The sequence below is a fragment of the Megalops cyprinoides genome, chromosome 19 (assembly GCF_013368585.1).
Source record: "Megalops cyprinoides isolate fMegCyp1 chromosome 19, fMegCyp1.pri, whole genome shotgun sequence".
Taxonomy (NCBI): Eukaryota; Metazoa; Chordata; class Actinopteri; order Elopiformes; family Megalopidae; genus Megalops; species Megalops cyprinoides.
Window position 1 is genome coordinate 27,728,544 of NC_050601.1, and position 72,089 is coordinate 27,800,632.

The 72,089-nt window shown below is 41.9% G+C and overlaps 1 pseudogene; it reads right to left on the bottom strand.

Annotated features, from left to right (window-relative positions):
• Positions 1-4,823: 4,823 nt before the first annotated feature.
• On the bottom strand, positions 4,824-52,227 carry LOC118794015 (annotated as a pseudogene).
• Between the last annotated feature and the right edge of the window lie 19,862 nt (positions 52,228-72,089).

Genomic DNA, 72,089 nt, shown 5'->3' on the forward strand with positions numbered 1-72,089 from the left:
TTGCCCCAAAGTCGAGGTAATACAATAATTGACTCATGGTCATTGTATGAAGCATAAGGGGCGAGGATGACGTCTAAAATTAAGGGTAAAAAACCTGCTCTGGACTCTGAAAAAAGCAACAAAGGGCAGCAACACGAAGATGCTAATGATAGCTCACACTCGGCTAGCCATGGCAGCGATAGTAAGGGGGGGGGGAGGGAACCCGGTGAACCTGGCCCTGATCCTCAGAGAGATACGCGACTTTAGACAAGACAACAAAAAACAACTTGAAGATATCAGAGGGGAAATGACAAAGTTTAATTTGAGGCTGGTCGAAGCCGAAACAAGGATCATGGAGAACGAAGAGAGACTGCAAAACGCAGAGGAGGTACTAGCAGAAATGCTAACGCTACATGAGCAGCTCCAAATGAAGCTAGCGGACCAAGAGGGGCGTACACGGAGGGAAAATGTGAGGATATACGGGGTACCCGAAGGTGTAGAGGAAGGGCCCAGAGCAATGATCTCTTTCGTGGATAAGCTGCTTAAAGAAAACCTCGACATACCCGAGTCGAAGGATCTACAGATAGAGAGAGCCCATCGAGCATTAGCACCGCAACCACCAGCAGGTGCCCAACCCAGGTCGATCCTTGTTAAATTCCTCAGCTTCAGAACGAAAGAAGAGGTGCTTAAGTTAGCATGGCAAAAGAAAGGGTTCATGTGGAGAAACTGCAAAATCAACTTCGACCACGATTATGCACCGTTTATCCTGACCAAGCGAAGAGAATACGCAGAGACACGGAGGGCCCTGAAAGATAAAGGCATTAAGTTCCAGACCTTGTACCCGGCCCGACTGAGAGTCTACTATGAGGACGAGACTAAGACCTACAACTCGGTGGAAGAGGCGACGTCGGATCTGGCAGACCGTGGATTACCGGTAAAAGTTATCACACAGCCGGCGTCCCTCCTTGAGAGGATCCAGCGGGGGTCATGGACACCAGCGAGGAAACGACGCGCGAAGCGAGCCAGTGGAGCATCAGGATACAAAGAAAAGCTGCTGGCATTCAGACGTGATCACACAGAGGATAAAGACTAACTTGAAGCAAAATAATTGGTACGGTAGATTGACTCCGGAGCAGGTAAAAATAGAACATTAACAATTTAACAATTTGGACGAAACAATTTAATTCATTATGAGGGAAGTCGAGACACTGAAGAGGTTTGGTTATGGCTGTGGAAACAGCGGAGGGCCCTCTAACCCAGTTAGGGAAGAAAGGTTATCCCTCAAAACAGAGGCTGGTGAGTGAAAGAGCCTCAAGGCTGGAAGTATGGACAAAATTTAAAATGTTTCTTGTTGAAAATGTTCAAGGTTTTTGTTCTGGTTTGTATTACTGGTATTCTGATAAGAAGGGACCACCTATTATTTATATAGAGAGGAAGAGCGAGTATTTTACATTCTTAATGACAGAATGCAAAGTGGACTAGTGAAAATAATTTCTTTTAATGTGAATGGGGTTTTGAATCCAATTAAGAGAAGTAAGATTTTGTCAAAATTGAAAAAAGAGAAAGCACAGATAGCCTTCCTTCAGGAAACACATATGAGTCAATCAGAACATGCAAAATTACAAAGGATGGGTTTTAGACAGGTATTCTCTGCGTCATTTAAGGCAGGACACAAGAGAGGTGTGGCTATCCTTATATCGAATGTACTTGCTTATGAACACATATCAGAGACTGTGGATGAAGGGGGAAGATTTATTAAGATCACTGGGAGAATAGAGGGATCTTTAATAACTTTACTGAATGTTTATGCTCCACCGGGAAGTGACTGGTTACTATACAGACGGGTCTTTGACTTAATGGTTAACTCTCAGGGAGTGATAATATGCGGGGGGGATTTTAACATCAGGTTGAACCCAGCACTAGATTCTTCAAGACCAACTATACAAAACCGATCTCTGACTAGGAAACTGAAAGCACTGATGAGAGAGTTGGGCATCATAGATGTATGGAGAGAACTTCACCCGACTAGTAGAGATTATACACACTATTCCTACCCGCACTCAGTTTATTCAAGATTGGATTACTTCTTCGTCTTCAGCTCTGAGAAATTTAGGATCAGGGATTGTAACATAGCAACAATTGACCTGTCAGACCATAGCCCTATCTCTATGTCATTAGCTCTAGGAAGGAAAATAAGGAAAACTGAATGGAAACTGAATTCAAACATACTCAACGACTCAAAACTATTGGAGAAATTAAAGGAAGACATTAGAGAATATCTAGACTTTAACGACTCAGGGGAAGTATCACCAGCAATTCTGTGGGATGCACTGAAGGCTGTAATGAGGGGGAAAATTATCTCCATCACTTCACATATGAAGAAACTTAAAGGACAGAAATTAACAGACCTACAGGAGAAATTAAAGAAGCTACAGTTAGCTGACAGTAATAAAATAAACACCAATTTGAAACAGGAAATTAAAAAACTTCAAAGCGAAATTGACGAAATATTTACACTAGAAACTCAAAAAAAGTGTGTCTTCTTGAAACAAAGAAATTACGAGGCAGGTGGTAAATCAGCAAAATTGCTAGCATATAGGCTAAGGAAGCAACAAATGGAAAATACAATCTATAAGATAAAGAATCCAAAAACAAAAATAGTTGAAAATACAATAGAGAAAATTCAAGAGAGCTTTGAAATATTTTACAGGGAGCTGTATTCTCAACCCCGGGCCTCTGATGAAATTCAAATAGATACATTTTTGAGTTCATTACTACTACCCAAACTCAGTAGTTTACAGAATGAGAGTCTTATCCAACCAATTTCTGTAAAAGAACTGAATTTAGCCATTTCCAAATTGAAGCCTGGTAAGTCTCCAGGCTCTGACGGCTTCACTTCAGAGTGGTATAAGGCCTTGAAGCCACAACTAACGCCATTACTACTTAACACATTTAACCGGATCCTACAACAAGGAGAACTTCCACCCTCTTGGAGGGAAGCAATTATATCAGTCATTCCTAAAGAGCAAAAAGACAAACAAGAATGTGGTAACTACCGGCCTGTCAGTGTTCTCAACGTAGATTACAAGTTGTTTACATCTATCTTAGCACGCAGACTAGAAATACTCCTACCTGATCTCATCCATCTAGATCAGACAGGATTCATTCAACATAGACAGACTCTGGACAACATAAGAAGAACTTTACATATACTAGAACAGATAAAGAAAGACAAGACAAAAGCAGTAATTGTAGGTCTAGACGCAGAGAAAGCTTTTGACTCGGTTAGATGGCTGTTTCTATATAAGGTTTTGGGAAAATTTGGCTTTCAGGAGAGATTTATAAGAGTTATTCAGACCCTTTATGATAAGCCTATGGCACGAATTAAAGTTAACACGGATCTTTCTGACTCTTTTACTTTGGAGAGGGGAACGAGGCAGGGCTGCCCGATATCCCCCCTCCTTTTTGCTTTATTTATAGAACCCTTTGGACAATTAATGAGACAGAGTGACACTATTAGAGGCATTGAGGTGGAGGGGATTGAACAGAGGGTAATGCTTTTTGCAGATGATGTTTTGGTTCTTTTGGGGGAGCCAGAGAGGTCCTTCTTGGGTTTGATGTCACTGTTGAACAAGTATGGAAATTTATCAGGATATAAGCTCAACATATCAAAGACACAGGTCATGACTTTGAACTTCACGGCACCAAAGAGCATGCAAGACAAATATAATCTGGATTGGGGAGCAGAATCATTAAAATATCTAGGAATAATGCTAACAAAAGACCTTTCAAAATTGTCTCAAGCAAATTATGGACCATTATCGTTGAAGATAAAATCAGACCTGCACCGATGGAATCTTATCCCCTTTCTAAATCTAAACTCGAGGATTAGCGCAATTAAAATGAACACTCTCCCAAAACTATTATATATCTTTCGGACTTTACCAGTGGAAATAAATGACAATCAATTTAGGGAGTGGGATAAATGGATTTCTAGGTTTATTTGGCAAGGTAAGAAGCCCAGAATTCGATTTAATATTCTACAGTTGAGAAAAGAGAAAGGAGGTATGGCACTTCCTTGTTTAAAGAAATATTTTTACGCTGCACAGCTAACCCCTCTACTATATTGGTGCAATAATGAGTATAAAGCCAGATGGAAGGAACTAGAATCTGAAATTAGTTTAGATTTACCTCTACAGGCCGTAATTGCAGATAGAGGTTTGATAGCTCAATTAGAAGAAAGAAATAACCCCTGGATCAATCTTACGTTAAAGATATGGCAAAAAGTGGTTAAATCAAGCGAAATTCACAACATGCTCAGGCTCTTTAGATGGTGTGCTTATGATACAGAATTTATTCCCAATAGAGGGGATAAAAGATTTAAGTCCTGGATACAGAAAGGACTTACAACTTACCTTTCATTCACACACAAAAACGCAATACAGAGTTTCCAATACTTGCAGGACAAACATGGTCTAGAACAGGAAGATTTCTTCAGGTACCTTCAACTGCGACACTATTTCAATCAGGAGTGCAGACCTACTGATTTCTCAAAAACAGAGTCGGAGTTCTTCAGGATTCTAAGGTCGGCCCTTGGTTCGGTTCCCTCCAAATCAATCTCAAAGTGGTATAATGCTCTGTTTCTGACTAAAAATGAAAATACCCTGTATATTAAGGAAAAATGGGAAAAGGAAGCAGGAATAGAGATTTCGGAGGAGGCTTGGGGGGAGATATGCAGCTTTCAGTGGTCCTCAACTAACTCTATGGAGTGGAGGGAGCACTGCTGGAAAAACATAGTAAGATTTTTTATGACCCCCTACCAGGAAAGATATAATAATGAAGGTTCAATCTGTTGGAGACAGTGTGGGTCAAGGGAGGCAAACCACTCCCACATATTCTGGGAATGTCCTAAGCTGAGTTCATATTGGAAGGGCATCTATAAAATATTGTGCACGGTATTTAAAATTCATCTATCCATGGACATAGAGACACTTTATTTGGGCCACATTGTGTGTTTGAAACAGAGGAGGGATATAAAGCTACTGCAGGCCCTTTTGGCGGCGAGTAAAAAATCAATCACCAGAAGGTGGCGAACTACAACTCCGCCTACCGTGGAAGATTGGTATGGGGTAACCTTAGAAATATTTAAGATGGAAAAATTGACTTATTCTTTGAGGGCTCAAAAAGATAAATTTTATCAAATTTGGCAAAAATGGATTGATTTTGTAACCCCAATGAGAACAGACTTTGTATAGCTTTGTATAACATTTGTTTTAAACTACTTTCCTCCTATAGTTGAGAAAAATGTAAAAATGTAAACTCCCTTCAGTTCAATTGTACATAGTTAATGTTTTCCGAAATAAGAATGTGGCATATGTATAAAAGGGGAACGCCCAGTGGCTGACTAAATAATGTGGAATTTCATAGGACTTTAAGGATACTTGATGTCTGGTGGGTGAATACGGATGAGCAGCTTCATTAAAGTTATATGGACTGTAAGGCATTTAAGGACTGCGACACCCAGATGTTCTTTTTTTTTTTTTTTTTTTTGTCTCTCCCTTTTTTCTGTTACATATGCATAAGACTATAAAAAAAAGAAAACAGGAAGAGTGTGTTATGAATATTGTTGAAAAGCTGTATGTTAAATTGTTGTCTTTTCCAAATAAAAAGATAATTACAAAAAAAAAAAATATATATATATAAAAGCTATGAGGAAAGACTCAAGTTACTTAACCTATTTAGATTTATCAAGAGGAGGCTTAGGGGTGATTTAATTGAGGTATTTAAATTTATAAAAGGAATCAATAAGGTCAACTATAATAGACTCTTTAGAGTGAGTTCAGTCTGTAAAACAAGAGGACATAAATGGAAACTAGTTAAGAGTAAGTTCCGCACTGATATAAGGAAATATTATTTTACACAAAGAGTTATCAATACATGGAATAGGTTGCCAGGTCATGTAGTTGAGGCAGAGACCCTTGCTGTGTTCAAGCTTAGTTGGGCCGAATGGCCTGTTCTCATCATCATATGTTCTTATGTTCTAACCAATAACACTACGTTAGGTCTAAGCAAAATTTCTGAGGAACTGACTGCTGTTAGAGTTATGGCTCTGCAGAACAGAGCAGCATTAGACTACATTCTAAGGGTGGGGCCTGTAAAATCATTGGAATAGAATGTTGTTCTTACATTCCAGATAATCGAGATGACATGAAGAATGTGATCTCTAACATCTACAATGTATCACGGGTAACACATGAAATATCACCTGCGAGATTCAGTTTTCTTGATTGATTGTCCAATTATTTGGCCTAGGGAAAATTGTAGTTGAATACATTCTTCTGGCTCTACTGGGATTAACTATACTAGCCTTGTTAATTAAAGGGGTGAAATTCATATTTGCACAATTCATCTGTGATAAAGCTAAGAAAGACACAGCACAAGTCGTTCACTGCAGCAGGACTCCAATAGCATACCTAATATAAACCAAGGTGCAATGTCATTTCTCTGTACATCTTTCAATGTATCCGTGTATCATCATAAAATTATATTCTTTTATTTTATACTGTAAGCAGATGTAGCAGGATGGATGTGGTATTCCTGTTCGTTCTATTTAGGTGCACTGCTCTGCTTCCTTAACCACTCCGCAATTACCAGCCAATCATTATACGTGGGTACTCCTATATAAGGAAAAGGTAACTTGTCTAAGTTCACACTCGACGTCAAGTGCACGCCCCGTTTCCTGTTTACCTGATTTCCGCCTTGGTCGCAGGTATTGGAGTTTTATCCGCGTTTCTCTGCTTCCTTTGTTTATCGTTTACTCTTGTTATATTGGCTGCTTATGATTTTGCAGGTCCTTTTATGGTGGATCTCCCCTGGAAGCTATCTTTTTACAGATCATTGCTGGTATGTGCCCTTATTTCCCTTGTGATGTTCCCTTATGTTGCACGTAGTAAACCGAGTGTTTTGTTATAGGTAACCGCGGTTAGTAGCCGAGTAAGCGCAATAGGCTCTCCCCTTCCCTGAGCAAGTAGACGCCACCTGATCGGTATGTAGCGTATTATGGCGCTAGTTTTAATTTCTTTATCATCTTTGTTTTTAAGCCTGACGTTTTATCATGTATTACAGGGACTATAGGCCGGGGTTGGTGTCTCGTAACGACTGGGGAACTACGAGTGCTACTGTGGCTCCCGCTGCAAGAACACTGCTGCTTTGCCTACAGCTAACGTCCACTATAGGTATCTTCGCTTTTAGCTGCTTGTGTTTCAGACCGTTGGTTTGAAACCCTTTTTCCTTCGTGGTGTTAGTTGCTTGCTACCCCCGTGGGTCTGTTGCAGTTGCATGCATGTGAGGGTGCATTGCGAGTGGGGTTTATTCCTTTTAATTATCTCCTCCCCTCGCTAATTTGTAAATTGCTTGTTTGACCATCTTGGCAATTGATATTATTCTGTGTAGTGTTGCCTTTGTTTTTTTGTTATCTTTTTTTTTTGTATTTAATTTCATCTCTGGCGGGAGGCCATTTTACTACAGTTGCTGAGAGCCAGTGTCATTGTTTCAGCCCTTGGCCTACGCCAGTCTTTCTGGTTTTCTTTTCTTTTATTTTGTGTTGCACCACTGGCAGGAGGCCTTTTTTTATAGCTGCTGATAACCAGTGTTTATTGTTTCAGCATTTGGCCAACTGCAGTTTCGGTGTGCTGGTTGTTACGTGTTGCCCCATTCATTGTATGCATTCTTTTCCCTGTTTTGCAGAAGCTGAGAGCTTAAAGTGGGGGGCAGGCTGGTTTCTCTGGTGGCGGTGTCCCCCTTTCCTGTGTGCCGTCTTCACCTGTACATCGTTGGTTTGACCCTTCACCATTGTGTGTGGATGTGTGGGCACGTGTGATTTGGGGTGGCTTCTCTTTGGGATACCTCCCTTCCCCTAGCTAGCCTGCCCCTCCACCGGTAAGCCTCAGATCTCAGGATTATCCCTGTCCCTCTGTGATCTATGGTGGATTGTGTAACTGAAGGCCCTTTTTTTATTATTGTTTAATTTTTTTTTGCTGTTAATAAAGGATCATTAATGGATGGAACCACGTCTCCTGCTCATTAGTATACAAACCTGAGTGCCTTTTGGGTTGATGGGACTGATTTTAGGCAAATATTTCCTTGGGTGAAATTCCCAGGGTGGCGTAGTCAGATCCTTTACACGGGTTAGTGCCCTATAATACAACCGCTTGCCACACAGAGGTGCCTGTGCTCAGTATTAGGCTGTGTACATGATTAATATCAACATGTTTCTTTTTCTTTTCCCTCCTTCCATTCCTGTATTTTCTTACAACTATTTCTTTATTTTTGTGATCATATTTTTTTATGATCAAAGGGGGGAATGTAAGATTATAGTGCTTCTAACTTCTGACCAGATGTGGTTCAGAATCAGAGAACTGTTAACCTGATGGCCTTATTATCGTAGTTACAAAGGAAGCTCCACACCTCTTGGCGCCACGTTACAGTTGGAGCCAAGAGCAATTGATTAAGGCAGGCAACGGCCATCAAGTCTAGCATACAACCGGGAGTGGGCAATTGGCAACCATCACCATTTTTCCGAATGATGCTGAACCATGAAGGATCCCGCTTTGCATTTGGGAACATAGGTTGATGTTGCAACAGTGTAAACCTATTGTTTGTTGCCATTTGTTTCATGGTATAAAAGGCCGATCACAGTTAAAGCTTCGCAGGCAGAGATGCTGCCGGATTCCATCACCAAATAAAGCTTTTTCTCCAAGCGCGCTTTTGGTCCGGTTTGTTTACTTTTAAAATTAGAAGAAAATTCAACAATTGCCAGGCATTTTGGGAACGAAGGGCTCTTTGTGGAAGGTATGGGTGAAGAAGGTCCGTAAGATAGGGAGGGGCAAGCCCATTTAAAGCCTTAAAGGTGAGTAAGAGTATTTTAAAAATGATCTGGTTTTTAATGGGTAGCCAATGGAGAGAAGCTAGAATTGGGATAATGTGCTCAAAACATTTAGTTCTAGGTAAGATTCAAGCAGCTGCATTTTGTACCAGCTGAAGGGGTTTTAGTGAGACATTTGCACATCCTGACAAGAGGGCATTACAGTAGTCTAATCTGGATGTTACAAAGGCATGGATTAACTTTTCAGCATCATTAATTGATACAATTTTCCTGATTTTGGCTATATTTTCTCAAATGGAAGAAGGCTGTCCTAGAGGTGTTAGTTAGGTGAGTTTCAAAAGAGATGAGACAATAATGACACCAAGGTCTTTGATAGCTGCACTTGAGGAGAGGGAAACACCATCAAGGTCCAGTGTAAAGTGAGTGAATTTGCTCCTGATTGAATTTTGGCCAATGACCAATATTTTGGTTTTGTCTGAGTTAAGGAGGACAACATTTTGGGCCATCCAATTCTTTACATCTGTTAGGCAGGCCTCCGTGTTTGAGATATTCAGAGGGACATCAGGTTTGACTGATGTGTATAACTGAGTGTCATCCGCATAACAGTGGAAGCTAATGTCATGTTTACAGATGATAGCGCCAAGAGGCAACATGTATAACGAGAAGAGCAGAGGCCCAAGGACAGATCCTTGTGGTATACCATATCTTACTCTGGAAGAAGCTTCATTGTAGAAGATCAGAGGATTCATTGTTAATGGAGACAAACTGATATCGTTCTGATAGATAGAACCTAAACCAGGATAGAGCCTGTCCACTTGTGCCAACCAGGTTTTCGGGGCGGTCAAGAAGGATAGGATGATCGATTGTATCAAAGGCTGCACTCAGGTCTAGTAGCACAAGAAGAGAGATACAGCTATTGTCGCAGGAGAGTAGAAGATCGTTGAGCACTTTCAGGAGAGCGGTTTCCGTATTATGATGAGGTCTAAACCCAGACTGACAGACTTCCAAAATGTTGTTAGAGTGTAAAAATGCACAGAGTTGCTTTGATACTGCTTTTTCCAGGATTTTTGAGAGGAATGGAAGATTCAAGGTGGGCCTATAGTTTGACAGGTCATTGGAATCTAGATTGGGCTTCTTCAGAATAGGCTTGATGATGACTGCTACTTTGAAGGACTGAGGTACATGTCCAGACGGAGGGAGGCATTCATAAGATTTAATAAAGGTGTGCCAATTGCAGGTAGTAGCTGTTTTAGGAAGCTGGTTGGTATGGGGTCTAGTTGGCTGGTAGAGTTTTTAGATGAATTGATAAAAGAAAGAAAGTCGTTAAGTTCAATGGGTATAAAAGAGTCAAAGTGCAAGACAGGCCTAATAGACGTTGTCTGGGATGGGACTGGCTAGGCAGTAGGCAGAAGTCGATGAAAATTTTTGTATTGTGTCTCTTATCTTTATGATTTTACTATTAAAGAAGTTCATGAAGTCATTGCTACTATGAATAGCCGTCATGTTAGGGTTAACTGATGCAGGACTCTTAGTTAATCTGGCGATAGTGCTAAACAGATACCTAGGATTGCCCTTATTTTTCTCAATAAGGGTAGAGAAATATTTGGATCTGGCAACTATAAGGGCATGCTTATAGGTTAGGAGACTTTCCTTCCATGCCAGGAAAAAAACTTGTAATTTGGTGGAGTGCCATTTTCTTTTGAGTTTTTGCGTAGCTTGTTTGAGAGTATGCGTATGGTCATTGTACCAAGGTGCTAGCTTTTTGTCTATGATTTTCTTCCTTTTGAGTTTTACGCAAAGTAGAGTCAATACTGTCTGCAAGTAGATTTATTTCAGTTAAGCTAGGGTTTAAACAGACTAAAGACTAAAGGAGATTTCATTGTACAGGTTGTATGATCTAGGGAGCTCACTGATAAAGGCATTAGCTGTAAAAGAAGAAAACGTGCGCCTAGAAGATTTGGGCTCCAAGTATGCGAAGCACTGAAACTGAGGGGGCAGTTTCACCTGTAAACTAGGTTCAGGTTAATGCTGCTGTCACAGTGGGGTGTCAGTCAGGACACAGGAGTCAGGTTCCGGGTTCAAGATTTTATTGAAAATTTTGGGATTTGTGGATGTGTGTGTGTGTTCTTTGAGAGTGTGTGTTGTTTGGGTGTGTGTGGTTTCTTAGGCATAGATGCACACAACAACATCACAATGCTTGGTCCCCAAGGGCTTGGTCTCCCCAGTTCTTCACTCTGCGGGTATTGGTGTGGTACTGAGGTGGGGGAGGTCACCACCACCTTTATATTGTCCCGTATCCTTGGCCCTATTGAGGCTCTGAGTGATGGCCGAAGGATACGGACAGGTCAGAGGGCAAATGGTGACCTGGGGGCCGTCCTTTGGGGTGCGCCTGTGCCTCAGGTTACCTGCAGGGGTCCTGCTGATAAGGGGAGCAGCAGGACCGGTTTGGGCAGGTTTCAACTGAGTTGTAAACAAGTGCCTGTGAGAGGTGGGGGTGGTCTGCAAACAAAGACAAAGACACAGACAAAGACAGAAACATGTGGCCCTTTTCTACAAGCACATTAGCGGTAAATTGAAAGAGATAAGATAGTGGTCTGATAATACAGGATTGTGTGGCATAATGTAACATGTGTGAGGACCAGATCTAGAGTATGGTTACAGTAATGTGTGGGTTTATCCACAGCTTGATAGAGTCCAACAGGTTCAATTATAGACAAAAATGCTGTTCTGAATGGGTCATGTTCATTATCTATATGCACATTAAAGTCGCCTACTATCACAGCCTTTTCTGTATTGACAACCAGGTCAGATAAAAAGTTGGCAAATTCCGATAAGAAAACACTATAAGGGCCCAGTGGCCTGTAAACTATTACAAGGGTAAATAGCTGAAATGCAGTCTTGTCAGGATGTGCAAAGCTAAGTACTAACAGTTCAAACGATTGAAAGCTATAGCCAGGTTTAAAAGTGGCACGGAGTTTGGAGCTGTGTACAGCAGCAACACTGCCACCTCTGCCGGTAGGTCGAGGGACCTGGTGATTACTGTAAATGGGAGGAATTGATTCATTAAGAGCGACAAAGTTATTAGGCTTAAGACAAGTTTCAGTCAGGCATAAGATCAAATTGGTGATCAGTAATCAATTTGTTTACTAGCTTTAGGTTGTAACGATCTAATATTTATTAACCCTATCCTAAGGACCATTTATCTACAAGTACTACTTTCAGGTTTGTCAAATTTAATTTTTATTAAATTATCAGCACAAATGCCCCTACTAGATGTTTTTAAGAAGTTTGGGTCCGGGAGTCGGGGAACAGACACTGTCTCTATGGGAATGAGTTTAAGTGGTGGTTCAAGGGAAAAGGCAGACATCTGTGTAGGACAGAAAGTCTGCTGCCTGGCATTGGCCCTGATAAGTCAAAAAGAGAAGAGGAGGGGGCTAAGTACAGATCCTTGAGGAACACCCCTTGGCAGGTTATGGGGTCTGGACAATACACCATTCCAGGACACCCTGAAAAAGCATCAAGGTAAGACTGAACCCAAAGAAGAGCAGTGTCAGTTATCCCCAGGGTAGACAGAAATAGAGTGTGCTCCACTGTATCAAAGGTTGCAGAAAGGTAGGTCACATAGACCTGGAAGTAAGAGGACAAAGACAATCAAGGGGAGATGACAGAGAGGTGAGAAAGTTGAATGCAGCAGAAACTGTACAAAGTTTTGTGAAAGAAACAAGGGGCAGGAGAGCGAGGACTGTAGAAGAGAAAGCTGAAGGTGAGAGGTTATGTATGTTACAGCGAGAAGTGACAGAGGTAGGCACAGGGGTGGGTCATAGAGGAGGTAGATAAAAGGAAAGAGTGTAGTGGTCAGAGAGGTGGAGGGGATTGACTTTCAGGTCTCAGGTGGTGCAGTGCCTCAGAAAAACCAGATCCAGCTGTTTGCCTGCCTTGTGTGTCAAAGATGACTACATTAGAGTAAAGACAAAGGAGTGGAGCAGGGGAAGAATATAGAAGCTTGATGGGTTTCTAGATGAATGTTGAAGTACCCTAGTACAATCAGGGGGTTCCATGCTCTGGGAAGGAGCTGAGGAGAACATTCAGTTCCTCAAGAATGTCTACCAGGGGGGCCAGGTGGTCTGTAAAAAATAACAGTTCTCATTCTAGAGGGGTTAGTGACGGTAATAGCATGTGATTCAAAAGAGAACAGAGAGATGAGAGAGAGAGAGTAGATACTCGGAGAGAAGAGCAAAACAGTCCTCTTAATCTGGCTGTCTGGAGACCGCAGGCAACTCATCTCCCCCCAGCAGCCGACTGTATCTGGGACTGATACAGTGCTCTTTCAGGACCTTAGGTGACACATCTCATATCCCTCCCCCAGAGAGCTCCAGTACAAGAATACTGCAGGCATCGGATTGCCACAACCTGAGAGACAATGCATCTGTACAGTTGCTTTAACAATGTAGAACACAAGATGGCGCCATAGAGCATAGACATAACCCAAGTGAGCACCTGCACTATTTGTCTATTTATTAGTTTATTTACCCACATAAGTGATAAAAGGGCGAAATTTCCAGAGGTTCGTGGGTATACAATGAACTTAGAAATTTACTTTTCCAACCCACCCGGTACTAAGGCCAGGAAGACCAAAAATTCATCTACAACTGTCACAGAGGAGATGGTGAAACCTAGCATGGTGGCTAATGCTAGTCTCACTGGGTCAGAACCAAATTTTCTGCAAGCATCATAGAGAATATCACCAATATGATAGACACCAAGATAAGTGCTGTTCTAGAAGAAATTCATGACCAAACAAGCCAAATACAATCAATGGCCCAGCGTATTGGCGAAGCGGAAGAGAGGATTGCAGCAGATCCACCCTGATCCACTAAAGTTTTTTGAAACATGGATCCCCGAATATCTTAAGATCTCCACCAAATCTGGACGTGTTAAACTGGATAGTGCTCATCGTTCCCTGGTGGCAAAACTGGGACCAAATCAACGCCCAAGATCGGTGATTGTAAAAATTTCACAGCTCCACTCACAAACAACAGGTCATGGCTGCAGCCCGTCGACTCGAATCTGATTCTACAAGCAATGTACCCAGGATCTCCTTCTTTAAAGAGTGCTCTGCAGAGGTGGTGAAGAAGAGGAAGGCGTTTGACAAGGTGAAAGGAAGGCTTAAACAAAGGAAGATGGATTATGCCCTGCTGTATCGTGCAATGCTCAGAGTGATAATTGATGGGAAAGCTAAAAGGATGGACACCCCAGCGGAAGCATCAGCATTTATTGACTCTCTAAAATGAACAGTTACAGATACACTGCTACCAGCAATTCTGGGTCAATTGATATCACTGTAAAACCAGTAAACAGAGTTAGTCTAGCTCAGAGGTCTCCAACCTTTTTTCATCTGAGAGCTACTTTGAAAAAATGAAAGTGGTGGAGAGCTACTCATGTCTTATATTACTCACACATAATGTATTAAAACACTCACATTAACCAGCTGAATTAAGATACTTTTTGTATATACATGTATCAAATGTCAGTATTCAAAGCTCACATTTTGGATCAAAAGTATCTTAAATTCACATCAATAGCATGTCAATGTACGTTCTGTATCCATATGTTTCAAATTTCAATGTGTCAAGCTCACTGTAGCGAAGAGCGAGAGCAACATTAATCCACGTTAAGCCTTTTCCTTATAATGGGCGTTAATAGAGAGGAAAACGCTCAATGTAAGATAACGTCCATACTCATGGGATTTCCGTTTTGATTTTTTGACAGGTGAAAGTATTTATGACAAGACATGTCCGAGAGAAATTTGGTGATCATTGAGCGCTGTTTTGGAACATTAAGCCACGTTAGGCCTTTTCATGTTAAGAGCTTTAGAATGTCCCTGCAGTGCCGTTGAATGTTGCATCTTTTACCTACTGAAACACTGGTACCGCAGATGAGGCACACACACTTGTCCTTCACATTCGTGGGGGAAAAAAAAAAAAAACAACTCGCATTCCTATTCCTCATGGAAATAGCATGTTTTTTCTGGCCTGGTGGCCTGGCCACTTTCTTTGTTCATCATAAATCTGGCTATTTTATAAGCTAAACTGGCTTGCTAACACCACCGAACTCCTTACTTTAGCTCAGTAGCTACCTCAGTAGCTAGCCTACAGGGTAACTGATGTGACAATGTGTTGGAAAACTTGACAGTAGCATTAACTAACTTATTTGTAACTTATTCTATTGACAGCTGATATCATTTTGTGTTGGAGGGGGTGGGACATCTGTGCATTTGATTGGATTGAAATGGGAAGAGGTTTCCAGGGTGCATTTATTTGTTGTCGGATTTTTTTGTACATAATCTTTGAACCTTTTGGCGAGCTACTCAAAAACAGGCAGCAAGCTACCGCTAGCTCGCGAGCAACGTGTTAGAGACCCCAGGTCTAGCTGGACTACCTAGCCAGCTATGCATATAGCTAAGTTGCTGAAGAGGTAAGAATTGAATTAGCCATCATATTTCGCCCAAAGCTATAGTGTTCATTTCGTGGGTACGTACAGTGGATATAAAAAGTCTGCACACCTTTATGAAATTGCAGGTTTTTGAAATGTAAAGACAGAAATAACAACAATGTAAATGTCAGACTTTTTACATCTGCAATGTGATCTTCCAACAAACACAAATCCAGAAAAATAACATTTTAAATAAAAAAACTACAACACCCTGATGGCATAAGTCTGCACACCCCGCCCAACTAATACTTTGTGGAAGCACCTTTTGCATTTATTACATCAGCAAGTCTCTGTGAATAAGTCTATTAACTTTGCACATCTAGATTTTGGAATTTTATCCCACACTTCTGACCCAGCTGAAGAGAAGCAGCCACAAAGTATGATGCTACCACCACCATGCTTCGGTGTGTTGGTATGGTGTTCCTTGGATGATGAGCTTTATTGGCTTTGCGCCAAACATATCTTTTACAATTTAGGCCAAAAAGTTCAACCTTTGTCTAGTCAGACCATAGCACATTTTCCCACATGGCTTGGGGTGTCTGAATGAATCTTTTGGCATAATTTAGATGGGCTTGGATGTTCCTTTTTGTAAGAAAGGGTTTCCATCTTGCCACCCTACCCCATAGCCCAGACGTGTGCAGAATACGAGATATGGTGATTGTGGTAACTTGACGTGGAAACATCAGGCTGAATGAACTTTGAAAGGTTTTTATTTACTTTGCTCAACTTAGTTAACGACCGCATACAAACACAGCATGAGGGAAAAAGGTACTCATCCACCGCTTCCCGAATACCAATAGCTTACATCAGTACATAGCCGTGCATGGAGAATATTCACAGCACCCTCTACTAACGTCTGTTATTATGACCCCAACAAATAACACTAGTACCATATATTACTCAATATACCACAGTGGTCACATGCAAGAAGTGACCGGTACCTGCCAGAAATTCCTGTAGCTCCTTCAGTGTTGCTGTTGGCCTCTTGGTAACCTTCCTGATATGTTTTCTCCTCATCCTCTCATCAGTTTTGGAGGGTTGTCCTGATATTTGCAATGTCTCTGTGGTGCCACATTTTCTTCACTTATTGATGATGGTTTTGAGGGTGCTTCATGATACATCCAGTGCCAGTGCCTTCGATATTCTTTTATATCCCTCTCCTGACTCTTTGCGGACCATGGTTCTCCCAGTAGGATGCAACCCCAAACATTCAAGCAAATCCTACTGTCAGTACAGCGGCTTCGTAGCCGGCTTTGTTTTCGCTCTCCATGTTTACTGTTTTCCCCTGTGTTCCAGCCCTGCCCTGTTCTCCGCCCTGTCTCCGCCCACCCATGCCTGATCACCTGCCTGCCTGCACACCTGATTCTCATCCCCTCATCTGACTCACCCTATATATGCCCTGTTTGTTGTGTGATTGTTGCTAGTTCGTCTCAGTTCGCCACCAAGCTGTTCATTGTTCTGTTTAGCCTGCCCGTTTTGCGACCCTGCTTGTTCTTGTTTACCTCGATTTTTGTATTTTGTTTTTCGGATTTGTTTGCCGTGTTTCCCTGGTTTTGGACTGTGCCTGTTCTGACTTTGTTTTTTGGATTACGATTTAGATTCAGTAAACTCGTTGTTTCATCGTGCCTTCCTGTCTGCGCCCGAGTCCTTACTTGAGCCCCGTGACACCTACAGCAACAGCTGACTTTAATCTGGGTTTAATCAGAATCACTTGGCAGGTGTATGCAGGTGTATGCTATTTACCTACAGGGATGATTTTGAATGTGATTGGTTAACTTTGAACACAGCTAGAGCTCATTATGAAAGGGTGTACAAACTTATGCAATCATGGTGCTGTAGTTTTTTTTTATTTAAAATGTTCCTAATAATTAACTATTTGTTTTTTATCTGGATTTTTGTTTGTTGGAAGATCACATTGCAGATGGAAAAAGTCTGACATTGTTGTTATTTACATTTCAAAAACCTGCAATTTCATAAGGGTGTGTAGACTTTTTATATCCACTGTAACTCACTAAGGTCAGGCTTTACTTGTGATTTATGTTAAATAGCCTATGTGTACAGGTGCATCTCAAAAAAATTAGAATATCGTGGAAAAGTTCATTTTTTTGTAATTTATTTCAAAAAGTGAAACTTTCATATATTCTTGATTCATTACACATTAAGTGTGTAAGCCTTTTTTGTTTTAATTTCGATGATTACAACTTACAGCTCATGAAAATCAAAAATCCAGTGTGTCAAAATATTAGAATATTTCATTTTGAGTTTGATTAAATTACCATTCATACAGTATAAATACCGGGTATCTCTTAGTCTAGTTCAGTACACGCAACCACAATCATGAGGAAGACTGCTGACTTGACAGTTGTCCAGAAGACGATCATTGACATAGAAGGTCATCGCTGAAAGGGCTGGCTGTTCGCAGAGTGCTGTATCGAAGCATGTTCATGGAAAGTTGACTGGAAGGGAAAAGTGTGGTAGGAAAAGGTACACAAGCAACAGGGATGACTGCAGCCTTGAGAAGATTGTCAAGCAAAGCCGATTCAAGAACTTGGGAGAGCTTCACAAGGAGTGGACTGAAGCTGGAGTCAGTGCATCAAGAGCCACGATGCACAGCCATCTTCAGGAAATGGGCTACAACTGTTACATTCCTAGTACCAAGCCACTCCTGAACTAGAGACAATGTCAGAAGCATCTTACCTGGGCTAAGGAGAAAAAGAACTGGACTGTTCCTCAGTGGTCGAAAATCCTCTTTTCAGATGAAAGTAAATTTTGCATTTCATTTGGAAATCAAGGTGCCAGAGTCTGGAGGAAGAGTGGAGAGGCACAGAATCCAAGTTGCTTGAAGTCCAGTGTGAAGTTTCCACAGTCGGTGATGATTTGGGGTGCCATGTCATCTGCTGGTGTTGGTCCACTGTGTTTTATCAAGTCTAAAGTCAACGCAGCTGTCTACCAGGAGATTTTAGAGTACTTCATGCTTCCGTCTGCTGACAAGCTTTATGGAGATGCCAATTTCCTTTTCCAGCAGGACTTAGCACCTGCCCACAGTGCCCAAACTAGTACTAACTGGTTTGCTGACCATGATATTACTGTGCTTGATTGCCCAGCCAACTCGCCTGACCTGAACCCCATAGAGAATCTATGGGGTATTGTCAAGAGGAAGATGAGAAACACACAACCCAACAATACAGATGAGCTGAAGGCCGCTATCAAAGCAACCTGGGCTTCAATAATGCCAAAGCAGTACCACAGGCTGATCGCCTCCATGCCACACCACATTGATGCAGTAATTTGTGCTAAAGGAGCCCCAACCAAGTACATTGAACATTTCTGTATTGTAAATCCTTTTTTGATTGATCTTAGGAAATATTCTAATATTCTGAGATACTGGATTTTTGATTTTCATGAGCTGTAAACTGTAATCATCAAAATTAAAACAAAAAAAGGCTTGAAATATTTCACTTTACGTGTAATGAATCTAGAATATATGAAAGTTTCACTTTTTGAATTAAATTACGTAAAAAATCAATTTTTCCACGATATTCTAATTTTTTGAGATGCACCTGTATATACAAGAGGAGTTTAAGGCAGTATAGCCTCTCCATTATGTTCATCTTGTTTTTCATATCCAAAGCACTTGAGGCTACAGGGGATGGGATTAAGGAAAAGAAGGGAATCCCCAGTAGGTTACGATATGGGGATAAACCCAGAGATTCTTCAGTTTTGGCATTTGTGTTTGTATTTTTCTATTTGTTAAATGTGTTTTTCTTTGTTATCAGCTCAGTTTGTTTTTGTTGATGTCCCTGGGTGATGGAATCTTTATTGCTCACTTTAATGTTCAGTGTTGAATCAGGTTCATTATTGCCTGTGACAGGTTAAGATATTATGGCAAGTACCTATTATTTACCTAAGTAAAATTATATACGTGGAATAATAGGGGGGTCCGTAGTCCTATTAGGAGGAAGGTTGTTTCGTAGAAAAGAAAACACTGACATTGCCCTTTTGCAAGAAACGCATTTAGATAATGCAGAGCATTTAAAGTAACAGCAAAGCAGCTATGGACAGGTGTTTTTTTTCATCCTTCTGCTCTAGGAGTGGGGGAGTGGCAATTCACTTGCCATTCAAATTGCAAACTTGTGTAAATGATAAATATGGCCGTTATATCATGATCAAAGGTGTCTTTCGGGGACAAGAAATATCTGTACTAGGGATGGGCAATACCAAAGTTTTTAAATTTGATACAATACCGATACTTTTTGTTATAATCTTAATGATACTCATACCAATACTGATACCCAGGGGCGCACTTTGTCTTCTTCCCAAGAAGACAAAGTGCTGTTATAACCGCTTGTCGTTGTTCATACAGTCTCTCCAGCTCGTAAAACACTGAATTCCATTGCGTCTCTACTGCTTGGATTAGTCTGTGCTCTGGAAATTGCAACTGAATTTGTACTTCTTTTAGCTTGTCAGATGCTTTGGTGCTATGGTGGAAGAACCGAACGATAGCACCACATTTCTCCAGGATGGACTCCAAACTCATGTTAGCCTTAATGAGTCCTTCACAATTAAGGTGAGGGTGTGTGAAAAACACGGAATGTGTTCTAGTGGGTTTTCCGCACAGCTGAGACCATATTAGCTCCATTGTCTGTAATAACAGCATGGACCTTGCTGGTAATGCCCCAGTCATCAGATATTTTTGTGAGGAGTTCAGATTTATTGTCTGCTGTGTGCTGTACAGCTACATGGACTGTCTCAAGAGTGCAAGCCTGCATCTGCCAATTCTGGTCAATAAAATGTCCTGACACAGTCAAATAAGCTTCAGTTGTTGTTGCTGTCCACATATCACTTGTTAAAAACACACTGGTTGCAGGTTCTATGGAGTCTTTCAATGTTGTTTTGACTTGTTCATATAGTGTCACGGGGCTCGGGCAAGGACTCAGACGCAGACAGGAAGGCACAATGTAACACGAGTTTACTGAATCCAAGTCGAAAACCAAAAACAAAGTCAAAACAGGCACAGTCCAAAAACCAGAGGAGTTACGGCAAACAAATCCAAAAGGCAAAATACAAACTCGAAGAAACAAGGACAGGCAGGGTCGGAAAACGGGCAGGCTAAACTGAACAAAGAATGGCTTGGTAACGAGACAGGAAAACTGCGATGAACTAGCAACGATAACACAACAACACAGGATATATATAGGGTGAGTCTGATGAGGAGACGAGATGCAGGTGTGCAGGTAGGCAGGTGATCAGGCAGAGACAGGACGGGACCATGGCGGAGAACAGGGCAGGGCTGGAACACAGGGGAAAACAGTAAACATGAGCACATGGAGAGCGAAAACAAAGCCGGCTACGAAACTGCCGTACTGACATATAGCTTTGGAATTTCACTAGACATCAATGATTTCTTTCCAGGAATTTTGTATCGAGGATCAACCACCTTCATAAAATGAAACCTGCATCCTCAACCATTGAAACCATTGCAAGTCAGTAACAATCATCTTGGCTAGGCTCCTTGTGATGTCTCGGGCTCTTTGGGAATCATCTGAAAAGGATTGAGGTTTCCCATTACAAAAGAGTAGCTGAATTCTAATTGTCATAATATAGTTATATTTTTATTCTGATTACCCTCATGTAACAAAAAAATTTAAAATGAGATTGTGATGATGATGTTTAGGAATTTAGACAGACACAGCAAAAACATAACCTCTGCCACTTCCTTGGCAGAGGTAATAACTAATAACAGTGCTACCTGTACCTGCATATGCTTTGCCTCTCTGAAAACTCTCCTGCAATGTCTTTTGTCAGACAGAAGGTGGTGCAGGAGACTTGGATGTATGGGCATCTTCTCGTTTTTGTTCAGCCTCCTTATAACTTTCAGGGTGTGTTGTTTTTAAACATTTGAAGAGATTACTCCTGTTGCTGCTGTGTGGCACTTTCTTGTCATGAAAAGTGCATCTTGCTATATTTGCATCTACAGGTGAAAAGTAGCACCACACCACGCTACGTTTCCTTTCTGCCATTCTGACCGCTGAATGCTGAAAATGCTATTGTAGGTGGTAACTTTAATTATATTTTGAACCCTGTTGTTGTAATGAAAACAGACTGGGATCCAAGAGTGGTCAACAAGGATTTAATGACGCAGAAGTGCAAAACCAGATCCAAACACAGGCAAGGTCCAAAAAACAGGCAAGGGTCAAAACCAGCAGTCAAAACACAGAATGGCAGAGAGCAGGTTTAGCAGTTGTAACAAACAATACCTCACAATGAGGCAACAGAAACTGAGTTCTTATGTAGCCCAGGCTTGATTGAAGAACGAGTCACAGGTGCGCTTGATGAGTGGATGTGGTTGAGCCGGGTTGAACTCGACATGGCTGAGCTGGCTGACTGGGAGCGGGTGTGACAGTTGTGGACAGCCTTCCCCTTAGTACAGAATCCAATGAGGCCCTAGAAACAAAAAATAGTCTATTCTTGTGTGGCATTTATGGGGAGCTGAGTAGAAAGTAAATTCCTTTCCCGAGGGATGAAAAAATCTCTAGACATCTACAAAACCCAAATCGCTACATATTGCATTTAAAGACTTGGCTTGAGGGGAGAGTGATGCTGAGCTAAGGGGAAGCCTGTCCACAACTGTCACACCCACTCCCAGTCAGCCAGCTCAGCCATGCTGAGTACAGCCCGGCTGTATTGGGAGTATAGTTATATCTGATCATGCCAGTGTCACTTTACACATAAAACTAAAGAGCTCATCTAGTCAAACAAGATATTGGAGACTAAATACATCAGTTTTAAAAGACTGCAAATTTTCATCCTACTTCAAAACTGAATTTCAGTCCTTTCTCTCAATTAATTAACCATCTACAGATAACCCCTCCCTTTTATGGGAAACAGGCAATGCTTATGCTAGGGGACTAATTATATCATTCTCCACCAATAAGAGAAGGCTGAAACTGCAAAAGCAATCAGAATTGGAGAAGGACCTGGCATTTGAAGAGAAGGCATATTTTTAGCAAAGGTCCGTTCTGAATACCCCTATCTCGCCAAAAGAGGTGTTGAATGCCATAAAGATGTTGCAGTGTGGGAAAGCCCCAGGCCCTGATGGATTTAGCAGTGAATTCTATAAGGAGTTTCACGACTTGCTTTTAGACCCATTCCTTGCAATATTTAATGACGCACTTTCAAGCAAGGGCCTCCTTCAGTCTTTACAGGAAGCAAATATTTCTGTAATTCTTAAAAAGGGGGGGGGGGGCGAATCTTGTTCATTATACAGATTGATAGCTCTCTTGAATGTGGACCATAAACTATTGTCTAAAATATTGGCCATCTGTCTGGAGGATATATTGCCGTCAATTATTAAAAGCAATCAGACTGGTTTCATTAAAGGATGCAACTCATGCAACAATGTTAGGTGTTTTCTTAACAATATACAGGTATTTCAGCATAGAGGTGAAGATACTCTCCCTAGATGCTGAAAAAGCATTTGACCATATAAAGTGGTCATACTTATTTTTTGTTCTGAATCAGTCTGGTCTGGGTGATACTTTCATAAACTGGATTAAAATACTGTATGATGCCCCACACGCTGCAGCACTGACTAACGGTCTTCGTTCAGAAAGCTTTCCCACACACAGAGAGATGTGTGTTCTGACATTTCTGTCCTCTCCTGAGACGTCAGTCCCACCTCTTATTAATATAATCAATTGCTTTGGTTCTTTTTCTAGATACAAGATTAACCTGACTAAATTGGAAACCATGCCACTTGGGAGTCTGAGATCTATACCTATTTCACCCCCCTTCCCTTTCAAATGGTCTCCAACTGGCTTAACATATTTGGGGATTTTTGTGACCCCTAAGTTTTATCAGATGTAGAGAGCAAATTTTACACCTTAATTTTTTAAAAATAAAACAAGATCTTGAACATTGAAACTCCCTCCCAGTCTCTTGGCTAGGCCATATACTCTATCTTTAGTTAAGATGAATGTACTCCCCAGACTACTCTATCCCATACAGATGGTTCCTGTTATATTTTCAAGTAAAGTGAAAGTAAAGATTCTGAATGGATGGTTGAGCACTTTTATTTCGAGCAAAAGACAGTCAGACTTAAAATGACCATTCTGCAATTACCTGCAAATAAAGGGGGTTTGGGTCTGCCTAATATTAGAATGTACCAACTGTGTGGACACTTGTGGTATATCTTTGAGTGGATATCCCTTCAATCTGGGTAGACACTGAGACATCCTTGTCAAAATATGCATTGCAAAATTTATTTTTTAAAAACCCTAGATCTGTCAGGAAGGATTTCCACAACCCCATCCCACTAAACACACTGAGGGGATGGCAGTTCATCAGACAATCGGAAGGTAGATCCAAGTTAGCTTCCTCTTTACCCCAATCTTGAATAACCCTGATTTCTTGCCAGGGATGACGGATATTGGTTTCAAACTCTGGTGCAATGTGAGCATTGTTAGGCTTAAGGACTTGTTCTCTGAGAACAAACAAATGCCATTTCAGCAAGTGGTAGACAAATATAAAATCTCCAAATCACATTTTTTTTTTGATTTCTACAAATAAGGCACTACGTCATGAATAACACTACTCTAAAAGATAACCATGCAAAATCCCCAGTGGAGAGAATGCGTTTTCAGACATATGGGAAGATGTCAATTAGTTTATTGTTTAATGCTTTATGTGAAGTGTCAGGCGTGGACACACAGAAAAATAGGAGAATATGGGAAAAAGAATTGTCCACTACAATTGATGATGAAGCTTTGGAGGATGTCTGGAGATATGCCAAAACAATTTCAATTTGTAATTGGACTAAAGCAATCCAGTTGAAAATAATACATGGGTTACATATTTCCCCTAATCTCAGACATGCTTTCAGTTCATCATTTTCACTTCTATGCCTTAAATGTAAGACTGAAATTGATATATTAACTCACTGCTTATGGTCATGTCATAGGTTACAGAGGTACTGGTACAACAAAATTTGTGAAATGCAGAAGATCCTGGGTAAGGAGTTAGAGCTAGATCCTTTATCACTGTTATTGGGCCAACCCAGTAGACATAATCCTACTACAAGCACCAGAAGGTTATACAACATTATGACCTTTGCCGCAAGGAAAAACATCCTCTTGCAGTGGACTAGTGACAATCCCCCCTCTATGAAGGGCTAGCAAAGAATACTGATGGAATTAATACCACCACAATACCTAACATGTGTAACTCACTGAAAACAGATCACTTCTATAAGGTATGGCAGCCATTCCTAAACTATTTGGACACTGGAACTTCAGCTATCTTATTACAAGGATTTTCATAAATTTGACCATCACCTGTGTGGGACTGTTGTTTGAAATGAGCTGTGCTTTTTTTTTTTTGTCTTTTTTGTGATTGGTAAACATAATTTACTGAGTAACTTGGATTAGTGTAAGATGTTATAAGCCAGTTTTTACTGTTTAAAGTGTAAAAATCCAATACAATATTTTAAAAAATGTAGAACACACACAGACACCCACACACCCACACACACACACATACACATACACAAATATTCTCTTTAATCCATATTTCCGTACCCATTCAGAAACTACTGTACCCATTACACTCAATCCACAACCCAATATATATATATGTGTGTATGTGTGTGTTTTATGTGCAAGGAGGTTCAAAATCATTTTGCTCACAAATTTATGTGAAAATTACTTTGGCAATACACCTGTGTGGTCATGCAAATAAGGTTTGCATTTGAATTTGAGAGAGGGAGAGAGAGAGATTGAAGGAGATGAAGAAATCAGGCTGACAGAGAGTGAGATAGACAGGCCAGGAGAGTGTGAGAAAGAGAGCAAGGTGGAGGGAGAGAGGAAGATTTATGGAGTGAGGGAAGAGAGAGTGAGAGAAAGAAAGTGACGTGTAGGGAGAGAGAGTGTTAGAGAGTGAGGATAGAGAGAGAGGGAGAGGGAGAGAAACAGAGAGGGGAGAGGTAGAGTGAAGAAGGCAAAGGGAATCTAAGGTAAGGGCTCAGGGAAAAGCCAACAGAAACATTCAACTGGAATAAGGTCACAGTGGCACCTGCGCTCTGGCCAGTCATCTCTCCCTGAGACTGAGGGAACAAGGCTTTTGAAAACTCAGGTGTAAAGAGAAGTGCAGGAATCATGGGAGAGGAAGTACAAGCAAACTTTGGAGGAAAGTGCAGAGAGGAGGTGCTGATGAGTTTGCTCAAATGAGCTTCCCACCTGTCCTCTGCTCACCCTGTCATTCACCCACACACAGCCTCCTCCCACACCACTGCCAAATCATGATGTATTTTTGGGTGAGTACCGCACAAGTGAGTGTGTGTGTGTGTGTGTGTGTGTGTGTGTGTGTGTGTGTGTGTGTGGGATTTTGTCCTTCCGTACTCTCTCTGCTCTCTGAGTTTCTGGGCAATTCCACTACAGTGACAGTTTCCAGCAGTATCAGTTCCATCTGCATGTATCAGAGCCACAGATGCATCATTTCAGTGGTGGCTTTGATGTTAAGAGCTGAACTGTGCACTGCAATTTGGTGAACCCCCCTTTAAAACAGTCTTCAGCCATAAGGTGTTTTTTACTGGTAATCATCTTTGGACTGAATAATATTGAAATGGTAACACGCAGAGTATATCTACTGCAATTTCTGCAGATATTTGTTGAACTTACCAGGGGCCTATTAAATATGATGGATTTTCTAATATATTGTAGCTAGCACAAAGAGTGAGCACCAAGTGTATGCATGTGCTTAGAGATTATGAAGTAAAATTCCAGGGGGTAAACTTCTACTGAATGCAGTGCTTTACCATTAAAGGGACAACTTCAGGGATGTGTTTCAGAATATGCAGTAGGTTTTTGGTTGGATTTGTCATTAAATGCATGAGAACATACAGCACTCTGCACTTAAAATGGGTGTGGCCTGCTGTTGAATTCATACCGTGAACTCTCAGATAGCCAGATTTCAAGGGCAAATCACATGCAATACCCAGGATTTGATGTTGATTAGAAAGGGGTCTATCATTTGTGAGTGACAGGTGGGTGTCTGTGATAGAGCTTTGTGATTGACAGGTCTCTGTGAACAACAGGCCCCTGTCATAGAGAAGGCCTCTGGCAAGGCAGGCCTCTGTGATACAGTAGGTGTCTGTGATAGCTCAGGCCATATTCAAATTATTCTCCTTTCGTTACCGTCCGTTCATTGCCAAAGTGTACCTCATTCAGCTACAGAGGTGCAAGCTGGGAAAGCACATGAATCATTGTGTTGGCACTGTTATGGTCTTTATTTGATCAGGGGAGGACTGTTACCACCTTCTGGCCTGCTTTATGTGTGTTATAAACATTCACTAGCTGAATCTGCAGGTGTTGAGTAAGGCATCAGTGAAAAAGGCCGCTAAAAGCTGCGGTGTGATTGACCTGTGAGTCAGAGTATCTCAAAGAGGAAGAAGACCCAGCAGGGTTCTCTCATCCTAATAATTTGCCCATTTTGCAGATGCCTGTATCAAAGGTGACTGACTCAGTTCACATTTAACCATCACTCATTTATACAGCTGGATATTTATACAATCCCTTTACACAGCTGGATATTTACACACTGGCATTTACACATCTGAATATATACACAATACCATTTACATAGTTGGATGTTTACACAATCTCATTTACACTGCTGGATATATATATACAATCTCATTTACACAGCTGGATATTTACACACTGGCATTTATACAGCTGAATATATACACAATCCCTTTTACATAGTTTACACAATCTCATTTATGCAGCTGGATATGTACACAATCATGTTTACGCAGCTGGATATCTATACAATCCCATTTACAGAGCTGGATGTTTACACAATCCCATTTACACTGCTGGGTATTTACATATTCTCATTTACATGGCTGGATTACACATTGGATGGATGACACATTGACATTTACACAGATAGGTATTTACACATCAAACATTAACACACCTGGATATTTACACAATTGTGTTTACACAGCTGGGTATTTACACAATCTCATTTGCACAGTTGGGTATTTACACGTCACCCATTTACACAACTGGATATGTACATGGTGCCATTTACACAGCTATGTATTTACACATCACTCATTTACACAACTGGATATTTACATGGTGCCATTTACACAGCTGGAAGTTTACACAATCCCATTCACACAGCTAGGTATTTATACAATCACAGTTACATGGATGGATATTTACACAGTCTCATTCACGCAGATGGATATTTGCTCTGGCATCCCAGGTGGTTACAACACATGTTAATTTTTTTTTTTTTGTATTATCATTTCTATTAATATACATTAAATTTGATCATATGTGGTTCTGCTTTACAGACTGTTTCACACTGACTTAGTTGGATATTATCCATTCGTACACTTGATACCTACTGAAGAAATGTAGCTTTCAGTCCTCTCTCAAGGGTACAGTGGCACTACTCTACCTGAAACAAATTGACCCCCTTCATGGTTAAAGATCCTACAAGTTTCTTTCTTCCTCTGGGACTGCAGAAGCAAGAGTGTTTTAATGGTTGTCCAACACAGACAATTTTGTCAGATATACATTTTTTGCCCTCTGGGGCCAGAGAATGGATAGGAGCACCTGCAGCAACCTCAATGATCAACAAGACTGGGACTCAGTCCTCGATTTTTACATTCCTCATCGCGAAGTGTGTTTTGGACAGACGAGCCCTTGCTGTGAAACTCTGCAGTGGATGTGACAGTATTGTCAGAAACCTGATGGGAATTTGAGCATAAACTTGCAAGCTGGTGTTTTTTTAACAGATAAATCCAGGGCCATGGGAAGTAAGGGTGTTGCAGCACCCCCTGTTGGAAAAGGCAGACATCACAGGCACAGCACTGTCTGCCAGATAAACGTATTAAAATGTTTAAAATAATTCTCCTGTTGTTATTTACCTAAGAATTTAATGCTTGAGGAAGTTTTGAGAAATAATTAGCAATGCTGAATAATTATTAATTATTAAAATAACACCAAGCATCATGGTCAATGGACATCACGTAGCCTAGTCATCTGGACATTCTAAACCACTTAATGTGAAAAGGCTTAACGTGGCTTAATGTTCCAAGACAGCGATCAATGATCACCAAATTTCTCTCTGACATCTCTTGTCATAAACACATCCACCTGTCAAAAAATCAAAACCGAAATCCTGTGAGTATGGACGTTATCTTACATTAAGCATTTTCCTCTCCATTGAGGCCCATTATAAGGAAAAGGCATACCGTGGCTTAATGTTCCAACATAGCGTCCAATGATCACCAAATTTGGGTTCCTATGGGGAAAACTTCAATGAAAACGTCAGTGTTTACATTAAACCCACTGGGTCCTCAAATTGCTTCTTGAACGTCATGATCAGAAATGTGTTAGAGAAGTGTAGTCCTGATACGTCGCTGTTTTGCTCCATAATGCCATGTTAAGCTTTTTCCTTATAATGGGGGTCAATGGAGAAGAAAAGTTGCCTCTTTCATTAGATTTCAGTTTTGCTTTTATGATGGGAGGTAGAGTTTACTTTATGACATGTGAGATGTCAGACAAATTTGGTGGTTATTGATCACTGTTTTGGAACACTAAGCCACGTTAAGCTTTTTCCTTATAATGGGCGTCAATGGAGAGGAAAACACATAACGTGAGATAACGAGCATACTCCTAGGATTTCGGTTTTGATTTTTGACGGGACATAGTGTTTCTGACAAGAGATGTCCAAGAGAAATTTGGTGATCTACTGCAACTTGAGCCAACCCCACTCCCACTCCGGCCACACCCACACCCAAAATCTTGTTATGACAAGCAATCCAGCCACACCCCCACGTTGGCCTTGCCCCTCAGTGACAGGGTGGCACACAGCTCAGTTTATGCACCTGAAGGGTACAGACCCCACTGTTGTCACCTCGGCTCCATTTACACAACCCGTAAGCATTAATATTCATAATTGCTCTGGTAGGCACTATGCAGGATGGAAACGATTAACAGCAGCGTCCCTGGATGCCTTAATTACACACTGAAAGAGGAGACGTGACGCCTGCACAAAGGCAGTGCAGTACTTTATATAGACCACACAACAGGGGGGAAATTACATCTGAGTGTGTGTATGTGTGTGTATACATGTACGTGTGTATGTGTGTGTGTGTGTCTAAACTGTGAGGGAGCATATTTTATCAGAGGAGCTGTGAGGGTTTGTGAGGAGCTGGAACTTGGTAAACCCACCACTTTGCAGATGTGTGTGGAGGTAGCCCACTCCTCTGGTGGATCCCAGATTGCCAGCATCTTTTACACAGGTGTTCTCAGACAGTGAAAGGCCCAGGGCAGGCACAGCTGCTTGTCTTCAAACTCTACAGGAACCCAGCCTGGGAACCATCTCAAACAAATGCTATCCTGATTTACTCAAACAAAGGTATCCTGACTTCATCATCATACAGGTGACAGGTTTGTCTGGTTCATTTACAGATTTACCAGTACAGAGCATAGCCTAAACTGTATATATTGGAATGGGTTTGAACTTTCAGGGTTCTGACACCATCAAACCCAAAGTCAGTGCTTTTTGTGTTTCGTTACTACTTTTTATTGGATTAAACACACATTTTTGCATCAACCTGAATTCTCCTTCTCCATCTTCTTTTATTCTTATACCACACAATACAACATAAAATCTTTTATGTGATGTCAGAGTTTGAAAGTTTGGCAAACGAATGCCTGAAAGTGAAAGTGCACTTAAAGTGGCAGTAAGTCACGTAAGACGTCACTGAGCCTGAGCAGTGAGCTGTGTCAAGGTGTTAATACTGCTGAATGGCAGTGTTTTTTACAGTAGGGTTAATAATTGGCAGCATCTCCTCAGTGCCTCTCCCCTGCATCTCTGACTCTGTCATTGGAAGAAAGACTGCTTTTGCTTGAGGGAGTCACAGAGGTGCTCTGGGTAATGAAGTAGTTTTTTTTTTTGGGTGGGTGGGGGGGGGGGGGGTATTAATTTTGTCTGTGGTATGATGTGGTTATACTGGGTGATATCCTCATTTAACCCCCTGCAGTCCACATGCCCTGGTCTGACTATTCAAACTGACAATCTCTAGCATTGCGTGTGCTGAGCAGATCACCAAGGCTGATTGCTTTATGTTTGAGCACTGTCCCTGAGATTTGTACCACTGTCATCCTCCATTCAAAATAATGCTGAACAAAGCAGAATGACTGCAGCATTTAAATCCTTCAAAATGCACTCAAAGCCGTCTTAATACTGCATTACTGTAAGTCACATATGGAAGAAAGAACAGGATTGCCACTGTACATGTCAGAAAATACTTACAACTACAATATTACTTTGTGAGATTCCCTTACCCCCTGGAGCCAGTTTAAGAGCTACCCTCACCACCCCAACTCCACCTATACCTCCCAAACACAAAAAGGCTCATTACTAATTTTATATCAATGCCCTGTGTCTGCATTTCCAATTAATGGGATCATTACTTGCAGAACAAGAATATGTGATTAATTAAAAGCTGCAGCGATTGAGCCTCTGACACTAATGTATGTGTGAAGTATTTACTGCACCATCAGTAAACTGTTCAAAGGAACATGTTGATGGAACTAATAATCACCTGGAGCAGGCAGCCTTTTCCTCATTATTTCCAGTTTATTGGTGTTTGCTGCAAAGCACTCAGCAGTGCCACTGAGCACTAACACGAGCACCGGGCTACGGGAAGCAAGCCCGTCCCTTCAGGGTGACACCCCTCAAGGGGTTAACATGCTGGCATGCTGGCATGCCCCCCCCACCCCCCATTCAGAGAACCATTTGATGTAAGAGGACTCAGGAGACTTCATCTTATACACATACACATACATAGAATACTTAAAGTTGTACAATGTACTTTAAGACATTTGAGTTTAATAGACAGTAGTAATTAAAACAATTATAAAATGTATCCTAGAATGTCCGGTTCTTGGCACGCAATTGGCTTGATAGGCAGGGCAGCAAGGTAGCAGGACTGGAAATCAGGATGTGACACTTGGGCTACAGCTCCAGGCAGGAGCCTGGAGCAGGGATAGGAAACAAACAGAAAACAGTGATTAGTGGATGTTAATTGCGGGAATGGAAACATAAAGGCATAAAGACAAAGGGGGGAACAGAGGGGGGAAGAGGGATGCATGCGTGTAATAAGGAAAAATCCCGGCAGATAAGCACTATGGCAGCATACCTAGGGGACGAGAGGCAAGGGGCCAGCATGATCATGAGGGTGACCCTAAGGCAGTCAACACCAGACCACAGCCGGATCAGCTGAACACAGAGTACCCAGGCCATGACGTAGTGACAGCAATGACCACTTAGTCCACCAGAGACTCTACGATCAATGCCAGCACTGTGCCGTGTCCCTCAACTAAAGGATTTGAAATAAAGATAGCCTTTAAGTCTAGGCTAAAAACTTGAGAGAGAGTCAACTCCCTGAACTTCGGTGGGTAAATTGTTCCACAAAAGAAGGACTTGGTACAAAAAGGCTCTACTGCCTGTAGTACTTTTACCCACTCTTGGAACAATGAGAAGTCCTGCACTTTGGGAACGAAGAGTTCGTTTTGGAGAATATGGGTGAAGAAGGTTCTTAAGGTAGGGAGGGACAAGCCCATTTAAAGCTTTAAATGTAAGAAGTATTTTGAAATCAATGCTGTATTTGATAGGTAGCCAATGGAGAGAGGCTAATACTGGGGTGATGTGCTCAAAGTGCTTTGCTCTGGTTAGAATATGAGCATCTGCATTTTGAACCAACGGAAGGGGCTTTAGGGAGGCATATGCACATCCTGACAAGAGGGCATTACAGTAGTCCAATCTGGATGAAACAAAAGCGTGGATTAGCTTTTCAGCGTCGTGTATTGATAGAATTTTCCTGATTTTGGCAATATTCCTCAAATGAAAGAAAGCAGTCCTGAATATTTGACAGAAATATTTACTGCTGGGAAACACAGCCTCAAAGGTTACTCTGTCTGTGATACCAAGTTTTTTTATGACGTTCTCAAAATGTTTGAGCATTCTTGTAGTGAAACAAGGTAATGCCAACAATTCTTATTCTTTTTATATTGTTCTTAATTCTTCTTATACTGAATGTAACCGGCGATCACTGTGTAATGCCTTTTTTCCTCAGTGCTAAGTAATGAACAACTCTTCCAGGAAAATATGAGATATGAGCGATTTCTCCTCACCCATTTCTCTCTCTCTTCTCTGTCTCCATCTCTCTTTTTCCTCTGTCTCTGCCTTTCCATCTCTCTGTCAATCTCTTTCTCCCTGTCCCTTTCTCATCATCTCTCTCTGTTTTCTGCTTGTTACTCTGTCTCTCCATCTCTCAGTCTCTCTGTTTCTCTGTCTCTCCAATGATCATAAAATTGCAGAGCAGGCCCTATGGCCAATGCCATTTTCATGCCTCCTAGTCCTGACTCCAGGGCCATTGAGTTGTGTGGCTCTTGCTGGTTTTCCTGGGCTCTACAGTATTCAGGAGCACAGTCTCAGGGCAAGTTCACAGTGAGCACAACTTACTGTGCCTTTTCCACCACAGTGGCTGATGTGGTGCCAAGCTGTAGTGATGGGCACATGTGTGCTGCTGGCTTTGTGTGAAACAGTAGAAATATCAACACTTTTGCCTCTGTATGAAAGGTGTTTGCTCAGCAGGGATGCATTTTTGAACCTAGCACTGAAGCTCTCTTGGTTTCTTTGTAGGGCTCTTGTGCTGCAGTGCTGAAAGATTTGGAACTGTTCACAGAGCTGAAAGGTTAGTGTTCCTCCTGGTTATGCACAGATCTGAGGAAAGGCTGCTACTTTGTTATTCCAAAAGTATTCAGCAGGTGCATAGAGAAGCCCGGCAGCAGACATCAGAGTGATTCCTATGTTAGTCCCGCCTCTGTGAACCCCAATATTGTTCAGGAAAGCTCACCCTTTTGATTGGCTCAAGGAAGTGATTAACAATGCATTGTAACGCCACCCGTTATGGGAAAGGGTGTTCCTGAGGCTGCGTGTCCAGCATCGTGTCAGCCAGGGGGTCCTTGACATCACCTCCACTCCTCCAACAATGTCACCCCCACTCTCTGATTATCTTCCAAAAAAACATTATGTCACTGCAGCATCCTTTTTGGCCAACTGTCGTGAAATGGCCGAGAGGTGATGGAAAAAAAACTGATGAGGTCAAAGATTTGATCAGAGCCAGCCCTGACCAACTTGGTGCCCTAGGCAAGATCTTAGCTGGTGCCCCTTGCATCACAGCCAATTCCACCACCATGGTTAATTGTGGTTTTAAGCTATTCATTATTATCAGAACATGGCAAACACTTGTCAAACAGCGTTCACAAATCTGAGGTAGAACATTAAAAAAAAAAATGATAAAATATTTTCAATATCAAAATATGCATGAGTAAAATTAAGTAAAATCCCTTTTCAGTCCTTGATGCTCAACAAAAATAAATATCTTAATAGAAAAATTAAGTGCTGCAGTGTGATACAGCACACTGTAGGCTCAGACTGCAAAGTTTAAAAGAGTTTTAAATGTGGACTCTATTACGTCACCAAAGAGTACTGTTAAGGCAGTCTAGGTATGATGAACTATGCCACTCCCAGCGATGGGTGGGAAAACCCTTCACTGTATGAACAGGTTTGAAACCTTCCCCGCTGTTAGCGCCGGTGGTCGGGACACAAACGCGGACCGCAGGATGTTCCAGTTGCAGGCGATAATAGAAAGGGACAGGCAGTTCGTAAATCCAGGGACAGGCAGGGTTCGAAGCACAGAGAAGCAATCCAGGGGCAAATCCAAAAATCGGGAGTCAGGGAGAACAGGGTCAGGAATCAGGCAGGTGAGAGGCAGCGATCAGATCCAAAACGGCAGGCAGGAATCGTGGTCAGGAAACAGGCAGGATCGGCAATGAAGCAACAACTCTCGAGGAATAAAGCGCGGGGACGAGACAGGTCGAAACACACTGAAACGAACTAGCAACAAGACAGAGACACGCAGGGAAGATATAGGGCTGGGGTAACAAGGAGATGGGAAGCAGGTGAGCAGGCAGGCAGGTGCAGGCAATGAGGGAATCAGGTGGGCGGGGACCCGGCGAGGAGCAGGGCGGGGCAAGAACACAAGGAAAACAAAAGCACAAGGACAGGGAAAACAAAAACGCTGCGGCTTAAGGGGGCGGAGCCCTGACACCCGCACAAGATCACCAGTACAGAACTGGACAGAGTACTCAGATTGATGTACAAAGTATATATTTTATTATGGAAGTTAAAAACAACCCCTAAATGCAAACAGAAGATAGACAAATTCAATACTAATAATCAAATAAAAAGCAATACTGAGTGCAGATGCCGACATGGTCACAGCTCAGGGCGTATAAAACAGTCAAAGTCCAGATATTGGTACAAGAGGCAGAACAAGTGTTCAGGAGTATATCTAGAGGAATTCCCCCCAAAAAACACAATGGACACACACATTGCACTCCCCCTTCACATAAGTACACACTAGTTTCAACACCATACCTGAGTACTACGGATAAGTTACTACTCGCCGTTATGACAACCTAATTCAAGCACTGAGAGTTTGGCACACATGTACACCATGCACCACAAAAAAGATAAAAATGCACGCTTTTAGAAATAGACTGAATACCAAAACAAAACTTTACTTTCTATGCAATGTTCAGTTTCAAAGCAGCTTCTTATAGCTCGCCACCGTGGAGCTGCAATGCTCACCAGTTCACTTCACAACCAGCGATACTTCCATGGGCTATTTACTCTAGAATTGAGGCAGGACGAAACTCCGTATAAGGACGGCTGTGGATAAAATCAGCTAGCATAACTGAATGTTACTGTTGAGCTTCGCGGCTTCATCAGCGTTGAATTCGGGAATAATTTGGCGGAGGCAATAATATGCTTCAACCCCTTTTGGCATATTTATTGTGGGACTCAACATGACCCGACATCTTCCTCTTTGTCAGTCAAGGAGGGAATAAAAAAAAAAAAACAATCTGAACCCCTGGACGTACCGTACAGACCTGCGCCTCATCGTGGCGAAAACAAAACACTGCACCCTGGCAAACAACAGCACGACCACATCTGAGTACACTCAATAACAGAATGTCTTTTAACACCCCCACTTGTACTCAGATTACAGAAATCCAAACAAAAATTACATACAATAGGATACAATACAAATGTGGACCTCTTTTACACTTTTAGACACCAAACATAATACTTGCAAACTTTTTCAGTTTTGATTTGGTGACAGGTTTGGCCATAACATCTGCAACCATCTCTTCAGTAGTGCAATATACCAGGGTCACTTTTCCCTCATTTACCATGGACCTTATGAAGTGATATTTAATGTCCACATGTTTGCACCTTTGTCTGCTCACAGGGTTTTTGGCTAAGGCGATTGTTCCCTGGTTATCCTCATACACCAATGTTTTTGTGTATTTGTAGTCATCAATACTTTCCAATAGCTGCTCTAGGTATATACACTCTTGTATAGTAGAGGCCAGAGCCATATATTCTGCCTCACAGGTAGAGAGCGCTACTGTAGGCTGTTTCTTAGTTTTCCATGAAACTAGAGAACTGTTCCTGCTTAGGCTTACACAGTAACCTGTAGTGCTACGTCTATCAGTGGTATCAGCTGCCCAGTCTGCGTCACTATAGGCAACTAGGCCAAACGCCTCACTGTCATTTCTTCTGAAACACAACTCACTGTTTGTAGTACCTCTGAGGTATCTTAGCACATGCTTCACAGTTACCCACTGTTCTTCTGTTGGTTCACAGAAATATTGTGATAGCTTGCTTACCACAAAACTTAAATCTGGACGTGTACATGTCGTTAAATAGATAAGGCTTCCTACAGCCTCTCTGTACATTTTAACATCACACATCTTAACAGCATCCTCTGTGTAACATAGTTTCTGATCACAAGGAGTTTTTCTAGGTTTACAGTTTTCCATATTAAACTTCTCCAGTATCCTGTTGACATATTTCTCTTGTGACATCTTCACACATCCATCAGACTGAGAGAAATCAATACCACGAAAATGGTTAAGCCTACCTAAATCTTTCATCTTAAATTTTTCTGAAAGCATCTCTTTTACCTCCATCATTACTTCTTCACTGCTGGCGGCAATTATCAAATCATCCACCCAGATTATCATCATCACCTTCCCATGTTTTGTCCATTTGGTATAGACACAGTGGTCCGCTGGATTTTGTGTGAAATCATTTTCAGTTAGACAGTCATGTAGAATCCTATTCCAATTTCGGCCTGATTGCTTTAGACCATATAGAGATTTTTCCAGCTTACACACCAGACCTTCCCCTTCTTCATAACCTTCTGGTTGATCTATGTAGATCTTATAATCAATGGGAGCGTGTAGGTAAGCTGTTTTCACATCCATTTGGTGGATTAGCAGGTTCTCCTGTGCTGCTTTTTGTAGCAATACCCTAACACTTGTCAGATTTGCTGTTGGGGAGAAAGTTTCACCATAATCGATCCCCATCTTTTGACTGTAACCCTTTGCTACAAACCTTGCTTTGTGCTTTTCTTTACCCTCAATGTCACTCTTAACAGAATAAACCCATTTACCCCCCACTGTTTTCTTGCCCTCTGGCAGAGTAGTTAGAGTAAATGTGTTGTTTTCTTTTAATGATTGAATTTCTTCGTCCATCGCTTTAACCCATTGTTTTGAGTTAGGGGACTCCATAGCTTCCTTGAATGTATGTGGGACACCACACATTGCCCTGTAACAGTAATCCATAGTAATTTTTATTCCATCACTATCACTGTTGTCTGTTACAAAATCCCTTAAATGACCTGGTTTCCTCCTCTCTCTTATAGGATACCTCCCATTGGCAGATTCACTACCTTCCTCAATTGACTTTTCTTTGTCATGCTCATCAGATGTATTGTCTTGTGGATTTTTGTTTCTCACTCTTGACTCCTTACTCTCATTAACCTCCTGTGTGACTTTATCTGTTCCAGAATGTCTCACTCTGTCCTCATCATCATTTGGTTCTGTTTTGACTGTCTGTGTTTGCTTTTCTACATTTACCTTGCTCACAAATTTAACAAGCCTGTGTTTTTGAATCTTCTCAGTGTCAGGATAGTAAACCAAATAAGCGGGGCTGTTCTTGTCGTAACCGACAAAAAATCCCTGGTCACATCTGGAATCAAGCTTTCCCTTGTTCATTTTGTATGTGTAACACACAGATCCAAATTTCTGCATTTTGGACAAATTTGGCTTTTTATCTGTCAGCATCTCGTAAGGGGTCTTCCCTGTTCGCTTATTAAAGCATCTGTTTCGTACTACAGCTGCTGTTTGAACAGCGTAGTTCCAGAGACATTTGGGTAGCTGACTTTCAACTAGCATACATCTGCCCATTTCAAAAAGAGTACGCCAGCCCCTTTCAGCAGTACCATTTTGGTGGGGTGAATACGGAGCTGATGTCTCGTGTTTGATGCCATTCTTCCTTAACAGAGTCTGGAAGTCCCTGCACATAAACTCTGTGCCATTGTCAGATCTGATACACTTAACCTTTCCATAAGGGGCAGTATCTGCTAGGAATTTTTCAGTTGCCTGCACTGTATCACTCTTTGTCTTAAGAAAGTATACAAACACTGCACTTGAATAATCATCTGTGAATGACTGCACATATTTGTACCCATCAATAGACTCATTAGCTACTGGACCTGCTAGGTCTGTGTGCACCATCTGTAAGGGAGCCTTTGCTCTTATATCAGGATCTCTACTTCGGGTTTGAACAAACTTTCCCTGAATACATACCTCACACTCTTGATCAGGCTTAACAGCCTTCCCCTTAATATGCATACCATCAACTACATTTTTTAATCTCATTACATCTTCATAGTTGCAGTGGCCTAATATTTCATGCCATGTCCGTGAAGTATTGCACTTGTCACTATCTTCAACCTCAGTGTGCAAATAATACAACTTGCCATACACATGAATGTTGAACCTGGTACCGTCTTTATGTGTCAGTGTGTTCCGTCCTTGTTTAAATGTGACCGTTGCTCCATTCTCGGTGGCTGACTTCACCGAAAAAATGTCTTGGGGGTAAGACGGTATAAACAACGCGTCTCTCAGTGTTGCTCTTCGTCGTTGTCCTGTACTGTCTATCAGGAGCACCTCTGCATTTCCCTTACGTTGAGCTACGCCTATGCACTGAGTGCCGTCTGCCAGCTCCACACAGTGCGTCTCCGGCTTGAACTTGTCGTCAAAGCTTTTAAACTTGGCTATATCATTAACGATGTGGGATGTAGCTCCAGTATCAACCATCAAGCCCTTCTCGTTGATGCTGCGCGCTGGCTGCTGATCCCCGATGTCTGGGTCCTTGATCTTGAAGACATAATCCTTTGTATCTGTTACCCCGGATCCGTTGCAGCTCTCATCTGCGGCTTTCCTCGCTCCATCTTGTTTATCTTTGCGTCTACAAGTGGCATCGCCGTGGGTGTCACTCCTACAGTGACTGCACCATGTCTTTCGTCGGCATGCTCTCGCTCGGTGACCCTTCATGCCACACTTGAAACATACAATGTCCGCATCTTCATTATTCCTGTTCCGTGCACTTGACTTGGCGGGCCTCCGTCCGGCTCTCGCCACGGTCTTCATCACATTGTCACTGGACTCCGCTGCTGTTAGCTTCTCTGTGGCTTCAAAACTGCGTAGTTTTGTTTTGAATTCCGCAAATGTTACATTATCCTCATTATTTGCAACATATACTGCAAATGGCTTAAAACTTTCTGGAAGCCCTTTTAAGACCATAGCAATAAGCAGACCATCTCCCAATGTTTCTCCTGCGTTGCGCAGCGCCGTAATGGCGGTCTCTGCCCTGATGATATAGTCTGTTACCGTCTCGCTGCTCGTCTTCTGAAGTGATGTCAGCGTGGTGTAAAGGTTGATAATGCGGGGCTTCCCCTTCCCGGCATAATATTCCCTCAAAATTTTCAGTGCTTTTCTTGCATTGTCAGGCGCTTCTCTCATAATTAATGAGAGGCTTTTATCATCCAAAAGTTGAATCAACTCGGCGTACGCATCGGCATTCTTCTTACCGTCAGCCGCCACCTCATCTTGGCCGTTAGGTTCTCTCAGAACCGTGTTCTTTAATCCTAATAAATGCAAATGTCCCAGCACTTTAGTCTCCCATAGTTCATACTTGGTTTCATCTCCGTCGAACATGAGTCGAGACGACCTGCTTGTTCCTCGTGACTCCATGATGCTATCGTTAGCCATTAGCACGCTGTCCGTCGCGACTTTCTACCGGCGATTAAACATCATAACAACTATTCCCCGAGTTGCTCCTGGGCCCATAACCTGTTGAGCTTCGCGGCTTCATCAGCGTTGAATTCGGGAATAATTTGGCGGAGGCAATAATATGCTTCAACCCCTTTTGGCATATTTATTGTGGGACTCAACATGACCCGACATCTTCCTCTTTGTCAGTCAAGGAGGGAATAAAAAAAAAAAAACAATCTGAACCCCTGGACGTACCGTACAGACCTGCGCCTCATCGTGGCGAAAACAAAACACTGCACCCTGGCAAACAACAGCACAACCACATCTGAGTACACTCAATAACAGAATGTCTTTTAACAGTTACGTTCATGCAGTCACCATATAACTCTACAATTTAATTTTTACTCACCTACCGTGCTAAGAGTAAAGGACGACGAGCAACTGAACAGTTTACAAATGCGATGTGCCAGGGGTGTCGCGGTAATCACCAGTCTATTGCAACGCTCTTAAAACCATTACCCTCATCAACCCGACCCTAATAAGAACACCCCAGGGCCCTAAGGTCCTACGTGTTACATCAAGGATAATGTAAATAAATAAAACAATAAATAGACAAAGAAATCTTAATTCTGGTCAGCATGCCAAACCCTTTGTACAGACAGTTTGAAACAGTTTGTAAGTGTTTTCGCTGACAATGTAAACAAAATAAATAGACAAAAGAAAATTCTCAACTGTGGTCAGTATCTTCTGTACAAGTTTTAAACAAGAATAACCATTACCCCACAAGTTACGAGCAAGAAAGACAAGTCTGTCTACAGTCTCAGGTTTTAACGCTGCCCTGTGACAGCTGATAAGCTACTTGAATCCCTCATTTTCGACAGTACTAATGGGAAGCATGTCTTTTGCAGTGTAATATGCAATTGTATTTGTGATGTCTTTGTGTCTTTTCGTTTTTTGTCGTAAGGCACGGTGCTGGAAAATGCTGATACGATCGTTTGCGGCTAGGTAGTCGCACTGGGTACTGGCCTGGTGCTTGTCGAGGGTCCGCTAACAACACTCATTTGGGACTGTAATTTCTTACTTTCTGCATGTTCTAACGGGTGATATTGTTTCAAATGATGAAACAGGTTTGTGGTGTTGCCTGTCTTTGATGCTCTGTTCTGTTTTTTGTCGGATTGTAAATAGCCAAAATATCTCCAAACTACTGGAGTGACCTTTCTTATCGACGATGTCTTCGTGCCTCGAGCTGGTCATGGGCACTGCTTTTTCTGTCAAAAGTCGCGAGCGCAGGAAATATGCTCGCGAACGTATAAAACATTCTCGCGCACAAAGCAGCCACCACGCGCGAGAGAATTTCTGCTTGGCGAGCGCTGGAGGGCGTACACGCTCGCGCAGGTTAACTCTGCTCGCGCGAATCGACCTGAGTTTTGACAATTTGGGGGCGGAAATTATGAGAGGCCGTTTAGGGCGAAATCATTGAAATCCTCAAAGCTAAAATTAACTAGAATTTTTCTAACCTTGTGTTGTAATCGCACCGGAGTTAGCATGCGCGCTAAACGGCTCCACATATCGGTGTGACCATCAGTGGCGGAACAACTTTACAAAGGGCCCTGGGGCAGAAATTGGTCGAGGGCCCCCCGGCCCCAACCCCGCCTATGCCAGTGACAAGAGTGGAGTGCAAAACCATAGGCCAATATTAAACAGTTAATCATCTATTCTCATTATAGTTTAGGCTATAATTCCTAATGCCAACCCTCCCCATTAATCCGGGCTTGGGACCGGCACCTAGTTGAGCTGGCTTGCTCCCTAAGAGGCTGGGTTAGGCTAAACTATATACATTACAAATAAATTCAATACGTAAAGCCACATAAACACTATACTGAACCACATGTGGACTAGTCTAACAAGACTTTTTTTCAAATATAATTTCGAAGCACTCAGAAACTTTGAACTATGCACAACTTGTATGAACTTTTTTTTTTTTTTTTTTAAATCCTATATAGCCTATAGGCTAGCATCTGGGCTTGTCTGCATGTCTGTATAGTTTGTGTTCAATATCTTTTGGGTGGTTTGAGTCTGAGAAAAAATCAGCGTGCCAATTTATGGCCTACTATTTTATTGAAAAGGCATTCGACGAGCCTTGCGTTCTGCAAAGTCATTGACGATACCTGTGACGTCAAGCTTCCTAGCGCGCTCACTCTCTATTGACAACATGGCCAATCCACAAAGCCTCTCTTGACCCATTGTGCTCCTGAGATACGTTTTTATCAGTTTCAATTTGGAGAAAGAGCGCTCTGCTGACACGACTGAGACAGGAAGTGTGAGAAATAGCAGGAAAGCAGTGCACACCTCACTAAATGTTGAGGTTACTGCGGGATGATCAACTATCAGGAGTTTGGCCAGATTTATTATGGATGGATGTCTAGCTATCTGCTCCTTAAAACATGTCCTAAAAGACACAAGTTGACCAGGAAAACTTATTAACATGTTTCAAAACTATAAACGAAGCCGTAGCCTAACCTATTCACTGACCTATAGGCTATCCTTGGGCTTATTAGCAACGTCTTCGATTAATTGGACTTTGTCATGCCATGTCATTGAACTAATCGTCTCCTCAGTTCATAGGTGTACAGTATGATCGGAGTAAAAATTCAATTTAGGATCTTAATAACCCATCTTTGCTATGTCCTCTCTACTGCCAGGCATATCGATGGAAACCATAAATTGGTCAACTGGAGGATGGTGTTCCATGGGTGCGTTGACGGGTACAGCCGTACAATTATATACCTCGAGTGCCTAAACAATAACAGAGCTTCCAGTGTACTGTCCCTGTTCCAGGAAGGAGTACAGAACTTTGGATTGCCCTCGAGTCAGATGTGATCGCGGTATGGAGAATCGAAAGGCTTTGGGCGCGTTGTGTCCTACTATTTCTCTGACTTATTTAATTTCATGGAAAATCAGTGTATACTTGATTCATTGTCTGAACTTCACGTGTTTAGTTTACATTACATTTATTTACCGCGGATTCAAAGGGCTGTCAGGGAATTTCGAAACCAGTGGAATAACCACGCACTTTCTACTGAGGGAAACATGACACCTTTGCAGTTGTGGCATAGAGGTGTGATTTGTAACGTTGGACAGAATAACACAGCTGTGAATAGTGTATTTGACGCCAGTGAATCCTCAGTTACTGGTGACAGCGGAGGCCCGGCTGAGCTTGAGCTCCGCAACAGTATTGAAATTCCCGAAAACAATTTCCGTGTAAATAACGCCACCATTGAGGAAATTCATCGGACTATTGATCCATTAAGAGATGATGGTAATCATGGAATCAATTTATTCTTAACTCTTGTAAATATCCTTGAAACGAGACAGTTAAATGTAAACTCGTCTTAATATCACGGACGAGTCAGGCGAGTTTGCTTTATGTTTATTTCAGACGTTCAACTTTTTTTTTGCATGTTCTAACAAACAGTACAACACAAATAGGCATTAGTTTGTACACAGCCCTCTTTAAGTATATGGCTCTGCTACAACATCTGTCAATAATAAAACTATTTTTCCATAACTTTAAACCATGTGAACAATCTTAAGATGAGTAAGTACATTGGCCTTTTCATTTATTTTAACAAAATAAAATGTACTGAATTTTAAACAAAGTGCATAGTCATCATAATCGTCCTGTATTTGAGGAAAAAAGTGGTCACACACTTTAATGAGTTTACACCATTCCAAACCCCTGAGTATTTTGGACAGCAAAGTCCATGTTGGTTTTGAAGTCCTCATAGGTTTTATGAATCGGCAGTTGAAGGCAGTTGATGCAGGTGTTGAAGAAATTCCAGAGACGGCTGAGGAGAAAGTCCAATGGGTGGCACCACATTGGATCCTGATGCAAATGTTAATATGTCCTCCAACTTCCTCTGATTAAAAATAAAAAGCACCATCAGATAAGATCCATAGCTATTATTGAAATCACTGTGAAATGACTGTTAGCAAAAAAGTAAACATGTTTACAAAGAACGGACACATATTTCTTTCACTCAGAGCCAGCATAAAACAGAAAAATCATAAACAGAAGAGCAGTGTTCCTGCAGGTCAAATGGTAGATCCATCAGCTAGCAATGCCAATATTATAAAACTTCTGTTAAGTAAATGTATGTACAGGAATCACACATTTTTTCTTTTAATATATACTCCTTCAGTCACCTCTGGCATAAATCACATCACCTTCTCAACACTACAAATCATTAATTAGTATGGAGCGTTCCGATAGTGAATACAATATCATGAAGGTGCACAATTCAACTCAGCTGTTAGGTGCAGGTAATTGTGCCACATCCTGAAGCTTTTTGAACACCCACCTTCAGCATCCTGTAAGTAGTCCCTCCAGTAAGAAACCACTCTGTTTTCATCCACTCTATTGTTGCTCCCCACTTCTGACCATCTGATTTCAAAAAGTGCATCCATGGTGTCTGCTGTCAGGCTTCGAGGATTGTAGCAGAGAAAGGCTTTGGGATATTGCTTAATCTTTTGGAGCACTCCAAGTGTTTTCAATCCATCTCTAAACCTAAATGCTAAAAATTACACTACTGCCGTTGCTGTAACCCACATTAGAGCCTGCATATATCATAGCATTGTGACAAAATATACCTTTCAAAGGGACCATGGACACGGTGAACCACTTGAAACATTAAAACATCCTCCAGTAGCTGATCCTTGTCAGTCAAACTTGTAAGATGTTTTAGGCAGCCAGCATATGCAAGGTAGTCCGTCAGAGGCTCTGTCGACTTCTTGAGCTCCTCCAGAGTTCTGGACTCAGTAACCTGATCAAAAATGTTAATTTAGCATGCTATTAGAAAAAGTAGACCACTCATAATAGTACTGATAAAGATGATATAACACTTCCACTTCCAAACCTTTTTCAGTTGTTCATAGAGCTAAATGTCTGCAATATCCTCAAGCACAGGTCTGCTCATCTCTGGTCCTTCTGCTATGCAGGTAAAGAGGGTTTGTGAAAGAAAATTTGGTGGGGGGCCTCCATGAATAAGGCTGACTGCAATGGACCTGCCTGCAATGAAATATCTGTCCTCCCGCATAGCTGGAAAAGGAGAGAATAAAAAACAACAAAACAAACAAAATCAACCTGGCAATTACCACCTTGGAAAAACCTGTATAGCTAATTGTAAATTAACACTAGAAGTGCCGTGCTGGTCCGACCCACTTACCTAGAACCTAGAAGCGCCGAGCGGCGGTCATGTGACCGCAGCGACCAAAAAAAAAAGAATTCTCTGCACTCAATCAAATTCCAGGACCCTCCTTTCATGACTTTTCCTAGATTTGTGCGTGTTATCACCTAGCATCTTTGAATTTTCAAAATCACACCGGTACAAGCTAGTTTAAAGCTATTTTGCTCCTATTTGTGCAAAACTACTGCCAGCCTCGCGTTCAGCCATGTTGTTTCCTGCCTTTCAAGGCTGCGATTCTCTTTTCTCGCAGCATATGTTGCAAGGATTCGCTCGTACTCGTTGTCTGTCATTCAGATATGTGAATAAGATTTGTATTTATAGCAGCATAATATGTATAGTTCATATCTATCTATCTATAAAATACTTATACAGCCTATATATATATATAATACATATACATATACATATATACGGAAGAAATTTATTTTACCGGACACATTTGAAACGTACCGGTCACGTTTCAATAATAGTCTATGTTACAAACGCAAATATAATGTACACCTAGGTTGTCAAAGGAATTAAAACGACCTTAAGTCGTTTATTGAACAAAATGACGACAATTAAGTTATTGTTGTAACGTAATGAACCATGATTTTGATAGTTTTGCAGGAATTTTGCTAATTGTAATTCATTCAATATAATAAAACTCTTTAGGGCCCAACTGGCAGGTGATAAAAGGAGATGACAGCATGGGCGGGGCTGTTACTATTCACAATAGCCTCTCTGAGACATCGAAATAATATAGATGCATTATGTATGTATGTATATGTGTGTGTGTATAACATAAACATAAATATAACATAAACATAATGTGCCGAATGACGACAAAAACAGTTTAATAACTATGAAGCACATTTTCGTTTCATGTAGGACTACATGGGCGTAACTATTTACTCTAATTTTGGCACTACTTGGACTGTGCGGAACTAATCATCATACGACTTCGATAGTGACTATGTCAAGCCCTGTTGTCATGACCTGCCACTATTTTACAGCAGCAAGAATAATTTACAAAAATGAAATACAAACATGTTTTGAAAAGTGGATAACTAATATACGCGCTTTTGTTTCACGTCCATGTGCATAACTAATCATCATCTGACCCTGATAGTTTGTGTGTAGACTATAGTAAGCTCAATTCTCATGTCATGACATTATTTTAGTGCTGCAACAATAATTTGCAATGTTGAAATGCAGATGTTTTACAAAGCGGAAAAACGTATAATAAACAGATTTTGTTTCACATACATGGTCGCAACTAATCATTATATGACATAAATAGTTTGCAGGAATTTTGCAAATGGTAATTCATTCAATATAATAAGGGCAATCAGCAGGTGATAAGAGGAGATGATGGCATGGGCAGGGCTGTTATGCTCATTGTGTTCACAGTAGCACTTCTGAGACATCGAGAGCAATAAATTGGTATGTCTACAGCACACTGTGTAGTGGTGCAGCTACACAGTTTGGGCGATTCGGGCACGGTTGCGCGGTGCATTACTTACAATGATTCAGAGAGTGCGATATACCCCACAGCAAGCGCTGGAGCTGCTGTGTAATATTGATGAAATGGAATCGGAGGGCGAACAATTTGAGGTGTCCGATGGAGATGAGGAGAGCGATTGCGGAAGTGAATTCAATCTGAACCTTGAATCTGATTCAGGTTCAGAATCAGACTCTGAAATCGAGTGTGCTTGGGATTCATTTCAAGAGGCTAGAGATGGCACGGTATGGGCTGAACAAACTGCTGGCAACCCTCGGGGTAGAGTGTGTAAGGAAAAACAAGGCGCAATTCCAATCTTTGCAGAAAAGACTTCTTTATTTACAGGAAGGGCAGTTGTCAGAAATACGTGAAAACGCACTCTGGGTTCAGTGGAGTCAATCTGACCCTGAGGGTCCACTGAAGACATTCTTTATACAGATGCCGCGCTTTGATCGGGATAGACAATAATTAAATAACTATCAATAAGGGTGGGAATACATGTGGTGAAATACCGGGGGTTTGGTAATGAGATTATTTCGTCTTTGATCAGGATAGACAACAGAGTACCGGTGGTGAACTACTGGAGGTCTGGTAATTAGATTGTCTTCCCTAGCAAGAACAGTTCTCAATCACCCATCGCTGGTTCCTTTAGAAGTGTCAATTGTCGCAGCAGCTAGCTGCCGCCAAAGTGATAGTTGAAGTCTGTGAGCAGGACTGTGGTTACAATAAAGCCATCTAGACAAATGAATACAGGTATTAGCATACCTTAAGTGAGAGGATCTGTGCTATCTTATGCTGCACTGAGTGAGCCGGTTTAGGGATCTGGACCAAAATCTACAAGTGCGAGAGTGCAATATAATGAGAGAAACCCCAGGGCCCACACGTTATGCCAAGGACAATATTACAAGTCAATTGAGCAGTTTACTGTGTTTGATTGACACAGAAATGTGGGAAAAGCTTCAAATATACACTCAAGCTGAAGCTGATTGAAATAATCCTGATAAATTCAAACTGACGGCTGACGATCTGAAAGCATTCGTGGGTATCCTCTATGTTAGAGGAATTACAGGCGGTAAAAGCATTAACCTGGATGAGTACTGGTCTGCTGACTTGGGAAATCCCATTTTCAAAGAGACAATGTCTCGACAGAAATTCTGAGATATCATGCGCTATCTGCACTTTGATGACAAGAACACAAGGGCTGCCCGCCTTGTGACAGATAAATTTGCCATGATATCCGAGATTTTCGATAAATTTGTGAAAAACAGTATTGCTTCGTACACACCCGGTGAGAACATTACTGTCGATGAACAACTGTTCCCTACCAAGTTGCGCTGTCGTTTCACACAGTACATGGCCAATAAACCAGACAAATTTGGTATCAAATTCTAGGTGGCCGCTGATGTCGAAACAAAGTATATGCTGAACGCAATTCCGTATCTAGGGAAAGATGACACTAGACCAGCTGGTCAGCGGCTATCGAACAGTGTTGTGATGCGTCTGATGGAGCCTTTTCTGGGGAAAGGAAAAAATGTCACGACGGACAATTTCTTCACCTCGTTGGCACTGGCAAACAATCTTTTGGCGAACAAAACCACTATTGTTGGCACGATGAATAAAAACAGACGAGAAATGCCCCCTTGTACACAGGCACAGTCTGAAAGATTTTCCACCAAGGTGCTGAGGGCGGGAAAAGCCACACTCACGATATACCAAGCAAAACCCAAGAAAAATGTATGCATCCTGAGCACAATGCATCAGACAGTTTCAACTGATGATGGCGCAAAGAAACTGCCTGAAACAATTTCCTATTACAACAGCACTAAAGTTGGTGTTGATGTCATGGATCAAATGGCACGGCTGTATTCGGTAAAGGAAGACAGCCACCGTTGGCCTGTGGCTGTGTTTTATAATCTGCTTGACCTGGCTGCGATTAATGCATATGTTCTGTACAAACAGTGCATGAACGTCACCAAAAGCAGAAGGAAATTTATTCTCGAGCTGGCTAAAGAGCTATGTGCGTGCCAGAAAATGGCGAAGGCAACGGGGGCAACAGCACGTAAGCGACGTATGCCTGGAACTCCTTCTCCGCCTGCAAAAAGGAGACAATGCCAAATCGGAAGATGTTCAGTGAACAAAACTTGTGACGTCTGCCAGGCATGTAAGTGACTTGTCTGTGGCAAATGCTCCAAGAACGCACCAAAGCTGTGCTTGGAATGTTGACAAAGCCATGCACGTATCCTGAGCACAGTTTGAAGGGAACTTGACTTGAGTTGGTGAACAAATCAAATGATTCTTGACACGGTCATTACGAGCACAATGTATCAGGCAGTTGTGGTTGACAGTGGGGCTGAGAAACTACCCGAGACTATTTCCTCACTGTTTCAAGTCGGCAGATGTTCAGGGAACAAAACTTATGACATCTGCCGGACATCTACGTGAATTTTCTGTGGCAAATGCTCCGAGAGCATCCTGAGCACAGTCTGATGGGAACTTTACTTGATTTGAGACAGTGCCAAATCGGCTGATGTTCAGGGAACAAAACTTATGACATCTGCCAGACATGTAAGCCAAATGTAATGCCTTTCAGTAGTGATAAAGGCACTTGCAAAACATTAGCTTACGTTGAAGGGAACTTGACCAAGTGATTCATGACGCGGTCGTTAGGAGGGGGTTGGGATCACACCTAGGCTATTGTTCTAGGCTGTCGGACGATTATCTCTCCACTTGAAATGGAAACACAAAACGGCGAGGCGGAATAAAGGCACATCATTCCCTGCTTGAACAGGCTGTGCACAAGGGGTTACAGCATCTCGACACATAGGATACTAAATAGCTAGAAAAGTACTTTTGTCAGGGCTCCCGCCCCCTAGCTGTTGTGTTTTTGTTTTTCCCTGTCCATGTGCCTTTGTTTTCCTTGTGTTCTAGCCCTGCCCCGCTCTCCGCCCTGTCTCCGCCCACCTGATTGTCTCCACCCGCCTGCCTGCACACCTGCTTCCCATCTCCTAATCAGCCCAGCCCTATATCTACCCTGCTTGTCTCTGTGTTGTTTGCCAGATCGTTTCAGTGTTTCTGCCTGTCTCGTTTCCCGCCTGCTTACCCTGTCTGGATTTTGCTGGTTTTTGCCTCGCCTGTTCCTCGACTTCGTTTTTTGCCTGCCCTTCTGTCCTGATTGCCTGATCTGCCTGCCTTCAAGGTTTGACCCTGCCTGTTTCGGTTTTTGATCCCTGTTTTGCCCTTGGACTGCTTACCTGGTATTTTGACCCTGCCTGTTTTTGGACTGCCTGCTTGGTTGAGGATTCTGCTTATAAACGCCTGTAATTGGAGCACTCGTGGTCCGCGTCTGAGTCCGTGCCTGAGTCCTGACAACTTTGTTATGTAGTTATTTACTTAGTGCATTTTTCATTGTATAGAGTACCTATATATCTGTCTTGTGTAATGTATAATTAATTTTTCTTTATTTACTGTAAATAAACTACACAGCTGTCGATTTTCCAAAAAGGTGTTTTTTCATGCTGTAGTTCAGTTTAAATAAATTCAATTTATTCTAAAAGCCTAGACATCCGACACAGCTTTGTTGACAAAACTCAATTGCGACATACATATTTTGTAAAAACAACATTCATGCATATTTATTCACTTTCAAGCTGTGCCTACATTTTCTATTACATGTGTGGAATTAGTTTTAGCTAAGACTCATGATAGGCGGTGGTAGGCTGTTCGTAGTATGAACTAGTTCAGGCCAAATCGTTCAAAAGCGAGACACTAACGATAGACTATGGCACTCTATTGGGAGGGGGTTGGGAGGTGTTACTCGTAGGCTACTCGTCAGGCTAGATGATAGTCTACTGAATGCCTTGAAAAGTCGTAGTGTTTGCTTTATCTGTTAGTTGTGGTAGATGACTAATTTATTCAAATGCAAATGTAAAGCTTTATATCCTCAGGAGGGCTTATTGTGTGGTGTAAGCGATAAGAGACAGACGAGTTTGGAACTGAAACACTTTAGCCTACTTCTCCAGTGCCACCCAAAGGACTCTCACACTCTAAACTTGTACAAGTTTCAATTTACACAAATTGTAATTCTCAACCAAATGCTGCCTGTCTTGTCATTCTGATAGGCTGTTCTACTGAATAAGCGTGAGGTCTTATAACCCCGTGACGCGGTTTATAACCCCGTCACCCGACACGTCGCCCAACAATTAGAATGTCCAAATCTGTAATTTGTTGCAACAATAATTTTTGCACTAGTTGGACTGTGCCCTTACAATAAATGAAAGACTAGGGACAACGACGTGATGTCAGTCAACAACTGAATGTTTATAAAGCTGGGCTACGCATTTACAGACCAACTGACCAACTGCTGTCGTGTGTGTGGCATCTCTAAAAATAAATTAATTCTCCAAGGCAGAAGACTAAATATTAAATAAAAATACTATGAAAAAGTTGCCTGAACTAGTCTTGCTTAGTGTTGTTCAGATGGTTTTCTCAGTAAAAACATTATGCTGAATGATGAAAGGGCTGGACAACAAACGTTCTAATGAAAAAATCACCGACTATCTACACGGAAATGATACATTGGACGAGCTCAAGCTGATCTTGTAAGCAAACTATTTGCTTTGTGCAAGAAGCGCCATCTAGCGATCATTATGTGTCAGTAAAAGTGTCCTTGTCTAATGACTCACCAGTCTTTTGACCGCCTAGCCGTGCTTTAAGTAGGTAAACCCAGCCCAGTGCTATTAGTAGGAAGTCACAGCGGTCAAATGACCGCCGCTCGGCGCTTCTAGTATTAAAGGACCCACTATTGTTTTCCATAACACTAAAGAATCAAATTTTTACAGTGAACAATCCGTTTTTACATAGTATTCTGACCAAATGCATATATACAGACCAAAGGAATCAAGTGCCAAGTTCAAGTGTCCCTCACGTCCCTCAAACATTTCAGACTGAGCAAGTGCATCCATAAGCAGCCGGAGAAATTGTCATCAGGGGCCAACAAGATCTACTGCCTCTTCACTACTTACCGTCATCAGAGAATTTAATTGACATCATATAGTTAGGGTTGTATGACATTCTCCGAAACCCCCGAATAGCTCCATCAAGGACTGCCACTCGAATGATATTAAACTTGCAGATGCCTTTGTTTGTGATCTTGTCACCAAGTTCACTCAAGATTTCATTTATGGGGATGTCTTCTTTGGGCCGTCTAAAAAATGAGAATTACAGAAATCTTTCAATAACAATGTTTCTTAATCCTGAACCCAAATAAGGCCATATTCAGGGTAAATGTACCAAATTCAGCAGCATTACTTATAACATGCATATACCTTGATCACATAATGTCCATTATAATGCTGAAGATAATGATTGTAATTTTAACTGCATGAAATGCTACAATTTTATAAACAACTCATGCAAATAGCATGACAAAAACAAACATCTATCTTTACATTACATATCTGACAATTATTGAAGTCCGTGTGGGTGTAACCTAAGGCACGTTAAACATATAATTACAGAGTATTGACTTAATGACAACTTCTCAAACCTTCATTTCTCTTCACTGAAAAGTAAGACTTTCTCTCTTGCAAAGTATGTTGTCAAAGTTTAGAGAAACTTTTTCTGAAATAAAACAATTCACTTACTTCTGTTCCTCAATACTTGCAATGATGGCAGTGTAAAGGTCATTATCATCATCTTCATCAGATGTCTCATTTATGAGATTTATGTAACTTCCATAGTCATTTTGCCATTGCCCTGGGTCTTGGCCACTTGTAGATGGCTGTACTGATGAAGCTTGGGAGCTTCTTGGGGCTTTTTGTTGGACACTGGAAGAGGCCAGGGTACTTGTTTCACCATGTCCGGAAATCGACCTACGTGACTCGGTTGCTACTTGCCCAATTGTTGGGGCTAGAGCATTTGCTGAAGCTCTGGTGTGATCTCCTCCACTTTTTCTGCAAACTCTTGTAAATGCTGTTGGTTGGTCATCCCTTGTGTCACACATACCCACCTCCTTTTGCACCCAGCTATCCTCTGACTCTGAGCTTTCCTCAATCTCAATCTTAAAAACACAAGTTAACTGCTACCCTTGCCCGTGATCAATGACTACCAAGACACTACCAAAAAATGATTTATACTTGAAGCCAGTTTATGCCAGCCATGTCTGCTGCTTACCTCAAGAGCTACAGATGGTCTCAGATACAGTGAAGCTCGTTTGAAAACTTTTTGTATCATATTGGCGTCTAGCTGTTGGCCTTCACACAGTGTAGGAGCAACTAACTTGTTTCCACAAGGCATAAGCATTTCTAGACTGACAAAAAAAGACAGTGGGAGAACATTAATGGTTATTGGTAGAATTTGGTCTAAAGATTTAAATCATTACTGTTAACCCTTTCGCACATAACTTATTTTTATGCACGCGTGTTACATGTTACGTTAGCTTTTCATATTTTTCACCGCTGCACTTGATATCTTTTTAAAAATCGTTGTTTCCTCAAGGCTAGAATTACCTAAATTTTTTTCCAGTCTCGTGTTCTAATCGCACCGGTTTTAGCATACGCGCTAATCACACCAGTGTGACTGTGCCAGCGAAAGGGTTAATGTGTTCTGGGCCTTTATGCATTATATAGGCTACTTTACATTTTAAAAACCTGAGTGGTTTTAAAAGTTTTCCCACAACTGTACAAACTAGCCAACTTAACTTACCTCGAACCACATGGAATCTTCCCTTTAAAGGCGTCATATATTTTACTCATGGCCGTTCTATAGTCCCAAGTTTTATCAAACAGAAAGGCGCTTAGGATGTGACCATTTTCATGTAGCCGCCGTTTCGTCTTCTGTTTCATGACAAAGGTTTCATTGGGGGTTGGCAGTAGAATAACATCTTTATAATACGTTCTATGAAATGGTGGTTTTGGCCTGGGAAATGAGGTAAAGAACGTGTTAAACCTCAGCAAGTGTGGTAACGCCTGTGGAAAAGTCTCCCCCTAGTGGGGAGAGTTGTCACTCTGAAACCAATATTCTCGCAGCTAGCGCGAGATCATGACATTAGAGCGAGAGTGAGGAAACACGTCATCTTAACTAATCCATTAACGATGCAGTTTGTGTTGTGTGCGTGCAGCTAATCGTAAATTGTGTTTTGATCCTTATTATCGGGTGCTAATACTGTTTAGTAAAGGAATTACGAACAGTTAATTGAGGTAATAAAACCGTTCGATATTTGTAATATTGCGTGCTGTGGTTATGAGCACGCGAGTTTACCTCCTAATATCTTTTTACGTATCTTCACTTAGCGGGTAGCAATCTGCTGTGTGTATGTACATTTTACAGACATTTTTGAGTGTTTAATGTAAACGAGGTATTCCCATGTTCCAATACATCGATTGCAATTCGTATGCAGTGCTTACCAATGTGTTTGCCAGTACAAGGCAATTTAATTGCTGTAACGCACTTTTAGTTTCCATTCCGGAATTTCGCGGTGCACTCACTGTTCTCTTGTTTATATGATTGTTTGTTGCTATAGTTATATTCGCTTGCGGCAGAATTTGTACTTAGATTCGAGTACTCTGTACCTATTAAACATTGGGATATTATGAATCCGTTCGCTCGTGTTTAAGATTAAGAATACTATGTTGCTAAAATGTAACCTTTAGGGGGCAGTAAAGAATTTACCCTAAACTGTATAGTTATATTACGATTATTTCTTGTATTGAGATTGTGATTTCAGTTTCTTATATATTGTTGTTACTGTTTTCTAGAACCACATAACATAAATTGCCATTGGAGTGTTGGCATTGATTAATAAATATTCTGAACCTCTGAACATCCTTGACGACTCATCTCTAACCGGATGCCTGTGGCGATTCACCCTACCCAGAACCAGAAAGCTCCCATTAAGTCAAAATAGTCTACAACGCCACTTTAGATAATGTACGCTGACCCCGCCCGCTAACGTTTCCAACTGTACCTGCAAGCTAGCAACCGTTAACTTTACTATACAAACTGGCCTAGCTAGTTAAACTACAATTTACGTCACTTAAAGACTTACATATAAAGAAAAATATGCGGTAGTACTAAGTTAGTTACATACCTTTTCTTTCCTTTGGAGCCCCAGCTGCTGTATTGTCTCACTTGATAACGAGGAGTCTGCCACGCTGGTGCTGGTGTGCTGGGTAACGTTAGGGGCTGGGTGACATTTACGTTCCTAGGTCCCGTACTCAGTGTTGGTCGAAACAATGTGCCAATTTCAGATTCAATCTGACTGGAATGTGCAGGCGTGGTGGCGCTCGTGTTGATGGTATTAGCTATCGAATTAATCAGCACGGGCGAACCACGAAGAGTTCGCAGAATGTTCACCGCCTCGGCAGTAACATTGTTGTCCGCCATGGTGTGCAGCTAGTCTAGAAACGAACGTTGCTCTTCGCGCCATAAGTGTGCCTTCCTGTTACAATGAAACGACTTCCGGGCGCATTGAAAATGGTCTTGCATTCACACCCACATACATGCGCGCAACCACTGAGTGCTGAGTACAAATAGCATGTGTGTGTACAGGTGAATGGATGCGCAAGTGAGTAGTGTGTGTGCAACCGTAGCCTATCATACGCACAAGCACTGTGTATGCATGTGCAACTGTATCGTCTACATGTGCAAGTAGTCTGTGTGTATGTGTAAGTCTCTCATATGTATACACAAGTGAAATGTTAACGTGCAAGTGTTTCAATGATTTCGCCCTAAACAGCCTCTCATAGGAAACCAAGGGAGTCACTGGCCCTCTTATGATTGCTCACTTTCAGCGCAATGACACCCACACGACTTCCTTGAACCTTGATTGACAGCTTCCGTGAACTGAACGACAGGCAGACAGTGCTTGGCCAGAGGCTTGTTATTTCAAACAGCTGAGCCCGGACAACAAGTTCGGAGTTGAAGAAACGGTGGACGGAACAATGGCGGTGACACCTGAAGATTTACATGTAAGTGATACTGCTAGATGGCTTCATCTAACAACCCAGCAATTTACTTACGTGAATGTGGCACGTAGGCTTTTATGTGCATTGGAAAATTTGTGTCTATGTGGTGCATTCACGATTACCCCTCCTTGATCGTACGTTATGGTTGTCTGTGTCTCTGCCGTTATTGTGTCTGTCTGCCGTCCACGCGCTGTGGATTGGCAGCGGGTGCGGTTAGGGAGCTCGGGCTGGGTTCTTGAGTTGGCCGTTGGAGATGAGACCGCTGAAGTTCCAGCCCAGCTCACCGCTGAAACGTTTGTTTTCTTGTTTCAGGTGAGGGATGTCATATCCCAAATGTTACTCCCAAATGTAGTATTGTATTCGATAATCATAACTAAGATGTTGTAATGCCTGGTAATTGTCTGTTTCTATTTAATGAATAATTTTGTTTAATTAGCTAGCATCCTAGCGGTAGCTCAAAGCCGTTAGCCTGTTCGCTAGCGAGTGAATGCTGTTAAAGTTTTGTTACTGTTTAAAAGATATTTAATAATTTTAAATGTAACATAGTTTGACTCCCATGGTACTCAGGTGAACGTACGTATATATATATATATATGTGTGTGTATATATATATATATATATATGTTACCTTTGTAGGTGTAACGGAGTGATAGGTGAATATTTTGTGACCGTTTGGGTTACAAAGTATTTGACCGATTTAATACTGTTGAACGAGTGATCGGTTAACAATTCAGCTTCGGAGTGTTTACATCACCATGGAAACAGTGAGTGGTCCTTCGGTGACGTATGTGACGGAGAATGTAAATAAGGAAGTGAAACATACAGTGGATCAGTTCTATCAGACGTAGTTGTAAAGGTGATGTGAGTGAATGGAAAGGTAATAATTACTGTAAAGATAACATTATAATAATACAGGAAAATAGAATAATATATTTGGATATTCTGATATTGTCAAGATACTGTCCCTGTTAATTTGTGATTGTTTATGAGAATTTGTTACACTCGATGTGTATTAAGTAATCAGTTTAATAATGTAATTAGATACTGTTCTTGAGTTGGACGTTGGAGACGAGACCGCTGAAGTTCCAGCCCAGCTCACCGCTGAAACATTGTTTTCTTGTTTCAGATTTACATCCAACATTAAATGTGTTGCACCAGATTGAGTTTTGAGATTCTTTCTGTGCTTGTAACATTAACGTTACTTATAACGTCTATTGCATGCAGTCGGCTGAATGATAGGGGAAGCATAGCAAACGTTAGTGTCAGGACTCAGGCAAGGACTCAGTCGCAGACCACAGTGCGTCGATTTCTGGGCAGATTTAATCAGACGAGAGCAGAACAGTACACAGGCAGGGTCGAAAACCAGAGAGGCAGTCCGAGGGATAATCCAGGAATGGGTAAACCGGAACAGGCAGGGTCGAACAACAGGCAGGCAGAGAGATTGGGCAAACAATACAGAGCGGCAGGCAAATAATCAGGTCGAAAAACGGGCAGGTCGAAAACGGAACACAGCAACGAACAGGGAAAAACAGCGGGGACAAAGACAGTCAGGAACTAACTGCTATGAACTAGCAATAGAACAGGGACACGCAGGGCAGATATAGGGCAGGGCTGACAAGGGGATGGGAAGCAGGTGTGCAGGCAGGCAGGTGAAGGCGATGAGCAATCAGATGGGTGGAGAACCGGGCGGGGAGCAGGGCAGGGCTAAAACACAAGGAGAACAAAAGCACATGGATCGGGAAAAAACAAAAACACAACAGCTAGGGGGCGGGAGCACTGACAGTTAGTTATTTACATGTTCCAGCCAAATTTCAGAGTAAGTAAATTGCTGGGTTGTTAGACGAAGCCATCTAGCAGTATCACTTACATATAAATCTTCAGGTATTGCCGCCATTGTTCTGTCCACTGTGTCTTCAACTCCGAACTTGTTGTCAGGACTCAGTTGGTTGCAATTTCAGACGTGGGCTGAAGACACATCTTCAGACTCTACCTGGACAGACACCCTTGCCATTTGACCTTGTAAATCTAAGATTCTTGGCTCATACTTGTAGCAAGTTATGTTTTGCCTAGGTATATAGCAGCACTTTATTGTCCCAGTGACTGTATTTGATATGTAACCTCAGATCAGATTAGTTCTGTATCGCTACACTGACCTTGCGCTCAGCTTCAGCACTATCTGCATTGTATGTCCTGTACACATCTTGCCCTTGTGCCTGTTGTTTGCCCACTATTTGCACTTTTGTACGTCGCATTGGATAAAAGCGTCTGCTAAATGAATACATGTAAATGTAAAATAACACGCCTCTGGCCAAACAGTGTCTGTCTGTCTTTCAGTTAAGGGAAGCTGTTAATCAAGGTTCAAGGAGGTCGTGTGATTGCGTTGAAAGTGAGCAATCATAAGAGGGCCAGTGCCTCCCTTGGTTTCCGCCCCCAAATTGTCAAAACACAGGTCAATTCGCGCAAGCAGAGTTAACCCGTGCGAGCGCATATGCCCTCCAGCGCTCACCAAGCAGAAATTCTCTCGCGCGTGGTGGCTGCTTTGTGCGCGAGAATGTTTTCTGCGCTCACGAGAATGTTTCCTGTGCTCGCGGGAATGTTTTATACGCTCGCGACTTTTGACATAAATCTGACGCCACAGTGTTTGTGATTCATATGCTCAAGAGGAAAATAAGTAATCCATTGATCCTTTTAAAGAGCAGAAAATTGATTGGGCAAAATTGCATAATCAGTGTTGGCATTTTTAGATTTAGATCAGATTGAAATGGCTTAAACTTACCAGCTATAACATTTGCACATTAGCCCAAATGTCAAAACAACAACAATAAAAAAAATGTTTTCAACGGTGCATATATATGCAGATCACGTTGCTAGATACAATTTCATTTCATTTTCTGTTCTTTTCACTTTGGAGAATGTAGCTCATTGGGACCCATCCAGTACCCATGTTGGCTGTGTAAATGGTATGCCCATCTCTAGCCCATGTATATTTATCTGGGTTGCCAATGTGGGCCCCAACACCAACCCACTTAAAAGCCCACTCTGAGCCCATGCCCAGTTGTAGCCCACCTAACCCAGGTAAAGCCCATGTGGGCCCCACTTGGATATGTTGGCTGGCCCACGTGCTGGACTGAATTTATGCCTCTCACCATGCAACCTAACATGCGCACTGCATACCTCTCTTCCTGCAACATGGTTGGCAGTTCGTGATTCATTTCTGTGAATGCTATCTAAGCATGGAAATTAATTATATTGAACATTTGTCATATTTCTATCGAGAAAAATTATATTGTCATAATTATTGTTATCGTTTTATCGCCCAGCCCTATGTTACAACTACTAATTACAAAAGGGGATGGAATAGAAGCATTTTAATTGACTATTACAAGCAAGGCTAACGTTAGCTAACTAGACTAAGATGTCAATAAAAATGTATGCCTGGTTTCTTGAGGCAGACAGTGGATTGTTCGTGCAGCACACTTAAAAGAAAAAGTGTATTTCTCAAAATTATGTTGTAGGTTATTCCCCAAACATCTGAATAGTCATTCCAACTTTCCCTAATGAATTTAAGGTGGGAGTAACTGACGTTAACTCTAGCTATTTATTAAATTAGCAAACGTTACTATCGTCCAAAATAAGCTAGTAACACTCTGCTCCAACAATAACTACTATGCAATAGATAAACTATTCATTCATCACATTACCTATGTCTGCTTTCTGTTTTTTCTTCTCTTCTCTTCTCTTTCTTCCCTGGGCACCAGAGGGCTTTGGTTTTTTTGACATGATTTAGGCTACTGATGTTAAGGAATATCATATAATTTCTAATTTCAATAATTTCACGGTCAGTGTCACTAACTAGTTCAGATAACTCCACCATCCCCCACAATCAGGTAAGTTTCACTAAGAGCGGGGGGGGGGGGGGGGGGGGTGGGGGGTGATGTTGCGGGCAACCCAGAAAATAGGCTATGTAGTTATGTTGTTGTGGGCTTCTTCCCTCATTTGGGGCGCCCCTAGCATTATGCCACGGGCCGGCTCTGGATTTCATGATGATGTGATGGTGGTTTATTTTTCTGAAGTCCGTGACAGGTGAAAGTAACAAAAGATAATAAAAAACTAACAATGAAGAAAAAACACAAACAAACAAAATGCAAACAATAATTGCCTAAGCAGGCAGAAAGAGAATACATCACTTAAACCGCTGCTCTCAATACCACTGCACTCTTAGCCAGCCTCTCCTCTACTGACTGAATGTTGCTCTTATAAAGGAAATCAGCCATTTTGGACTAAACTAAGAAGAATCAAATAAATCAATCAACTCAACAAAGGCCATAAACCAATGGATACTGGCATACAGACACCACTCTACCACATCTAAGTTTCATAGGTATTTTTCCTCTTAACAACACAATACGATTCAAATATAAAATATTAAAAAGCAACCACCGAAGAAAAACAATGAGCTGCAGTCTCTCAGAGCATCTCAACAACAACTGAACACTGACATGCTACAAGCCAGCAACCTTTGCATGGGTGAACACCACTGGTGTAACTATCGACCAGGGCCTAGAGGCTGGCAGAGGCCCATGTAGGAAGGTGATTTTATTGCTGCTTTACTATTTGTAGGTGGGTCCCCTTGTGCATTGACTGTTTCATGCAGTCTTCAAAGAAACCATTCAACAATATCACTGAAGTTATTTTGTAATTGTGACAGCTATATATATACCACCTTCCCACTTTGTGTATCACACTTACGGTTTTGAGTTATAGACTTTTTATATGTATTTTTATTTGTCTTTTATTTGTTTATTTGAAATGCTGCAAAACTACATGTTTTATTAAAAATAAATATTTCTACCCACCACTTATTTAATTTTGTTGCTTTCTTCTCAATAGTACGACAGAAGAAGGCTTGCTGGGAAATGCTAATTTGTTTGTCCAATGACCTTGCTCTCTGTCATTTGTGATAACTTGCATGACGTCCAGGGCAAGTGATATATCGAATGGCTATTTTTAGCGCAATAACAGCTATCCCCGATATGTAACGCTAGGTTTCTTCCCTTATTTTTTTCCCTTTAGTCATACCTGATGCAGGAGCACACCTCCAGAGTTCAGTGAAATGTTTGTGTATCTATATGTTGGTTAACTTACCTATTAAGTTTGAAAAACACATAGCATATATTTTCACTCTTTATCTTTGTACCCATGTGTTTCTATGGACTGCATGGAAGCAGCATGGTGCTGTTGCTGTGATATCAACATTAAATAGATACAAATGGCATTTTTTCCCCCAGAAGCATTTCACATGGCCTCAGAAAACTGGAGGTGTGCTCCCAGGTATGACTAAAGGGAAAACAATATGGGAAGAAACTGTGTGTGTCTGTGCGCTTCTGTTTTTTTTTTTTGTTTGTGGGGGGCAAGAAAAATATTTGCAACGAGGCCAATCACAATTATGTTACGCTAGTGGTGAACACAGATGACTCTCAGATGGTGTCGGATCCAGATGAGCAGCCATTCAACAGCTCAACTAGCCCTGATTACTTATGCCCAGCTGGAGCTAAGCGCAGTGTATACAGTGGTCCACCAGACCTATGGTTAAGTGACATGAGAGCTTAAAAACCCTCACAAGGGACATTAAACACCTATTTTGCTGCAAGCTGGTGCCGGGAACCTCTTGGTTTTCAGAGCACAGGGGGAATGAGGAAGCGCAAACACAATACAGTAGGTGAGACAGGCATTAAAAGCCTCCACCAATAAAAATGCAACATAAGAGCCCAGCTGTGTGTTGCTGATTACCTCACGGGCCTGAATGGGAGAAACCCATTTAAACGAGAGCCCTAGTGAAGAATGGAAAAGAGACTACAATCATCTATGAAATAGACTGAAAAGTTCTGCGTCCTTTTCTCTCTCTCTTTTTTTGTCACGTAAAACATTCCTCCCCCACCTCACCTCCTCACAGCCCACTCTCAGTCAAATTGCTTCCTCTCCCCTTTGTGAGTAGAATCAAATTACACCTGAAAAGAGGGGATTGATTTGTCCCAAACACAATGCGGTCGCTTTCAGCATTCAGAGTCAATCCCGTCTGCCTCCTGTGTCATATAGTGCAGGCTGTCCATCCATTTCAGTGGGCACAGTGGTCATTAAGGCCATTTCAGAGTGGGCGAGCAGTCCCATGAAGGGGGGTGGGGGGTGGGGATTCTAAAAGACGTAATTGGTCAAGGGGGCGTCCCCAAGCTCAGTAAAAGTGCATTTTAATTTAAATACAAGTACAATTAAATACAATAGCTGTTCTCTCTTCTGTCTCTTCTGTCTCTGCTCCCACCTTTTACCTACACCTCTTCACTCCTTTTTCATTTCTGGATTCTTTCCTTTCTTTTTCCCATCATTCGGGATGTATTTCAGTTTTTTTACTTTCCTCCTCCACCATTCTTCCCTCTGTACATTTTTCCCAGTTTCGAGTGTAATAAAAGATGCCACTCTCCAGCTTCAGTGTAAATAACACATGATCGCCATAACACATGATCGCCCCACTCACCTCCTCTCCCTCTGCCAACCTCCCGTGGCCCTAGGAGTGGATCATCAGCAGAGGATAAATGGCGGCTGCCCCTCCGCTCGCTCTCTTCGCTCTCATTGAAGACGTCCCGTGACCACTGCTCAGGCTGCCCACAATTGACATGAGAGTGGGGGTGGGCAGAGGTGTCTGTTTCCATGCCAACAGGTCATCCCATTTACTCTCCTGTATCGCATGCCCTTGACCATCCAGAGCAGGTGTGTGTGTGTCTGTGTGCGTGTGAGAAAGAGAGAGAGACAGAGGGAGACAGAGAGAGACAGAGGCCCTGTTCACACCTGGTATTAACATGCGTCTTGGGTGATCCCACCACAAGTGGACAGCTCACCTTGCCAGTATGGTTGAATTAAATAGGCTAAGCAAGATATTATATTTCCAAAGTTTCTTATGTTATTCACTGCAATGAAAATGTTTCATAATGTAGTTTAATATCAAACGGTGTTTGCTGGTTTGCTAGTGTTGTGAATACATCTATGAATTACTTTTCTAAAACCGAAGCTCGCTTGTTGTGGAAGAAGGGACATTCTAAAACACTTAACGTGTCTTAATGTTCCAAAACAGCGATTAATGATCACCAAATTTCTCTCGGACATCTCTTGTCAGAAACACTTCCACCTGTAAAAAAAAAAAAAAAACGAAATAGTATAAGTATGGACGCTTTTTTGATAGGAGATAATGTTTATGACATGTGAGATGTCAGACAAATTTGGTGATCATTGATCGCTATTTTGAGACATTAAGCCACGTTAAGGTTTTTCCTTATAATGGGCATCAATGGAGAGGAAAACGTAGTGAGATAACAACCACACTCCTAGGATTACGGTTTTGATTTTTTGACAGGAGGAAGTGTTTCTGACAAGAGATGTCCAAGAGAAATTTGGTGATCATTTATCGCAGTTTTGAAACATTAAGCCACGTTAAGAGTATTAGAATGTCCCCTTGATATTCATGATATCGTAAATCTTGACTCCCACAATAGTCTAACATTTACTTGTAGAACTACAACACTTCACGTATTATCCATAATACCATTTTCCCATTTAATATATTGCATTACACCTTTGGGGCTTGGAAGCATTTGAAGTAGCTTGCGAACTCTAGTTGTTACCTGTTATCGCACTTGAAAACCCTTTTGCATGTAACTTATTTTTCATGCTATGTAGCGCACATGGTTTGTTATGTTTTCATTAGCGTTATTTAGCTTCTCATACTTTTCAGTTAGCATTTGCTATATTTTTTAACATTAAATCGCTGTTGCCTCAAAGCTAAAATTAGCTAAAATTTTTCCAATCTCATGTTCTAATCGCACCAGTTTTATCTTACACAGCTAATCACACTGGTGTGAACGCCGTTGGCGTACAATGAGTACGTACTTCCGCTTAAGTAGAGGACGTTAATTGAGTATTTTTAAACGTTAATTAATCGGTCCTTCAATGTGGCTCAGGACGCATTTGCGTTCACACTGCTAAAAGAATGTGGCCATATGCGGCCCAGACCACCTCCGGTCTGAGAGATCGAATCTCAATGCGTCCTAACTGCGTCTTGAAGTGGTGTGTTCACACCTATACTTAGCGCTATCCACTTGTGATCCGATCACCCAAGACGCATGTTAATACCAGGTGTGAACAGGGCCAGAGAGTGCGTTTCAAATGATAGGGGTCCCTCAAGATTAAAATGGACGTATTTCAAAGGGATGTGAGGGGTCTCTGTACAGCATGGAAGGGTAGATGGTCTTTAATAGAGGGGTGCCCTGACATAAACACCTCTCCTCCATGATCTGGTCTGTCCCTGCACACAGCCATGAGGGCAGAGACAGACCAGTAAATCAGGGTTTGTATCACACCTCCACAGTGACGTGCTGTCTCACCTAAAAGGGCTTTCACACTGTTCATTATCTGCTGGATCCAACGTGACAGAGGGCAGGCCAGGCCTAGCCACAATCCACACCAGCAGCAGAGAGAAAGTGCTGCCAGGGTGTTCTCTCCTTTTTTGCCTTCTGGAACATTCGCCCATCGCTGCCAGCACCAGCTTCAATTGGCACATTGTTCTCCCTTTCATAACTTCCTCTCATCAATAGGAGTCCGTACGACTAGTTTTCCCCTTCTGAAGTTACACTACATTACATTATTGTCATTTAGCAGATGCTCTTATCCAGAGCAATTTACGTAGGTTACAGTTTTACATGTTACCCATTTATACAGATGGATATTTACTGAGGCAATTCAGGGTTAAGCCCAAAGATACAGCAGCTGAATTGAACAAGCAACTTTGCGCGTTACAAGCCCTGCTCCTTACCACTACACCACACTGAAGCCCCATCATTGCAGACAGACAACTTTCAAGCATTGCGTCTCTGTTATCATAGGCAATCATTCCTAATAACCATTGTCATTAAGGAGATGGGACTCACAGGTCATTAATATTGTTAATAACCTTTTTTTCTGAATGCCAGAGGGAGCAAGGAAAATAAGATAAGAGAAAGAATGCACATAAGTTAATTAAGCATTTGGGGTGGATGGAGTGATGAATCAAAGTTAACTTATAAGTGGAATTAGACACTGATCCACCGAGGTCTGCTACGCCAGCTGATCTTCCCACTTACCCACTTAGAGGAATTCCTGTGAAATTAATCAGTCTCCCCATCTCAACCCTGCTAGGGGAAAAATGAAAAAAAAGAAACATAGATAATAAAGCAAAAGAAAGACATGAACAAAAAGCCAATGCCAAAGCAAGAGAGAGAGACAGAGAGAGTGAGAGGTGGAGGTAGAGTTCAGTCTGTGGCTGAACTCAAACTGGGGAGGCTGAGACAGAAATCCGTTTTCTTCTAAAATGTACTAAATACTCCCATGCAACGAAAATATTAGCAGCCCAGTTTGTGGCCATGTGCTGTAGCCTGAGGCAGTGCGGGGGTAGGATGCATATTGTTTCTGTGAGCTAACGGTGTTACCTGCTGCTCCCAGCATGGCAGAGCAATAAGGCATTTCCCAGGACTGAAGCTGATGCTATAGTTTGCAATTCACGGTTACAGCAGAAGTGGTAATTCTTGTGTTACTGAGAGGAAAGCCACATGACACGGTGTGTCCGCACCAGGATGCTGGATTCCATTATGTTCTACAGTACATATTACAATATATTCATTTAGCAGACATTATCTAGAGTGACTTCCAGCACAAGACAACAGAAGTGCATCCATCGAAGTCAAATGAGCAAAAGCATCAGACCAGACTAACAACACCCCTAGACCAGTGAGTATGAGCACAGCATCATTTAAGCACTAAACTAGACATCTTAAACTAGAAAACTAAGGGAAGTCAAGTGAATACTGCAAAGAAAAACAAGGCACAAATCTTCGTGGAAAAGATGATTTTATTTAAAGAACGGCAGTTGTCAGAAAAACGTCAAACGCAGTCTGGATTCAGCGGAGTGAATATCAACCCCGAGCACTCAGTGAAAGCATTCTTTATACTGATACAGAGCTTTGATCAGGATAGACAATAATTAAATAACCATCAATCTGAGAGTAAGAGTACATGTGGTGAAATACAGGTCTGGTAATTAGATTATCTTCCCTAGCAAGAACAGTTCTCAATCACCCATCACTGGCTTCTTTAGAAGTATCAATTGCCGCAATGGCTAGCTGCAGCCAAAGTGAAGTTTCTGAGCAGAACTGTGGTTACAATAAGGCCATCTAGACAAATGAATACAGATATTTGCATACCTTAAATGAGAGGATCTGTGCTCTCTTATGCTCCACTGAATGAGCTGGTTTAGGGATTTGTACCAAAATATTACAATACACAACCATATATCATACTGTCACTAGATCACAATTCTAAATCTTCAAAGTTCTATTTTTCTGTACTCCCGGGTTGCTAGGCTCTGACTTCTGGAAGGATTAAACTGAACTGACAACTCCCACTGACTGAAGGTCATCACTTCCTCTCCATGCCTTAGGTCATCAGCTAGAAGTCAGAACAGGGTCCTGGGGGTCAGATTCAATTTACTATCAGTTAATACCTCCGCCTCAAGAACGGCCAGCCTCAAAGCCCCAGCCTGGCAAGGACGAAGTTTGAACTGGATACAACCAACCCAGACACAGCCGGCACAGAAACCAGAAAGACAGAGTGAAAAAGGAAGAAAAAGGTATAAGAAAGAGGAAAGTGGAGTAAGGTGGAATAGTACTTAGTAGTTAGTAGTTAAGGCTGCAATCGTAAAATGTTTCATCGAACATTCAAACATTCAAACATCGAACACCCACATCATCCCAGTGCCCTGCCCCTTTCCGCTTCAAGCTAGGCGCCATAAAGTATAGCTTGTTTGTTCACTATCATCAAACTGTTCTCTAATCGGTCCTGGAATGGGGGCGTGAGACACCCCCCCCCCCCCCCCTTTGTTCAAGGGGCAGCGCATATTTCTCCAAGCCTCTTCTGAGGACATCAAACTCACTTTCCCTGTTGGTAGAGTGAATAACTCTCCAGCATAAACTTGCTACAGTAGTGTTTTTTTGGCACAATCTCTGTGTACTTGTCTTTGCAGGACAGGGGTCAATCTGTGTCCGGTGTGTTGAGTGTTCACTGAACATAAAAACATACCCATAACTAATGGTAAATGTAAGTGTATCTGCTGTGAATGGTTTTCTTGGTTTTTATTTGCCATTTATCAGCCCAGAAAAAAAGATACGCAATTCTGTACATTTGTGGATTTTCCCTTTTAGTGTTCATAAGCTTGTGGTCCTTTTTTGCCTGCAAGGTCTTACAGAGGAACCTGATTGTGACTTTGTGCCTGTCTGTCTGTGCGTCCTGCTTTAGGGTAACCAGGAGACCACAGCCCCCATGGACGTGATGGCACAGCCATACCCTCCCACTCAGTTCACCTCACACAACTGCCTTCACGGAGACTTTGGGGCGCCACACCCACACCTGACGCAGAGCTTCACAGGACAGAGCACGGAGCAACTGCTGGACCTCTATAAGCCCATGCAGACGCCTGGCGAGACGCCCAGGATGGACTGCAGCACCACTCCAGTTACCTGTGTCATCGCTACACCGGTGAGTCAGGGGCTGAGACCAGGCCCTGTGTGGCCGTCAAACAGTCTGATATGGATATAGACCAGGCCCTGCACAGTCATCTACCAATCAGATAAGGATCTAGACTAGGCCCTGCACAGTTGCCAACCAATGAGATGTTGACCTAGATTAGGCCCTGCACACTTGTCAACCAATCGGATATGGACATAGCCTACGCCCCACAACTAATCAGATAGGGACAGGACAACATTATGTCTTGCAAGGCTTCAAACCAATCAGATGGACTGCAGAGAGAGGATGAGAGAATGACAGAGAGAGGGAGAAGAAGGGAGAGAAATTGAGGGGAAAAGAGATAGAGGGATGTGAAGGATTGAAAAAATGAGCACCAGGAAAAAGGAGCAGACAAATAGATTAATAAATAAATGATACCACAAGCTATAATCCCCATTAGTGAAGTGCTGTCATCACTGTAATGGATTGTAATCTATCTGCTTAGCAGACACCCAATCAGATTGTTCTGATTATGTGATTGTGACATTGCCTAGGGGGAGATGCTGAACTGAGTACTTTGGGAGTGAAGTGTAGATATTGCTGAACAAGGCTGGAATATTACTAACTCTCCAGAATGTCACAGGCTGAACTGAATGTATGCCTGCTTTGTGACGCCATCCCTGCTCTGTGCTGAGGTGAACCCATGAAAAAACTGCAAAGTGTGTCTCTGAATCTGTGTTAACACCGCACACAGCAGCTCAGGGCATGGTGGTACTGACAGTTCTGGGGCGTGGCTGTGTTGATAATTAGGGGCATGGCTGTATTGGTTATTAGTGACATGGCTGTGTTAGCAGTCAGGGGTGTGGTTGTGTTTGTGATCAGGGGCGTGGTTGTGTTGGTTATTAGTGGTGTGGTTGTATTGGTAATTAAGGGCATGGCTGTGTAAGTATTTAAAGGTGTGACTGTATTGATGGGTCTGGGTATGGCTTTGTTGTATTTTTGTGGGTGGAATAAATGAGGTCTGTGGGGCACAGCAGTTAAGTGTCATGCCTCTCTTTTTGGGGAGGTAGTGGCTTTGTTGTGATGGACAGATCAGCACAAAGCCTGTGAATCTATATCCCCCAGGGCTTGGCACATAGCACCAATCATGAGTCTTGATTTTTGATTTGCCAGTAAAATCCATATCGGTCCCTGTGTGTCACTTACATATCATACATACAGAAATGGAGGTAGGAACTAATAAGCAACCTGTGGTTTGTTTCCCTGGGGCAGACAGATGACATGACACGCACTGAGGGCTCCCAGCAGGTACAGGTACAGCTGCAGCAGTCAGAGTCCTCAGAGAAGCAGCAGCCCAAACAGCTGCATGTCTCCAACATCCCCTTCCGCTTCCGTGACCCGGACCTACAGCAGATGTTCGGGGTGAGGGTGGCGGTCTGCAGTCCCACCCACTTCTCACCACACAGCCCAGAGTGTCTATTGGCTTTAAACTCACAGCTTCAGTTGGGGGCTTGCCAGTTTAATTCCCAGTTGGGGCACCACTGTTACCCTGGTACCCATGGTCTTGGTCATCTTTAGCCTGAATTGCCTCAGCTATGTGAAAGAATGAAATTTTAACTATACAAGTGGCTCTGGATGAGAACGTCTGCTAAGCAAACACAATGTAATCAACAAAGCCAAAGTGAAAAGAGAAAAAACTCTCAGATACAGACAATCCTATCTTACAAATGCACAAAAATTACCATTTGCCCCTATGCTAAATGCTCACATGTTACTATGTCACAGCCCACTACGGAAGTGAACATTGGCTGTTTTGTTTCACATACGCAGGAGTCCATGGGTATGCATGATGCTTGATAAAAATCCAGCCCCTCTGTTCTTTAAGCTTGTGCAGTCCACAAGTACTTCTGCTGACTGACGTCACAGTAAGGATGTGATTTTTGTTTCATTGTTTGTTTGCCACTGTTTCTCATCTGTCACTGAGTGTAACACCACACCCTGACAACTGGACAGGGGAGAAATCAGCCAGTTGGTGCACAAATGCTAATACTGGTCTGGTCCCATTGGTTATACCTCCACCCCTCTGCACCTATATTCATTGGGACACATGCCCACAGTAGCTGACAGACTGTACCTGTAAGGTCTACTGATGCAAGGAGGGAGGTGTTCCTCGCTGCTACACAGTATGATAAGCCTGCTGCTGAGAGTTTCTGGGCATCCAATTGTGATGTAACTAAAGAGGTGGGGCACTATGACATCATAACAACAGGAAAGGTTGGAGGAAGAGGAACAGCAGCCGGCTGCACCAGCAGAGCGTAAATTCAATCTTTACCTAGTTCAAACGTAAATCGGCACTATGTTAGAGTTTACAAACAACTAAAAGTTATACCGTTGCACCAAATCACATACGTTCAACGTAGACTTTATAGAAGTTATATCTTAAAACTTACACCTAACACTAAGTAGGTGCAACGTCTGCCGTAAAAAACGTTATTAAATTTTAACTCCAACAGGCACTTGTGCTCCTTGTGTTTAGCTAGTAAAATAACAATTTCGTCATGAGTGAAATTCTTTTTTCTTGCTCTACATTCACCAAACATGGCCAAGCCTGAAATATATAATAACACCATGGTCCGTTATACATTGAATGAAAAGCGAAGCATACGCTAATGCTAGCTAACAGAGTTGACAGGCTAGCATAACACATTTTTGTAATCGCCAACTTGAACAATGTTACACTAAAGATTAGCCTACGGCAATAAGTCAGCTAAAGGTGAACCTTGATAACTTTTCTGTTACTATTGTTATAACGTTAACCTCTTATTGTTTCTTCGTTCTTAGCTCTTTTGTTAGTTGTTCAGCGAAAGTTATTCCGTTAATTCAATTAAAATTTGTTGCTAGACAACCTTCAGCATATCAAAGAGAAAGCGCACTCCACAAACCAAAGTGAATGAGAAAATGCACATCGATACAAAATAAATACACACAAGAAATGAATATGTTAAGTAGGCCTACTTTATTGTAAAATACACCACCATCCACGTAAGACACACACCTAACGGGATACATGTATGGGCAGCCGGGCAGCTGTCAACAGGCTTGTATGAAAGGTTAAAAGAGGAAAAATTGTCTATGATAATTCAAGCAGTCCCCCAAAGCAGTCCCCTAAGCAGTCAGGCAAGCAGTCCCCCCAAGCAGTCCCCCCAAGGAGTCCCCTAAGCAGTCAGGCAAGCAGTCCAGCAAGCAGCCCCCCCAAGCAGTCAGCCCCATCCCCAAATGCATCTCCCTTTTTATGCTTATTCCCTTAGCCCCTCCTGGAGCTTAGACTCAGACCCCCTCCTTCAGTTTCATAACACACATTCTGTACACTATTTTTCCAAGATCACACCTGTCTAATTAAAAATAATTACCCCGCCTTGGCTGTACACTATTATCTCCAAGACTACGCATATCTAATCTATAAAAAACAACTGTCCTTTCTTGACCTGCTCTGCCTTGGCTATACTCCATAAAGAATCCCTGTTTGCGACCCCCCTTTTTTAGACTCCACCTCTTTTATCTTACACTAAGGGTCCATCCTCCGAGCAGTGCTCGGACAGTGTCCAACTCTCATTAACAGCCCCACAACAGATCTTACTTGGCATACAGGTATCTCACAGCTGCATACCCCTCCCGCAGTCTCCTGTACTCTCTTGACCCTTCTTTCTAGTTTCTGCTCACAGGCATACAAAGTATAATAGGATACATTATTATTCATTTAAGGCCTATAGTGTTAGGTTGTTTAATTAATAGAGTAAATGGCTCATATATCAATAACTTCAGTTAATATATCAATAAAAATATATCAGTTAAAATAAAAAAACTAAACATCTATTGGCAATGCTTATAATGTTTGCTGGCAATAATTTATCTCCACTAAGTAACAAGCTTAATCGTACCACGTCAAGCTCCGCTTTTCTCTGGTGGGGTGAAAGTGGCAATGCTTACAATTTCCACATGGGGTATACACTTAATCAGAAATTTTCCACAACAGTTGCCAAGCCAACTAGATGGGGCTAAAATAGACTAGACTCGAGGTCTTTTTTATGCAAATACTGAGCGATGCGACACGGCGAAGGCAGCCTGACACACGTTACTGAAACAAATGATCCAGCATTTTGGTTCCAGTCAAACATGGAGGAGAACCCTATCGTGGCAGTGTCGGGTTTCCCCATATTCTACAATTTGTCTCTTGACACGTACAGAGATGTAAATAAAAAAAATGATGCGTGGAGAAGGGTGTCCAAAAGCGTGGAGACTGGTATACATATTCATATATATGTGCACTGCAGTCATAGCTTTTTAGCTTTACCTTTAATACAGTGCACAACCGCTACCTAACTAGCTAGCTAGCTAAACTGAACAGCAGCACTTGCTCACGAATGCAGTGTAATTTAGCGCAACTCAAGAGAAACGTAGTTGATCGTGTTCGTTTGCGTAGGTAGCTAGCTAGCTAGTTGTTCATATTAGGCTAGTAAGAAACGTTGTTCACAGTTCACAGTTACTACTGGCAGTCAGATACGTTTTGTCAGTCATTGTAGCTACCTTACAAACCAGCTTTCCCTGGGCTAACTAATGCAAACACATGGCCGCTTCGTGTCATTAATAAGTAGGCAATGATACAGGTTGGTTTTGTTTTTAAGGAACTATACCCATGTGTTCCTCAAATAAAAAGATTTTGGTATACAGCCATGCGTCGCTTAACGTCCACGATACGTTCTGTGAAATACGACGTTATGTGATTTGGACGTTGTGCGAACACCGTACTATATGCTTAGCAAATATGGAATAGTCACGAGATTGGATGCTACTGCTTACGAGTCGAAGCATACACTGTTATACGGTAAACTTTTTAAATGTAAGTATGCAAAGTTCACATTAAAACACCGATAGAAAGTACATTACATACATAAGATATTAGCATAGGCGTTTATTATGACTATCAAGACGTATTATGGTAAACTATGTATTGTACCATTGTACGCCTGGCAGCACAATCGCTTTATTTCCGAGAGACATGAGATACACGTGTTGCATGCGGGAAGCGTTGCCTTCACTACGTCCGGTTATGTCCCGTTCTGCCATCTGGATTTTTAAACTTTATTATAACCTTATGGGACAACGGACGTATATGCG